This window comes from Balaenoptera ricei, chromosome 6 (genome assembly GCF_028023285.1).
Source record: "Balaenoptera ricei isolate mBalRic1 chromosome 6, mBalRic1.hap2, whole genome shotgun sequence".
Taxonomy (NCBI): domain Eukaryota; kingdom Metazoa; phylum Chordata; class Mammalia; order Artiodactyla; family Balaenopteridae; genus Balaenoptera; species Balaenoptera ricei.
The window spans coordinates 22,586,764-22,657,633 of record NC_082644.1 but is presented as its reverse complement, the minus strand read 5'-3'; the positions used below and the strand labels follow the sequence as shown (position 1 = coordinate 22,657,633).

The 70,870-nt window shown below is 53.5% G+C and overlaps 1 protein-coding gene across 1 annotated transcript; it reads left to right on the top strand.

Annotated features, from left to right (window-relative positions):
• The first annotated feature begins 23,754 nt into the window (after window positions 1-23,754).
• LOC132367720 (NUT family member 2G-like) lies at window positions 23,755-69,607 on the top strand. Its single transcript, XM_059926305.1, has 12 exons — window positions 23,755-23,770; window positions 25,727-26,441; window positions 27,396-27,524; window positions 28,572-28,695; window positions 29,305-29,493; window positions 30,447-31,063; window positions 32,018-32,146; window positions 56,304-56,508; window positions 56,980-57,225; window positions 66,855-66,971; window positions 67,493-67,639; window positions 69,599-69,607. Exons 1-12 carry the CDS (start codon window positions 23,755-23,757, stop codon window positions 69,605-69,607), a joined length of 2,643 nt encoding a protein of 880 aa, XP_059782288.1.
• The last annotated feature ends 1,263 nt before the right edge of the window (window positions 69,608-70,870 follow it).

Sequence of the window (70,870 nt, the reverse complement as noted above, 5' to 3'; positions counted from 1 at the left end):
AGAGTAAACTGTAATGTAAACTATGGATATTAGTTAATAGGAATGTATGAACTTTGGCTCATCAATTGTAAAAAATGCCCCACACTAATGCAAGACGTTAATAATAGGGGGAACTTTGGTTTGGGGAATAGATGTGAGGGGGTGTATGGGAACTCTATACTCTGCTCAAATTCTCTTTAAACTTAAAACTACTCTAAATATAGGCTACCAATTTATTTAAACAAAATAAATCTAAGTTGCCTCATCATACTGTGAGGTTATTACCATCTTACAGTTTTTCTATTTGACCTACTTCTTTAATGTTCATTTCTATCTTCTTTTATCTTTGTAAAAAATATATCAAATGTTTTGTACTATTTCACCTCCCAGCCTATTATCTTTTTAGTTATACGTCTTTCACAAACTTTCATTGGAAACTACATTAGATATCCTTGACTTATTACACTCTATGCCCATTACTATTTTCACCACCTCCCTAGTAATGCTTGAACCTTGGCTATGACCCATTGTCACCTCTGGACAAATAGTTTCTGCTCTATTTTCTGTCTTCTGTCCTTCTGGGCCACTTCTATCTACCATCATTACCCAAAGAACTGACTTGACAGATTCTATATGCCAGTGTGTAAGACTTGCAGTGTTTTAAGAAGTATCCCAACTTCATGATGATGTTTTGGGGTCATTACCAAAGCACTCGGGATCATACATACTATTTTAAGGTAGTTTTATAGGACAACGCACATTGGTATTTTCCTCCTATTAACAGAATAGGAAACTGTGGGTTGATCTGCAGCTATTTTGATTAAGAAAGCAGGATATGAACTCTGCTTCTTTGCTGGGGTACTTGGCACTGCTCCTTCTCTTGCTGGGACATATTTTGCGCCTTTACAGCCTGGCATCTAGGCGTCCTGATCAGACTAATGTTTGGCTTTATTGGATACGTTGACCAGTCTGATTGATATTCTGGTACATACAGGGTACTTGGTCATGGTTGCTCACCTCTGAACCTCAGCTTCATCACCTGCAAAGTGCAACTAATAGCACATCCGCTTTGTGGGGTTTTTATGGATTTGGCAAGCGTCATAGTGCCTGGCACGTGCTAGAGACTCAGGTGATGCAGTAATTACCCAAATTTGCATTTTCAGTGGATCCTTCCCACCTGGAGAAGGTGACTCACGGCCTTGAGGGAGGAAGAGCAGGACAAACAGCAAGGGCAGCATGGGCCAAGGCAAGGAGGTGAGAACTGACATGCAGTGGGGCCTCATGCTGGTATCACCAGAGGGCCCAGAGTGAGCCAGGATGTGGGGAGAGACTGGCCGGTCAGTAAGACCAGGCCAAGAAGGGCCGTGTGAGGGGGCTTAGCTTTTACCTTGTGGTAGAGGCCATCCAAAGGAGAAAGTGGAAGATGGGTAGGTATAGACTTCTCCCTTAGGAATTGTCCTCGGGGTCTGTTTATCTCCTGGCAGGGTCCGTTCAATGAGTTGGCCCCTCCAGCACATTCTAGAGAGGACTGGTCATGTCTGACCCTCTGGAGATACAGCCCTGACCTCCTGGCCACCTCACTGAGGAGAGGGCTCATGGGGGAATCAGCCTCAATCTGCATCTGTCCACCAGTCCTGCACCCTGGACTCCAGGACCACTCACTTGCAAGAGACACATCCAGCTGCCAGAGGAAGTGACATTTCCTGACTCATCTGGCTAAGAATGAGCAGAGTATTGCTGACCATTCCAGGGGAGTAGCTGCCACAGAAGATCAGGATGGGTACAAGCCATAGAAGGTCAAAAGGAACAAAGGTCAGTCCACGTGGGAGTTCACATGGGCACCTCACAGCCACCAACATGCCCTCGAGTTTCCCTTCCAGCCCAACACACACTCCACCTGCCCACAGTCGCCTGTGCCACCATCACACAGCCCCACAGAGCTCCAAACATCCTCAAACACACAAACTCCCTACCTATAAGCAGATGCCTGTGTGCCCAGAACCCTCCTGCTCCAGTATACATGCACTACAAACCCCAATAAAATCACAGCCACAGTCTTGAGTACAAAAGCACACCCCCAACGGCCCCCGATAATCAAACACCTAAATCCTCATATCCCACAAAAATCCACCCAACCCCATATAACCCCCCAATGCAAACACACAAACCCTTCAACAATATCCAAATACATTCAAACCAAACTCACATACTTCTTAATATAAGACACAGCCCCCAAAATCCAAATATAACACATACAGTCTCCCCACAGCTGTGAACATCCACGTATGTACAATGCCTCAGAAGCTGAGACAAACACAAAATACCATCAGAGAGACACAATGTTTCCAACCTTCTCCTAAATACTCCCCCCACAACACATGATGAACTCACACCCCCAATACAAACATACACCCATCTCCCTCTTGAGATACTATAAACAGCCTCTGTCACATCCCCTGATTATACACACACAGCTAGCAACCCCAATTTACACTGACAACCCCAGTCTCTGCAAATTCCTCCACACCAAAAATACACTCCCTAAACTCTTACCCTACAGGATGAGCATATGTATAACCCCTATACTCTGAATACACACAGATCCAACACACAAAACATTAAAATGCATACCCCTACCTCTTCTCAAATGTCTGCACACACAGCCTCAAAACACCCAGAACCAGCCCCACCACCCAGCCGCACCATGCTACACCAACCGTACACTCATAAAGGCACTCAGGCCCCTCATCTCTCCCCAGATCACACATACACAGTCTCTACACAGCTTTACTATTACCCCAAACCGTCCTATACCCCAAACATACATCCATGAGCTCCCCACACAGCCCTAACCCATGACAGAGGCAGCTCTACCAGGGGCATCATGGCACCCCGAGCGGGCAAATGCCGCTGAGGTAAGTGCCTCCTATGTTGCTGCAATTCTTGCTGCTGTTGCAAATCATCCCTTGACCCCACCGAGGCTGACTGGGACACCCTAAACGGGAAGTGGCAGCATATGAGTCAGGGAAGAGGAAAACTCCCTTCCAGGTATTCCCTGTCACCATCCACTGCACCAAAACATCGGATGACCAGCATGAACAAGAAACAGAGACATGTAACTATACCATGATACAAATGCAAATTTTTCTAGAAAAAATTTCTCCAAGGGAAGGGGGGGAACTGTGTTCCCCCTAATTATAAAGCCATGCTGTTACAATTCAAAGAAACGTCAGATACAGTACCACAGGCATTGGACTGCATCCATGTTGTAGCTAGATATGAGAAAGATAATTTTTCTGAAGCCCCAAATCTCACTTGCCAGTAAAGGCACATGGGCCCCGCTGCCCCATCGGCCAGGAACCCAACAGAGGACCCTTAAGGGATATAGGGACTTCTGGGACCCTTACTGGTCTCCACCAAGGGGTGGTGCTTCACACAGCTCCATCCTTCATGGGATGACTAACAGACCTCCCTGTACTGGCAGCTCTGGAGATCGGGGTCCCTAATGACGTAACCCTGGGACAGCCCAAGCACAAGGTAGAAATTTTTGCTCAGGCGTTACAGACTCTTCAGCAGACTGGAGTGATGGGCAGCTGTCACCTCTCCGAATCCTGTACCCTGACCTCTGCCAAGGCCTCTGCCTTAGGCACCTGGCAGATCCCTGGAGCGTGGCCCTCCTCTGGGACAATTGCCCATATACTTCTCTAATTATCCTTGGGACACACATAAACAACTTTTCTTATGGCTCTCATTGACACCTGGAGCTCAAATTACAGTGCTTCCTGGGAAACCCTTCAATTATAAGCAAGGGCCACACGTTAGATTACAGCGCATAATAGTCAGGGGAGTGGAAAGCATTCAGCTTCCATTGACTGTCACTACTGAAACAATCTTTATTAAAAATCTTGTAGTGGTGGTAGCCCCTTTGGCCCTACCCTTTCCCGGTACAGCTATGGATGCCCTGATGTACCGCAACGCCATTTGGAACAAACCCAAATCCCTGGTCTTCCTGGTGGAAGCTGAATATTGGGAGCCCATAAGACTGCCACCTAAGACAGCAAATATCCCCCAATAACATGTATGACAGGGGGCTGTGGGATTGCAGCCCAAAATTCAAAATTTAGGACAAGAAGAAGTCATTAAACACACCATTTCTCCTTTTCAATTCCCCCATTTGGCTGCTATTAAAGCCTGCTATTAATGAGTGGCGCCTTATAAGCAACTACTGAAATATCAATGCTGATCCCCACTATTAAGGCTCCCATTTCCAACACTGTCCAGTTAATTAAGGATATCCAAAGGGCTCCAGGGAATTACTTTGCTGTGACAATCTAGCTATTATGTTCTATTCAGTACCAGTTATTGAGGAGTCCCAGCTGCAGTCTACTTTTACTGCAGAAGGCACCCAGTGTGTTCTAACCTGTCTGCCTACTGGCTATCTTAACAGCCCAGCTATTGCCCACAGTCTTTGCTGGCAAGACCTGGTGTCCCCTTGCACCGTCTGGCACTATACTGATGTTCTAATCCAGAGCCCCTCAGGAGATTGGTGCACGAGGCCCTAACATGGTTGGTGACCCATCTATAACATACAGGTGGGCTACTGCCCCACAGAAAATTCAAGGGCTCTCCACAACTATTACATTTCTGGGCATTAACTGATCCTCTAAAAGCCAGGAAATTCCTCTTGCAGCTAAACCTCAGCTGTTAACTATTCAGCCCCCCAACACACTATAGCAAGCCCAACTCGTCTTACTTAGGTCTCTTCACACTCCGGAGGCAACAAATACCACACTTGTCCATCATTCGTAGACCCATTTATGCAGCGACGTACAAACCCTCCATATTTTACTGGCGAAGAGCTAAACAATAAGCTTTATAGCAGGCACAAAGGTCAATTAGTCAAGCCCTCCCACTGGTTCCCCCTGGCTGCTCCTTCTGGGCTGAGAATGGACTATGTGTCCCGGAGCCTTTGGACTAACACAGCTCCTCCTAGCTGCCTGTGGGCTTCTGGACCAGACGGCTGCTCTCTACACCACTACACCCCCTCAGAACCGATTTGGGAACTGGTTCGTTGGTTTTGGTCTTGGTTTGGTGTGCACTGCTGCCAGAGTTTGCTTGCGTCTTTTGCGTTTTGGTGTACACAATGGGAAATACTCCATCTACCCTGAGGGAGAGCCCTTTGGGGCCTATATTAGATAAATGGGTGAAACATAGCCCTGAGCCTATGACTAAGAAACACATGATATACTATTGTCATAGGGTGCGGACCCAAAATACAGGATCAGAAGGGCGGTAGCCCCTGAATGGCTCACTCAACTTTTATAGGATCTCGCAGTTACAAGTGTTTTGCAGAACAGCAAGCTGCACCGGCAGTTGTTCCAACTGCCCACCCTCCCCCCATGCCGCCATCATATTCACCACCTCCTGTTTCCCCTACCCACGGGGATCAAATAGAAGTTTCTGTGTTAACCCCCAGAGCACAGGAGCCTGATTTAGTATCACCATCTAAGACTCCACAGGCCACCCAATTTGGACCGGGAGCCACTTCCACAGCAGGGCAATTTCCCTTGTGCTGACAACCTATAAGAGGCCAGGCGACGCCCTTGGACTTGAGGCGCCCCATTCTAATTTCCCCACAGGAGCCCCAGGGAACTTTGACAGTGGGGAACGAGTTGATTGACTCTCCAATAGATACCACTCCCCAAACCCTCCCTGTTTATCTTAAGAGGCTTGTAAATATTAAACAAAGGGGAAACAAAGTCATCCTAGGAAAAACTTGCCTGTATCTTTGAGATGCAAATGTCCTTTCTGGTCTTCTCAGGAACCCTCATCTCTGCCATCTTTTTAAAATGCATCTTTTTAAAAGAGGGTAAAGTAATTTAGAACTTGACTTATCAAGGATAAATAAAAAACCTAAGTGTCTTTTCTGTAAAAATTCAGCCATCTAGACAAGTGAGTTTGATTTTTTCCATCTGTCAGAAACCTAATTTGAATCCAACCTCTTTTTGTAAACTGATGGGTTTCACATGGCTGTACCTGACTCCCTGCTGAAATTTGGAAACGACAACTATGACGTCTCTGTATGTTTGTGTCCTCGTATGTGTCTTTGTCTTTGGATAACATTGCTGAGGTGGATTTGTGGATGAGCTCTATTTAATTGGCTTAAAGAAAAGTGAGCACTTACAAACCAAACTATTCTAAATAGAAGAGAAATTGAGCTAAATGAGCTTCAGGTTCATGCGAACTGGGAAATAGTCAGTATTAATTAAGACCTGGTACTAAAGTTCGTTTGTTGATCTAATTAATATAGACATGCTGTTAGAGTCATCAACATTAAGTATAATACTTTTATTGTGCCTAGGTTTAATATAAGCTAAATAAAATCTTGTTATATCTATTGCAAATTTGTCAGCAAGGAAATAACCTGATGTGAAGAAACTTTTAAGGAAAGAAAATGCAAATGAAATAAGAGCTTTAGGTGAACTTTTTAAAATACTTATCTTTTAGGAAGGTCTATCTAAAATTAGTCTCTCCAGATATTTGACCACTTGAAATTCAGAATTGTGCTAAAATAAGTGACAGAAGGTTTATGGAAAGTGGACCCCGAAAAAAAGAGTTCTGTACGTGGTCAGTATTGACTAAGTTTAAAATAAGTTTAATTGAGTAAATAAATTTTAAAAGTAAGCTGGTGCAAAACTTGAATTTCGCTTTTCTCTCTGTTAAGAAGACAAGGTTTCTTAAGATTTTGGACTGCCTTTGGTGTCAGATTTTAAGTTTTTCTACCTTTTAAGAGATCTGTTCTGTACTTGCCTTTGAAATCTTTTATTGTTACTTGGGCTAACTGAATAACTATTGTTTCACGGTGACATGTGATCCTATCTGACTGTTTTAAACCCTTTTCTTATTTTTCGGACAAAACTTCCCAAATCAAATTATAATGAAGTTCCTTTGAGCTCTAGCTAACTTTGGGGTGCTTCAAAGGGCCCCTGAAACATCCCAAAGAGAGATATTAACTAATTAGGTTGACTTGGTATGTTGAATTACACCGGAAGTGTTGTCAAATAAGCAATAAATCTTCTTAGGTTACATTGTATGCCAAATGATACAGGTATTCTACAGATTATATGGAGTTCCTAAAATTTGGTATGTCCTGGTAAAATGTTACCAGTCAGAATTCTCTTTATTATCGGAAAGTGTTGCATGTCACCGCAGTAACCACGTTACTTTGTCAATTGCATCGTAATCAGATTTAAACGTGCCTTCTCTTTGTTTCTTTTCAAGTAGCCAAATGTATGTCTCAGCCCACTCATCTTTGTAAAAATAGACATAGAAGTCTTTGAAATGCTGTTTTAGCAGGAAGTTACTGATGTGTATGTGCCGTTTACAGGGATTCTGTATATACTCCCCAGCTTCAAAAACACTTAGAACTGCTGCTGTGGTTTCTGGAAGAGTCAGTTGTTGGTTCCTCAATTACACCTGTGCAGCTCGGGTCTGAGTTTTTAAAGAATAGTTAACTTTTAAAGAAGTTTCTTTATCAAAAGAGCAGTTTGAGTTATAGCCATGGTTTTTGCTGGGTTAACATTGGCTTCAGTTAAATCGTTTCAATTATAAAGTAAGTATAACTATGGTGAAGAAGCTTGTCTCATTTTTAAATGCTGAATCACATTTTATTTCTTGAATTAATGCGATAGAAACGTCAAAATTCCGGACCACTGGAATATGCCAACTTTTTTGTTTTGGGATTGTGTGTATAGTTTTTGTTGTGCTGATTTGTTTGCTTGTTTTATAAAGAAACTGAAACTGCTATGTCTGCTAGTGGAAGAAAATGCTTTGTTTTGCTCTGAAGATTCTGAAATTATTCAGGCATATCGTGGTTCATAGATTACAAAGAATAATGCTAGTTAAATGCCAATGAACTATTTTTACTCTTTTTATACGAAATGTACAAATTTCCGGGGGGGGGGGGGTGGTGATGGTGGCAGCGGTGCCTCTTAACTACCTTATGTAAAACACTTGAACATTTTCATCAATATTGCCATCATCTGTTTAATACTCCCAATATATTTTCTCAACGTGTTTACCTAAAGTTGTATGGAATGACATAATAAGCAATAAAATCTGAATTACACCCCCGAAAAAAAAAAAAAGTGCCTTCTTAAGTCTTTCGTCATTGTACACAGCTATGGTTTCACTCTGATGCCTTTGCAAAAATGCTTCCTCTTCAAGAAGATTTATAGAAGGTACCTTCGGATAAATACAAGTTTCTGGTTTTCAGACCATAAAGGTGAACTGGGTAAGATCTTGAAGAATTCTAATGGGAAACCTGATGGCTTTATAAAGCTGTTAACAAAAACGATTAGTTGCACATGACTGGGTAAACTGGTGACTATGGTTATAATTTTTATGGTTTCTATCTGAAAAATGACTGTTTTGAATCTGTGTTTTCCACGTGTAAGCAAAACTCTCCCCTTAAACTAATTATGACTTACAGTCATTTGTTAAATTATACCCTTGTAAGCAGAATTGAAACATTTATCTTTTTCTCTCTACCTGGTTGATCCTGCCAGTAGCGTATGCCTGTCTCAAAGATTAAGCCGTGCATGTCTAAGTATGCACTACTGGTACACTGAAACAGCGGATGGCTCACTAAATCAGTTATGGTACCTCTGGTCGCTCGCTATTGCAATTGGATTACAAGTAGTTACACTGATCCTTGTTCTTTGTTTCCAGATTGTTTGCTCTTTGTGTCTCCCTGCTGCACTGTGTCTTTGTTAACGTTACTAGCTGCATTACTTATATCCTGTCTATTTTATAAGATTGGTGTCTCTTACAGTACCCAGTATGTAACCAGGCCTCCAACAATACTTCTATGGCTAAACATCTTGAGGAAATAGATCACATTTATAACATAAAATAATTGTAATAGTGTGATTCTAGGTATGGGAGGAAGCAACAAGGGAAAATGTCTCCTGGATCATAATTAGATAGAGGATCCAGAGGATCTTTAATTATCAATAGGGCCTAGTCCAAAAACTAGCACCTGGAGTGGCATATCAAGAATTCTCCCCTGACCTGGGATGAGCCTCCCAGCACCGTGGGATAAAATTTGATCCTGAAATGTCTCCCAAATATTGGTCAAAATCCTGACCAAGAGGAGAGGATCTGAGAAATGGAATATTGCCTGACACATCAGTCATTAGCGATTGCAGCCCTCCAACGTGAGCCGGTGAGCCCTGACAAAACTCAGGATATGAGAATATAGGATACAGGCCACGGTTAGCTGAGGTACATATCAGATGAATGATTTCAGTGAGCCCAGACTCTTGCATCTTCCCATACATAGAAAACTGCCAAATTCCTTAACTTGATATGCTGCTTCCCAGGCTTGAAGCTCTCAAAATTCCCGTCAAATAGATCATAACTCTCAACTTTTAGGCTGAGAATATTTTTTTAAGGCTACAGGTGTAAAGGAGACACTTTCCAGAGAGGAACAAAAAAAAACAAAACAACGTTTGGAACACTGGCACCGATGGTGGACACTCCCGGAAAGTTCCATCTGACGAAGCAATTAGAAGGGCCGTCACCCCTTTTTCCACAAGACTGTGGAATGGACATTGACAGTAGGGAATTGGAACAGGGAGGAGCCAAATCTGACTACACGTTGGATCTGTTTCTTTTACTTTAACCTTTGCCTTCCGCTGCTTTTTTTCACTAAAAGGATACTGTCTGTACATAATGGCCTGCCTCGGGGAACTCTCTTCCTCTGCCTGAATGTTAAACCAAAGTGCCTTTGTTCAGGGAAACATACGGACTCTGTCCACCTGTGGATGGCTGCAATTAAGAAGAAATGAACACATCCCCTCCCTGAGGCTGGCCATTCCAGGGGATATTCGCAAAACTTATGGCCCTTTTACTTTACCTCCTCATCTCCTCCCCATCTCTGTGCTATAAAACAAACTGGCATCCAAACGCCGATAAGATGGTTATTTTGAGACTTTAGTCCGCCGTCTTCTCGGTCTGCTGGCTTTCCGAATAAAGTCATATTCCTTGCCTCAACACCTCATCTCCGACTTATTGGCCTGTCGTGCGGCAAGCACAGCAAGCTTGGACTTGGTAACATCTTTACTCAGGACACGGTGTCACAAAATGGGACATTGTTTTCTGTTTGTTTGTTTTGTTTTTGTGTTTTGTGTTTGTTTTTGTTTTGGGCTGCACCACGTGGCTTGTGGGATCTTAGTTCCTCGACCAGAGATCGAACCCGCGCTCCCTGCAGTGGAAGCTCGGAGTCCTAAGCAATGGACTACCAGGGAATTCCCATGGGACACTGTTACCTTGCAGTCATGGTCCTCACCTTTGTGAGACAGAGGTAGTAGTGTAGCAGGATTGAGAACGTTGTAAAGTTTAAGATAAAGATTAGGTGGTGAAAGCAGGATTTCACAGGAAGTGAATCTAGTGACACTTGCAGTGAAACGTTGTCAATTCAGAGTTAAGAAGACTGTGGACAATGTGTGGAGTTTGCAAATAAACTTCATTTTCTAGAGTCAAATCTGCCAAGGCTTCCACTAAATTTGCAGTTGTGGCTATAACCTTAAGACAACTGAGATAGGCATAAGCAACTGACTCAAGTTGCATGCTATAATGGGCAAAAGGCCTATGTTTACTACCATGCTCACATAGTTCCGCGGGGCCTGATTATGCCATTCATGCACAAATCAAGTAAAAGGTTTTGAATAACCTAAAGTTAATCTATTAGGTAGAGATCTCTTTGCTAACTTAAAAGGGCTAATCTATTTTGCCTCCAGTGGAGATCTCACCTTAAAGTTTCCGGATCAACCTGAACCTGATCATTTGGGTAACCCTAAGGCAGGCAGCTCTTGCAGTGCTTGTTTTAGCCTTATAAAAGCCTGCTTATGTTTATCTTCCCAAGCAAAGGATACAGGGACTAAATCTTTAATAAGTTCATAGAGTGGAAGAGGTAACAGAGAAAAATTTGGAACCCAGAGCTTGCAATAACCAGCTAAACCTAGAAATCCACAATGCTAGCACTTAGTTGTGAGTCTAGGAAGTTCCTGTATCAGCCTAATTCTCTCTGGAGATAGCTGAATTCCTTCAGTGCTTAGATTATGTCCTAGGTAATGAACAGTGTCTAGAGATAATTGTAATTTTTCCTTTGTGTTCTTTCTCAGCTAACTGTTGCAGCAAATCAATGGAATCTTTTATGCATGCCTTATGGAATCTTTACAGTAGCTGAGTACAGCAGGAGGTTATCTCCATATGGTAAAAAGGTTGATTTCTCAGGGAACTAGAGGGTACTTAAATCTTGGTGAGGTACTTGGGAGAAAAAAGAAGGGGTCCCAGTGAACCCTTGAGGCATAAAAGTGCAGGTATATTGTTGATTGTTCCAAGTAAAGGCAGATAGATATTGGCTGTTGGGTCTCCAGGATGCTGAAGAAAGGTGAACAAAGGTCTCCAACAGTAAACCATTCCAAGTCAGTTGAAACTTGTGACAGAAGGGTGGCTAGGTTTGGAACAACAGGAAAACAGGGAATAACTATTTTTATTAACAGCTCCCAAGTCCTGGACAAATCGCCATCCTGCCAGGTTTCCAACCAGGCAAGATTGGCATGCTGCAGGGACGAGTACAGGAATGACTACCTCCCGGGAAATTAAGTTTTCTACAATAGGTGTGAGACCTTGTATGACCGCAGGCTTTAATAGTTGTTGAGGAAACCTAGGGAGAGGTTTAGCTACATCTATCTGAATCTTTATAGGTTTGCATTTTTTTTATTCTTCTGATGTTAACACTGTCAGAAGTAGCCCCCAAATTTGCAGGCATCTCCACCAAATTAGAGAACTTTTGCTGAACTTCCTCTTTTATGTCCAGGACAGATTGTAAGGAACATAAATAATCAGGTTCAGGTTGATCAGGAAATTTTAAGGTGAGATCTCCACTGGAGGCAAAATGTACTGGCCCTTTTAAGTTAGAAAAGAGATCTCTACCGAATAGATTAACTGGGGCTATATTGCATAGCAAAAAGGAATCTTGGTTGAGATAAAAATTCTCTCTGAACTTTATTAGGTACTCCCACTATGGAAACATCCTCTTGACTCAGAGGGACCTGTTGTTATTTGAGGGTGGGCTTTAGAGTAGAAAGCACAGCTCTGGTTTGGGCTAGAGATAGGGTTTTAAAGGGTTAGGTAATTATGTTTACAGTTAGGGTTAGGGTTTAATGTAGATTTCAAAGTAAAATATGAGAGTGGGGTTTAAAGTAGAAAGCATAGCTCCAGTATCAACTGAAATTTGGCAGTTTTTCATCAATTTTCATTCTATTTTCCTCTGGGCTGTTTAAGGTAATTGCTGGTAATAGTTTACCAGAGAACCTCTGGAGTTCTGCCAACTAGGGGAGAGGGTCATGGGGGGGCCCTCCCTTTGAGACAGATATGAGAGCATTTGTGAAGAGTTTGCATAGGACCTTTGAGGACACCTTTTTTTCTAGTGTCCTCACTGATTACAAATGAAACATCAACTTTGGGTCATCGAATTGATCATGGACCCCTAGGAGGTTGTAATGGGGGAGGCCTAGGTGTTATTTTGTGTCTCTTGCCTTAGAGCTGTTGTAACTGTAAGGCTATGAGCTTGGTGGATTTCTGTTTGTGATCTTGCTCCAAGGTCCTTTCAAAATGCTCAGCTATAGTCAGGAGTTCAGTCAGGCCTACAGCCTCCCAGCCTATTTTCTGCACTTTTATCAATCCACTAATCTCAGAAGATAATCCATTTACAAAGAGGGCAGTTAAAGTAGGCTGAGTGGCCTTTTTATTGCTTGCAACCCCAAATGCTGTAAAAAGAGAGCCTACAAACTGGCTCTAAAGTCTTCCACAGATTCATCCCTCTTTTGTTTGTATGAGTGAATAACAGGCCAATCATTATTAGGCCAATTAATAATAGACCAAGTGTGAGCAGGGAAGATTTTAGGAATAGCTTATAAAAGGTTAGTTGTTATTCTGTAAGCCTTCTTAGGTTGAGGATCTTGAATATCATCCTAGGGATTATGTCATTTTGCTTCCCGCGTCCATTCTGGGGCTTCCCCCAGTCCTACCAACATGTGTACAAGCGGATAAAGATCTAGCAGTTTGGGGACATACGCCGTGACAGTGACTCTAAATTCTTCAAAAAATGTTGGGAGTTCCTCCCTAGGTTTAGAGAATTCTTTGACTATAGCTCTCAGTTCAGTCTTTGACCAAGGGGTAAAGGACACCTGAGGGGGCTCACCTGCAACCTCAGCTAGTTTTACTTTAAATGGCAATTGTTAAATATTCTCTTGGGAATAGAAAAGTATTTCAGACAGAAAATGAGTAAAACAAGAGTACTCAGGTGAAAAAGGAAAGGGGGGGGGACAGTAGGAGTTAAATCTGCAGTCACATCCGTCCTATGGTCTTTTGTTTCAGGTACCTTTTGTCTCTGTAATTTTTCATTAGCTTTCTGTTCTAAGTCTCTAAACGAAGCTATGTTGGAATCTTGAAACCTTCTGTAAACTTTTACATACCAATTAAAGCAGGCATCTCATTCTCCCTGTCCAATTTGGGAACCCTTGCTCTCCAGTGTTTTCCTCAAATGAACAATCTTGTCTAACTGGAACATTCCCCACAATGACCACTGTAATTCTAGATCAATATTAGTGTAATTTTGCCATCTTTCTAAATATCTACAGCCTCCAGGACCATAGTTCTCAAATATAAAATAAGCAGGTGTGCCAGAAGCTGGCATTCTCAACTCTTTGGTGATAAAGGATCTCATTTCCTTAGCTAGCCTTTGTCAACCCAAAAGAACACACAAAAGAACTGCGCCTTAATATATCAGCAGTAACAAAGAGATGTTACTATGTCCTGGCCAAAAGAAGGCCTGGTATGCACCACCACCAATTCCCAGGGATCCCTGGACTGAGGAAAAAGATCCAACCAGCAAATCCCAAGGAATGGGGACTGCAAACTGATGCCAAACAAAATGGAGAACTATAGCCGCCACCAACAGTTCCAAGCATGGAAACTGAGGGCTGATGCCAAACAGATGGGGAAGTGCAGACTACACTGCCAGCAGTGCCCAATGTGGAATCCAGGGAACAAAATTAGGGGCTAGGGTTTACCACTCAAAAATATACTGGCAATAACCAAGAGATGTTACTGTGTCCTGGGAATTTCCATCTGAAAGGCTAGGGGTTTGGCCTCAGGGAGAATCCTCTACCAGCCAAACTGACCTGCCCTGTAAAGGAAAGCCAATTAGATTGTGAGCACAAACTCAATCAAAGAGAATGGAGCTCAAACCAAGAGGAGCTTACCAACAACCTTCAGGAATGGCAAGAAAGACAGTGAACTCAAAGCAGTTGTGGGCACCACACCTGTTTCTCCTTGTCCCAAATGTTATCAGAAATTTGCTTCAGATCCCATCACTGCCACCAATATATTTATCTTTTTCTTTTTAAAAAGATAAGCACTTAATCATAAAATCATCCTGTTAGCAAGAGGAATCATGAGAGTGGATTTTAGAAAAGTGCACATACATATTTTTATACAGAACATTTCTGAAGGGACACATATTAAACTGTTAGTGGTCACCTCTGAATGCCACCAATGTATTAAAAAACAAAATTTAACTGAGTAAATTTGAAGATTTACTTTGAAGTTTGAATAAATTGGCTTTATTAAACGATTCATGAATCAGGCAGCATCTCATCTGATAGAAAGGGAGATACTCCAACGGGTTACACAACATGGAAGGCTTTTTGTTTTTTTGTGTTTTTTTTTTGTTTTTTTGTTTTTTATTTATTTATGGCTGCATTGGGTCTTTGTTTCTGTGTGAGGGCTTTCTCTCGTTGCGGCAAGCGGGGGCCACTCCTCATCGCGGTGAGCGGGCCTCTCACCATCGTGGCCTCTCTTGCTGTGGAGCACAGGATCCAGACGCGCAGGCTCAGTAATTGTGGCTCACGGGCCTAGCTGCTCCGCGGCATGTGGGATCTTCCCAGACCAGGGCTCGAACCCGTGTCCCCTGCATTGGCAGGCAGATTCTCAACCACTGTGCCACCAGGGAAGCCCGGCTTTTTGTTTTTTGGCCACACCACATGGCATGTGGAAATCTTAGTTCCCCGACCAGGGATCGAACCCATGCCCCGTGCATTGGAAGAGCAGAGTCTTGGCCCCTGGACCACCAGGGAAGTCCCAGAAGGCTTTTAAAGTAAAGAGGGTGGGACAAGGAAAGAAAGTCATCATCAAGGGAAAAAATGAAAGTTCACTGGAGGAAAGTGAAACTTCAGGTGACAATGGCTTCTCATTGGCTAAACTGCGGAATTTTCTATTAGCTATTTCTATTTTCTATTTCTTGTTGCTGGCCAGGAAGGAAGTCTTCCCTCCTCCAGCTGGGGTAGTAAAGTGGTTGCACTTCCTGTTTGGGGTCAGTAAATGACCTCTTCCTGTTGGGGTAATTGATGATGAGTGACACGGCATGAGAGCTCCCTCTACGGGCCTTCCAGACTCCAATTCTAGTTGAGGTTTCCTTTTGTTAACATTCACAGCATGTTTTATTGGCAGGAGGATTCACAATGAGGGAGAAAAGGCCACAAGACTCACCATAAAGAAGGCTCAGAAATTCCTGGGTGGGTCCAAGGGAGGCACAAGGTGGCTGTGGGGTCAGCTGGTGGCCACAATGATCACATGGTTCCATCTGATGGGTTTGCAGCTTGATGTGGAATAGTGAATAAAAGGGTCAGTTCATCCTATCAGAGAAACATGAAACTGAGATAAGCTTCCCACTGCTAGAAGCATCATGAGCCTTCAGAAAAGAACAGAGACCATGTCTAAAGGGTTTGGGAACATCAGAGCCATATCTCCTCAGAGTGGGACTCCCCAGGCTCTCCAGGTCTCAGTCCCCAACTCTCCCTCAGGGACAAAGCCTCCCCACCTCTGTCCTTGTCAGCTCACTGATCCCTAGAGGTCCTGCCTATCCCTGAGGACTTAGGTTTCCATGGAGACAGGTTGGTTGAGACCTAGTGATACAGTTGACCAGCCTGATACGCAACAGTTCCCACCACCCTGGGGCAGTTGGGCTCAGGGACACGTGGCTCTGGACCCCATGTGGAGGGTGTCCTTGCACGTCAGCTGTGCCCCAGAAGAGCCAGTAACGCCTGTAGCTGTCCAACTGATTCTCAGGGTATTTTCCTGGGAGAGCCCTTGGTCATCTGACCGCCTATCCAGGAAGCCCCGTGACTTTCTGACTGCTGCCTGTCACGCCAACAACACACCTGTGAAGGTTCTGCTCTGCATGGCCATCTGTCCTCCAGGCACCCCCTTCTAGGGACCCAGATGCTAGGACCACACACATGCTGAAGGAGTGTCCACCTGCCTAAGGTGCAGACACCCCTGTATCCATCTGCATGATTTCTACTGGGAATCAACAACATTTATGGGGATTCTTTGGCCCTAAAGAACAGACCAACCTGATAGGAGCAATGCAATGATTCACAATTACCAGAGTCAATGCACATATACAGGGGCCCATAGCCCCAGATGCCCCACTCACAATTCACATGGGTGTCCCATACGTACCCACCGATGCCCAAATATTCTTGCTTCCTACATACATACATCCAAACACGCACATCAGTGGTGTGCTGGTAAGTGCTAAAAAACTCTCCGAGAAAGGTGGGAAAGACTTCACCTATGCTATCTACGTGGTATAAATATTCCCAGCATGACCAATTTCAAGCTACCCACCTGACATCACTGAACACAGAGCTGGGAAGAGATATGCACCATTGATTATCCCAGGATAGTATGAACCAGTTCCAGCACATCCCATACCTTTTCCTATGAATTTGTGCACACAATCCACTTACACCCCAAGTAGAACCCTCAACTCCCATCACAGATATATAACCAAAAGGATACCACATACACATATGTGTTTGTACATATACACATATATATATATATATATCCTGAACACGCACGTACATTTCTACCCTCACCCTGAATAAATACACAAACAGACTATCTCTTACTACCTAAATTTTTACAGACAAAACCTTACTCACCCTGAATATTCACATTCCACTCTTACAACTATATATACACACACAACATGGGCCTGAAAACAAACACGTGCAACCAATATGCCATCCAGATGTACACACTGAGTACCTAAACACACAGGCTCACCAAGTACACAACTGTCTCATGGGCAACCCAAAAAAGACCCATATGCAATCCCACAGCCCTAAAACACATATACTCCAGGATTCCTGCACACACACATAACCTACACCGTCTACTGGTTTCCAAACACACAAACTAAAGTCTCACATCCCCCAGAATACATACCCCAGAAGCCCCAGGAACTCAAAAACACACACAGCCACAAATAACCTATTCAAATACAGCTGATCCTTGAACAACTTGGGGGTTAGGGTGCCAACCCTCCATGCAGTGGTTCTGCATCCATGGATCGTGTAGTAGTCCTGTAGTATTTACTGGAAAAAAAATCCACTATACGTGGACCCGTGTGGTTCAAACGTGTGTTGTTCAAGGGTCAACGGTACATAATAAGTCCACCTCACTAATACTGAGAACACACATACAAGCAACACCACTAAATTCTTCAGGCATTACATTTTGAAATAGACACATAGAGGACTCTAAGCCTCCTGATATACTCACAAATCACAAATACACACACCCACAAACTACTCATGAGTATACACCCCAAATGCTCAGACACACTCAAAACAGAAAAACACCGACAACCTCTGCAGTCTTACTAATATACATACACAATTCTCACACACCTATGGACACACACATGCAAATATTCCCAAGCCCTGAACATACAGATCCCCTCCCAAACACTATACATTATGCTACCTCTCCAGAATACAAGCTCCCCACCACTACCCCAACATATAAACTGTATATGTGTGGGGGGGTGTTCATATATATATATATTTCTACCCTCACCCTGAATATATAGACAGACCACCTCTTACTCCTACCAAACACATGTATAAACACCCTAGCATTCTCCAAAGAAATACACTTTGAATACTCCTAACAACTTCATACCTTATGAACAAACTTTGATAATGCATGAACCTGATGATGGACACACACACAGATTAGAATACACAAGTAAGATACATGGAAGTGTCTCCAGCAAACCATTTATGAAACAATTTCCTTCAAATTACTTCAAATTATCCCTAGCTATTAGGAGCCAGCTCACACATATGCAAGTACTAACAAATACCCATATCACATATTTCTAATACATAGAAATGCAATTGTCCAACTTCCCTGTAGAAACATAGAACCCCACCTCTTTATCAGATACACATATACTCACTTCCCAAAATACATAAGCTTCAGGGGCTCCTACTGAAAATTACAAATGCACAGCCTCAGCAAATATTCCTCCAAGTGGCCATGCCCCTTGAATACACACACAAACTCATTTAACACATAACTCTCCACAAGTCCCAAATGCAACCACAATTACCCAGAACACTACAAATATGCAATAATATCATCCTATATGCCCTTTTTCCAAATACACATACAGTACCACACTACTGGCATATACATAACCCCACATTCCCAACCTCTCACACACAATTAACTCTGCCATCTTGCAGAATACAGAATCATACAAACACAACATACCTACATACACAACATCCACCAGTCCCAGAAAATAGTCACAGACTTGCCCTCTACACATCCAAGTATACATAGACAGCTCCTGAAAATGCACACACACAAACACCCCATAACCATACAACATGCCCTGAATACACAAATGATCATCCTACATTCCCCAAATATACAAAATAAACAGACTGGACACCCAAAGTAATATACACCACTACTTTTCCTGACATTGCCCTTATGCATATGCAGATAATCCTTCCAAATCCACCATTAGACACACATAAATCCCCAAATTCGTGGGTGAAAAAAAACACATGTAAACATATTCCCCAAACACCAAATTACAAACACCTAACCACCAACTCCTTGAGTATGCCTGTGTCACATCTCAACACCCTCCAAGTACAACACTCACTCTTACACACTCTCACAAAAACACAGGCATGACCTCCCTTCAGACACAAACATCCACAGACAAAACCAACCCACACATTTGACTACATATCAGATTCCCACCAACCAATTAAATATGTACAGACCCCATCTATGCTTGCAAATCAATCATGATTTGACATCAGACTACAAATACATGTTTATTACCACATTCAGCAAAGTTGCTCCCATCACTGACAAAAGAATGCAGTTTGGACATAAGTGTTGATTGATGTTTTTATGATAAGAAGGAAGACACTAGTGAAACCATGAGTGTGTTCCTTCGATCTTCACTCATTTTCCAATCACCTGAGCTACACCTTTGGAACCAGATGAGGGTTTTCAACTCGCAAGAACGTCCCTCTAGCTTTTGTACTCTTCAGAACGTGCAGCCTAGAACGGCACCTGGGCACCTGTTTAATAGCTCACACACACTATTTCCCCCCCACTGTAGGCCCCGCAATCACTGAACCCTTCATGCAGCCGGCTCCCCAGTGGTGCCAATAACCCTGGGGTAAACCCCTCAAGGGAATCGAGCTCTATGGGGGCGTGAATCCACATTGTGGGGAGTCTCCTTACACGGACAAGGGCACAAATAACCCACAGGGTGAACAACAGCGCAGAGCGGTGACACCTGAGGGGTGAAAAGTCCCCGTACCCCTTACCTCAGGGTTCCTAGAATTGACTCCAGAGGCGGCCATGACAGGCCCCGCCCCCACCAGATGGCCGTTGGGGCCCCACCCTCCGCGCTCGCGCATGCGCTCCTGTCTTCCGGAGCCGAGCCAACTGCCCCAACAGACGCCAGGAGCCGTGGGAGGACGGTGGTCCGTGTGCCCGAGAGCCCCGCCCCAGTGGGCGTGCGCAGGCGTGCAGGCGCGGGGCACACGGGCATCTGGTCCTGCAGCTCTCTGCCAAAGAGGAGAGAGGTGGAGTGTTGGGCACGCTGCGGAGCGTCTCTGGCGACGCTCCTCGCCAGGAACTTTCGTGATGGTCTCTTCTTAAAACCAGCTCTTGTGAGATGTGCACTCGTGATTTTTCTATTGCACACGTGAAACCCATGCACTTAGCTACAAAGAGTTCTGGAGAGCTCCGCTCTAAGCACAGTAGCCTCAAATTGGGGCAAGTGCTTTCATGCACTTTGGACTGCAGTTCCTTGGTTCTTGTTTATGCCTTTCAAAAAACAGTAGGTCCTTTTTCCTAGCAAGCCTGAAGTTTCCGTTAAAGAACAATTCTAGCAAAGAATTCAGACCTGGGAAACACTCTTAAGATACTGTCTCCTGACTCCGTTCCTAGAGTTTTTCCAAACGCATTTACTCTACTAGAATATTTTTTCTCAGTGTATTTAATACATGGAGGTTTTTCAATAAATGTTGATTCACAGGTGTTTCCTTTGTACGGTTTTTTTTTTTTTTTTTTAAATAACTTTGAGAGAGAGTGGACAATCTGGGCCAATTTCAACACAGCAGGTAGTATGGGAGCAATTTTACTTTCCCTCTTTCCTTTTTTGTAATATCTTGCAGACTTTCAGTTGGCATTAAAAACAACAACAACAACAAAAATAGTAGCGGGATCAACTTACTGACCTGACTTTGTAATACTTCCCAAAGAAACTTCAATCATCAGATCCTCTTTCTGGTCAATTGCAAGATTAGAGCATTTCTCACTCAACAGGATGCCTCTGAAGACCCCTCACATCTAACGGCACTAAGCGCCTCCAAGTGCACAGACTTGAAAACTCCACAAGACACAAACATGGTATCTCTTCGTTTCTTTAATGTTTCGTGATTGAGTGGAAGATGAACTGTCTTCTGAGGCTTGTGATGCATGTCCAGAGTTGTTTTTTCTCAGTAGTCAATGCCTGCCCGCAGCCTCTGTGCAGGAATAGTCAGAGACCATGATCCAAAGGACTTTTAGATACTCCCTTCTGTGACTGCTCTTCCCAAATTACATTTGGGCTAATTTGATTATCTCTGTCCCTGGGGTGTAGGATTTTGAAGTATTACAAAAGTGATTGCAGAATTGGGACTGGCTAATTTTTGCACAGTGCAATTTTTGTATCAGTGGCCTTGAGAAGAGTCCTTCAAATACTGTATCAGAATTATGAGTGAGAATCTTGTAAATAATTGGTTGAATGACTGAACAAAGGGAGGAAGCAACAAGGAAGCCTGCCTTTCTCGAGTGCCTGGGTACAATATTTTGCCTCACCATCCCTCTAGTATGAAGTTATTGGTTGAAAATCATATGAGTTTTCCTTCATTGTAAAAGCTCCAGTACTGAGCGATATTCCCAAACTGTTTATTTTTTTCAGTCCCCGACAGGAGTTTCTTTAGATATAAAGTTCATTTAGAAACTTTATGTCTAAAGTTTCTTTAGATATAAAGTTTCACCATGATGTTGCTTGAAATATTCTCACCTTATCTTCTCATCTTCTTCTGAGTCAGTTTTTCCTGACAAGGGGCAAGGAACTTCTTAAGCACCAACAGGAGTCTTTTTCACACTGTGGAACAGTCCTTCTAAACCTCTGTTTCCTTCCCCAACACCCCACAATCAGTTGGAGTTCTACTGCAGCTACAGCAGTGAGAGAATCTCGTCTCCCAAGAGGTTTGGTTGCCATCCTCTGAGGTTTTCAGCCTTCATCTCCCTTGACAAGTTTCCTAACAGTCCTCTCTTCTCACAACACAAAACACGAATACTCTTTCATATCATTTTGATAGTGGTAAACTGACTGACATGGATTCTCAATATGAAAATAATAATCAAACAAGTTTTGTAAAAGGAATGCTACCATGATTCCCACGTAGATGGGGCCATATGCAACGATGAGCCTAGATGGTAAAGAGCAAGTGTATGTAATGCAGACAGGAAATTAACAAACTTGTAAGCAGGGCTTGCAGGCTAGGATTTAGATGGAAGTGGGCTTGTCTGAATGGGGATTGGACACTGGTGTATAAACTCTTGGCATTGTGTCAAGGTGCACATCCATCTCATGGGTAGTGGACTTTTAACACCTAGAAAAACCAGGGCTCTAGGATGTTTAGTCCCTTTAACATAAGGAAAGAGAAGAAGATTTTCTGCCTTCTTGTTCCTTACTTCTGTCCTTACCCCTACTAAGCCAAGATGTTCAGTGCTATATGATGGCTCTTCCAAATCCATTTCATCCAAAGAGCCTGCAGATTTTGTGTATGTTTACAGTTGTGTTTTCTGTTGGAGCCAAGGTGCACACTTGAGTCTCATCACTCCAAGTTCTCTTTCTCATAAGGATGAGTAACTGATAATAGCTTAGTATGTTCTGATTTTTTGGTAGTGTTGCCAGATAAAATACAGATTTCGAGTTAAATGTAAATTTCAGATAAACAGGGAAAGAATTTGCAGTAAAACTATGTCCAAAATGTTGCATGGGACAAAGTTGTACTAAAAATGAATTCATTGTTTATGTGAAATTCAAAAGTCAAATTCAGTTAGGCATTTGTTACTTTTCTTTACTAGATCGAGCCACCCTATTCTTTCAGGTGCTTTGAAATTTAAGAGACTAGAAATTCTTGTTCTAGGAATCTAGTGCAGAAACAGAGGAGCCACGATACCCGTACAAAGACAATCACTGAAAATAACCTCAGATATATAGGAACGTATATGAATTTTCAACTAGAAAAAAAATGAAGGCATTTTAAAAAATGAAAACAGATTGCCTTCGTTTTTAGTTGCATGACGTATCTCTGGGAAGATTTTAGTGAAAGAGATAACACTGGTTTCCTCCGGGAAAGAGGATTGGGTTGACAGGGGAAAGAGGTGGGAGGAGGACTCGCCACTGCATATTCCAATTTGCACAATTTAATTTTGAACCATGAGAAGGTGTTGCTCGCTTAAAATATTACACTAAAATCATGTAAAAGGTAAAAAACTAAATGTTTTACAACCATGGAATACTATGAGAAAGACATTTAGTGAATTCTGGTCTTGGACATGGGGGCTGCATGACGGTGTTTTGATGGACGGGGGCTTTCCAGCCCAAAGGATCATTAGTAAGGCTGGTCCTGCTGGATGTTGGTTGGAGCACAAGGACCACTCCCTTAGGAGTGATGTACATACAGCAGTCAAAGACACTGGATCTGCTGAGACAATCCTAATTTCAAATACTCAGTTCCATGTGGCCATAAATACCCAAGTGTTTATCAGACTAACAGTTCTGAATTTTGTTCAGAAAGTCTAGTCTCTGTTGAAGTAAGTCAAGAGCCAGGTAGGAAGCAGAGTGTGTTGAGGGACACAAAACTAGGTTGATGGAAAAAGAAGTGAAAGGAAGGGACCGTCAAGTCCAACCTCGGTGCCGTGAATCAAAGAAACAGTCTATAAACTGCGTAAAGAGGCACACGCCAATTGTGTTGCCACTGTGTGAGGTGGAAGGAACTTCCGGTTCTTGCCTACCTGCCAGAGCCCTCGTGGAATGTCTCCCCACCCCCACCCTACCCAGACCCACGTGCCCTCTGCCCCTCCCCCACTGCAGAATGTTTCAGCCACATTCTACTGTTATGACTCAAACGTGCCCCTCCTTCAGTTGGATCCTGAGCGTCTGTTGAAGCAGGTCACTCTCTGGGTCCTGGTCTTGACTTTTCTCATTGAGGCTACCAGGCAGCAGTAGTCCGTGCCCAAGCCTGCAGGATGGCTTCAGAAGGAGGTAAGCCTATAGGCTGGGGGTGTGTTCTCAGAGACCCTGCCATCCCTCACATCCTTCGGGTTCACACGTGACACTTCACGGTGGGCACACAGTTGGACTGAAGTAGAGGGAGAAGAGAGCACTGGACACACGAGGACATTTCACCTGGGGAGACTGGGGAGCCTGAAGAAACCTGAGACTGCACTGGGGAGGAGGGGTCATTGGAGGCGGATCAAGAGGAATTGCCCTGGCTATGGAGAAAGGATGGCAGCAGGCAGGTTGATTCTTTCTAGAAGGGAGAGAAGCCACTTTGAAACGTGTGTGTAAGGATGTGTGTGATGTTCTGGTAGTGACACAGGGAGGGTCATGAGGAAAGCCTAGACCTGTATTGTGTTCCTGAGGCACCTGAAGCTTGCCTCACCATATCTTTCTAAGGGATTTGAACAGGAGCATACTGTATCTAAGGGGGCCGTGGGGAGAGATGGTCTTGGTGAGAAAACTATTCAGTGGGGCTGTGTGTGGCCACACCTGCAGTGAAGTGTCCTCTCCGAGAGCTAGGCAGGAGGTTACTCTAACTGCCGCAGCCCACACCTCGTCCACTCCTGCCAGCCCAGAGCTCACTTCTCAGTTCAGGCAACTGTTGCTTGGGATTCAACAGGGGATGGGCAACCGTGTAACTTCAGCCAAGAGAGGGCTCAGGTTCCTGAGTTGTTCTGAATTGTTCTTCCTTTTGTGGAATCGCAGTTCTTCAGACTTACTTCATCTCATCCAGTATCTCATGGTGGACCCTCAGGCTGCCTTGAGAGGAAGAGTTTGTTCATATTTCCTGTCACTCCTTCATGGACAGGGGACAGATGTGGAGTGGGGTTGTTTCGGGTGGAATGTGTGTGAAGGCTGCTTCCTCTTTTAAAGGGGGAAGGAGTGTAGCCCAGGGGCAGGAAGACGATCTTCTGTGTTATTATTAAACGTCCTATGACACCTGTTCTGGTTAATTAGGTGCACCGTTTTGTGTACCTTGTTCTCCTGAACAGGGATGTGTTCCAGACAATTTGATCGCCATGGCAACTGGCTTATGCCTGCTTCTCAGATTGTCTTTCCGTTATTGGGAGCTGGAAGGGGAAGGACAACAGGCGGTCTGTACTCCCATGACCAATGTAACATGACAATTCCCTGGCCCTTGTTTAATCCTCTGCAGCCATCACTGGCTGTGAAATGACAGAATCTAAGGGACACGTGCCTACTTCTCACACACCACCCCCCCCAACCCCCGCCTCCTAGGAACAGAACTCCTGAGTGATGACAGTGACTCTGGGCACTGGGGAGGGGGTGGCAGGACGTGGCCCATGTTACGTGTCTGCTGTGGGTTGTTCTGAGATGCAGGTGCATTCTGGGCCAATGTTATGGGTTTGTATCGGGATTCCATTAGAGAGATATTTTCCAGCATTTTGTTTTGTTTTGTGAGGCTAGGAAAGAAAGAGGGGATTTCTACTGAGCATCAGGAAAAGGAGGACTGAGGAGGAGGTGGGACCCTAATATTTTACACAATACCTGTCCACAAAGGGCCTTTGGGTGCCTAGAACTTACCTTGGAGAAGGTCCCTACCTGCTAGTACGCCGGCTGAGGGGCATTTCTCACAGAGCGGATGTCCACCCAGTTCCAGGTCTTGGGAGACAGCCTGTGAGGCTTAGGTGCCAGGGGGTGCCTTAGGGAGGCTCTCCAAGTCAGTGCTTGCTGAGGCGATTTCTTCTCGGCAGACAGGGGTCAGGGACCTTGGTGGATGGGCGCGGGGTCACCAGTGGAATAATTCTCAACTGGAGGTCAGGGCATGAAAATCACTTGAAGACATTTGCACGCTGCACAGTTTCCCTTGTCCAAGTGTCCCTCACCTGTGGAGATTTACACTCTGATGCCACAGAAAGCCTCAGTCCCACTTGCCCATTCTCCTCCTCCATTCACTCCTTTCCTTTGCCTCCACAGCATCTCCAGTGCTGGGAACGGATGTGACCATGAACCCCGGTGCCTCCTTGTCTACTTTCACGGCAGTGCCCTTCCCTCCACCCATTCCTGGCGCCCAGCACCGGCCACCCTGGCAGCAGCACCTGCCACGTCCCCTCACCCCAGCATTCCCTCCTGGCAGCAGCCTGCTGCTGCCAGCTTTCCCCAGGACGCCTTTGGTGGCTAATGGTGGCCGTGGCCCCAGTGCCCCGGGGGCTTGCAACCTCACTGTCCAAGTCAGGTCACAAGGCAGGCCAGTGGAGGCCCCCCAGACTCAGACCTTTGTCGTTACTCAGGCCTCCCTCAACTGGGGCGCTCCAGGGGCCCTTAGCAGGAGTGCTGCATGTCCTGCACCCGTATTCATAGCAACCCCTGTGATGGGGACCGTTGTGACTGCTCCAGCTGTTGGAGTTAGTCAGGCTGGCAAGGGAGGCTGGACCCCAGGCTTTCCTCCTCAAGCTCCACCACCAGCTGTCCAGCTGACCCCTATCATTCGCCCAGTGAACTCTGGGCCATGGCCACATGGCACTTCCAGGGAGGGCCGCCTGGCCACCAACCAGTCCAACGCCTCGCAGGATGGCTCCTCTAACACCCAGAGAGAGTACAGTAACTTCCTACGTAGGCAGCACATCAAGCCCCTGGCCCTGAGACACTTTCGCCTGAGTCCTGATGCAGAAGCTTTTTCCTGCTTTCTCATGTGAGTGAACGCTCAGGGGGTCCTGAGCTTATGGGAGCTTTTAGATAAAGAGGAACTGGGGATGGACTCGCACGTTAGGTTTCCAGGGATACTGGAAGGAAGGTGTGAGGGCGATGTCCATGCTATGAGAGGGCACATTGTCGGTCACATGGGTGGGCCTGCCAGTCCGTGACATCAGGACTGAAATGTGCCCTATCTCAACGGGCCCCACCACCCTGTGAGTCTGGCCAGCTTGCTCTTCCATGATTCTCATGGTAATATGGACTGAAGACTTGCAGTCAGAGAGGGTCGTGGTGTAAGGTGAGGAGCCCAGGAGTGGATGCCGCACTCTCCTGTGGTGCCGTGTCCTTTCATACAGGACTTGAGCGTACATGACCAGGGGAGGTCACTTCAGAGGAGGGGGAGGAGCGCGGGGCCCAGGAGAGCGCTTTATGCATGCCTCCACTTCGTTGTGGAGAATTCCACTAGGAACAGGGTGATGGTAGAGCTCTCCTAAGGGCGTGGGCTCTCTCCCACTAGACTTGTGAGCCTGGCAGGCATTTCCATCCTAAACCTCCGGTCCCTGGTAAAAAGGGGACAATTACACTTCACTCAGAGGACTGTGCCGAAGACTCCTTGGGCTAATCTATGAAGTGTTAGCAGATTGCTTGGCACATGCCATGCCTCATTGATGATGGTGATTTTTATTATGAAAATGCAGCCTTGAGGAGGAAAAGAGCTCCCCAAGGCACAATGTCCCAGCTCTAGCCTGGGAGTGGATGGTCATCCTTGAGTGAGTGTGAGGCGGTGACAGCAGTGGCCGGGAAGGCTTGTCTTTGCCCTCCCAGACGCCCGCCTCTCACCCTCCTGTTGCTCAGTCATTCTGGGTTGAGTGATGTGTGGTCCACATGGGCGGGTGGGGTCAGGCAGGTGGGGGCTGGGCTGGGCCCGGAGACTGACCCCGAGGGCTTACAGCCCAGTGCTTCGATCCGTGGCCCGCCTGAATCCCACCATGCCGCTGGAGGAGGGACTGCGGAGGGCCGTGCAGGAATGGCGGCGCTTGAGCAACCTTGACTGGATGATCCACTACGAGATGGCGGAAAAGTGAGTCAGCGTCCTGGGCCCAGGGGCTGCGTGGAGGGTGAGGCGAGTGGGTGAGGGCAGGGTCTGGCCGTGGGGGTGCTCATCAGAGAGGACAGAGGAGAAGGGCTGTCACCCAGCACAGGATCCCCGCAGCCCAGGGGCCCTACTGTCCCCCGGAAACCCCTCCCTCACCTTGAGAGTTTGAGACTTCTGTCCTTCCTCCACCAGGAGCTCTGCCCTCCCCTGATTTTGACCTACCCTTGCCTTGACATGAAGCTCTCAGGACGGGGCAGGGTGAAGCTGTGAGTCCAGTAGGGGTCCAACTCCGGCCATATGGGCTGGGCCGGGGAAAGAGCTCCACCCGCCAGCCTGCTGCTTCCTTAGTGGTGGGTGGCTGGCGGCCACTTCACATAGATTTGGGACCACCTCTCCTCATGAAAAGTGCCCTGAGTGGGTACCCTGGCATCCCTGAAGAGGCTGGGGAAGCCAGCTGTCGTCGGCCCAAGGGTCTCCGGCCCTTCCAGTGTTTGCTCCATGGTAATCCCCTTGGTGTAAGAAACAAAAGCAAACAAACGAGCGCCTCTCAGAGGAAGGGAAGGCCTCTCCTCTAAGCTCAGCATCCACATCGTCCAGCCTCTCCTGGGCCCTGTCTCCAGGTCTATGTTCCAGGACTCTCAGTCCTAGCCCAGTGTCCTGGATTCGGGCAAGGACCCCTGTGGGGAACACATGCCTGTTCCAGCCTCTGGCTGTCAGCCCTTCATGTGGTTCTGGATGGGGACGGGGGCATGAGGAGGGTGCCCCCTGGGTCAGCCATGTGTCCCGTTGACCTGGTTCAATTCAGCGATCTGGGTCTATGCTGTTGAATGCCCTCCAGTGCTGGTGAGGCAGGAAGGGTCCCAGATCTTGTTATCACTTCCAGGAGCAGCTCTCTGCTGTGGACAGCACCTCACAGGGCCTTGACGGCCCCAAGGCACATCCTCTCCCAGTGCCTCATTCTTGGCTGCCTCTGTTGGGCTCCAGAACCCAGGCCTTTTTCTCAGGGTGGCCTGTGCCTCCGTCACCTCCCAGGTTCATGGAATTTGCGGCCGAGGAGGAGACGCACATTCAGCATTTGCAGTGGATGCAGTGCGCGCAGGACCTGCCTCCTCCAGCCCCACCGAAGCTGGATCCTCGGGGGCCCCCAGCCCCGAAAGTGCGCCTTCAGCCAGGCACCCAGCTTCCCACTGGAGCTGAAAGCACAGGTAACAGGAGCCTAGGCTTGGCCACCGTCCCCGTGTGGATCCTTTTCTTTCAAGACAGGGGCATTGGTCTTTCAACCAAAACAGCCACCGAGGCGGGGTGTGGGGGGGTGGGGTCTCAGCTGCCCCTTGTCACTACGGGGTATTGACTTGGTCAGTTTTGTAACTCCTCTCACACCTCCCTGTCAAAGGACCCCACACTAAGTCTGCCTAAGAAGTGGGCTTGATGGGGAGACCCCTAGAAATTTGGAGGTTCCCCACTTCCTTACTTGTGACTCTCTTAGATGACCCCCTAACCTCCCCTCTCCAGCTGTGCATGAGGCTTCAGATGGTCCTGACCCCTCCCACACCCACATCAACGTCCCCCAAACAATGCCCTCACCAACGTGCGCTCGGTGGTCAGGAGGTGGACCGGGAGTCCCTCACCTTCCTTCCCTTCCTCCTGCTCTGCCTCAGCCTGTGCTCCCAGGATGTCCGGCCCCAGGGCCCAGCCCTCGCACCCGAAGCCACACAGATCCCAGCGGACCCCGGAGCCCAAGGCGCCCAAGGAGATTCCCCCTGAGGCTGTGAGGGAGTATGTGGACAGGATGGAGGCGCTGGTGGGGCCCGTCCACTCAGCCAGAAGCAAGTCACATGCAGAATGTGGAAAGGACGGAAATGAGCTGAAGCAGGAAGAGGACGACGCCTACTTGGACCCGTGTCTCTTGAGCTACATTGACGAGCTGCGTTCCCGGGAAGACTCTGTCACCAAGGTAGGCTGGGTCTGGAGCCTGGGGTCAACAAGATGCCAGGGCATGGAACTCTCAGCACCCAAGATCTGGGTTCTGCTCAGGCCGATGGGACTTAAGCTCAGCTCCTTGTTCCTGAGCCCGGTGTTAGGGGAGGTTGACGCAGATATATGTGTGTATATGTTTGTGTCTGTGTGTATGCCGTTGTGTGTCTGTGTATGTGCATCTGTATATGTGCTCTTTTGTGTGTGACTGTGTATGTGCATGTTTGTGTGTGTGTGTGTGTGTGTGCTGACCATCCCCGCCTTGTGGAGGAGAGTGGGGGTGGGTCTCTGCTTTTCACTTTCCCTCCTGGTCTTCTTGTGTCACAGGCCACTCCTGGCCAAGGATGCTCACAGCCTCTTCTTTCTGTCCCAGGTGGAGGCAGTCATTCACCCTCGATCCCTGGCAGAATTGTTTTCCCCAGACCCACAGCTGGATCTCTTGGCCCTTGCTGAGGAGCTGAAGCAGGAGGAAGGACTCACCCCTGAAGAAGTGAGCCAGGGGAGGGAGAGGGACACTTAGGGAGCCAGGGGACTCCAGGGGAGGGGGGACCCCAGGTGATCCAGGGGACAGGGGAAACCAGGTGGCCCAGGGGAGCCAGAGGAGGGAGGGATCACAGGTAGAACAGGGGAGACAAGGGACACCCAGGAAGACCAGGGCACGGAGGGACCCCAGCGAGCAGGGGAGAGGTAGGGCCCCAGAACAGGAGGCCCACATGGCTCTGTCCGTCCCTTCCGTGCCTCGGAGGCCTGGCATGGGGAAGGGCCCTCTCTGGGGTGGGTGCAGCGCAGGGTGATAGGAAGGAGAGGATGGGGAGCCGGGAGCGGAGGGAAGGACACACAGCTGGGAATAAGGTGCAGGAGGATGGCAGGAACGCCACCGTGTCTGCATTTGGAGTCTAGTCCTGGGGTCACCCGTCCCCTCCTCCCCCCCAGGGCCATTGTCCCACTGCCCAGTGCTCCTCCTCTCACACGTGCGAGTGGAGCTGTCACTGTCCTCCTCCCTCCTACCAGCTGGTGCAGAAACAACTCCTGGACTTGAAAGAGGACGAAGGTGGGCCGGCAGCCCCGAGCCACAGTGCACCCGGAATGGGCTCAAGTCCATCTGAGTCCCACGCCGGCCAAGATGCCCAGAGGCACGACCAAGACCGCCATCGAGGGGTCAGTGATGAAGCCTGCCCACCAGAGATTGATTGTGAGGCTCTTCATAGGCCCATCCGAACAGACACTGGCCCGTTCGTGCTCAGAGTCTTTGTTCCCCCTCGAGGACGTCAGGCTGGCAAGGGAGGCTGGACCCCAGGCTTTCCTCCTCAAGCTCCACCACCAGCTGCCCAGCTGACCCCTATCATTCGCCCAGTGAACTCTGGGCCATGGCCACATGGCACTTCCAGGGAGGGCCGCCTGGCCACCAACCAGTCCAACGCCTCGCAGGATGGCTCCTCTAACACCCAGAGAGAGTACAGTAACTTCCGACGTTGGCAGCACATCAAACCCCTGGCCCTGAGACACTTTCGCCTGAGTCCTGATGCAGAAGCTTTCTCCTGCTTTCTCATGTGAGTGAACGCTCAGGGGGTCCTGAGCTTATGGGAGCTTTTAGATAAAGAGGAACTGGGGATGGACTCGCACGTTAGGTTTCTAGGGATACTGGAAGGAAGGTGTGAGGGCGATGTCCATGCTATGAGAGGGCACATTGTCGGTCACATGGGTGGGCCTGCCAGTCCGTGACATCAGGACTGAAATGTGCCCTATCTCAATGGGCCCCACCACCCTGTGAGTCTGGCCAGCTTGCTCTTCCATGATTCTCATGGTAATATGGACTGAAGACTTGCAGTCAGAGAGGGTCGTGGTGTAAGGTGAGGAGCCCAGGAGTGGATGCCGCACTCTCCTGTGGTGCCGTGTCCTTTCATACAGGACTTGAGCGTACATGACCAGGGGAGGTCACTTCAGAGGAGGGGGAGGAGCGCGGGGCCCAGGAGAGCGCTTTATGCATGCCTCCACTTCGTTGTGGAGAATTCCACTAGGAACAGGGTGATGGTAGAGCTCTCCTAAGGGCGTGGGCTCTCTCCCACTAGACTTGTGAGCCTGGCAGGCATTTCCATCCTAAACCTCCGGTCCCTGGTAAAAAGGGGACAATTACACTTCACTCAGAGGACTGTGCCGAAGACTCCTTGGGCTAATCTGTGAAGTGTTAGCAGATTGCTTGGCACATGCCATGCCTCATTGATGATGGTGATTTTTATTATGAAAATGCAGCCTTGAGGAGGAAAAGAGCTCCCCAAGGCACAATGTCCCAGCTCTAGCCTGGGAGTGGATGGTCATCCTTGAGTGAGTGTGAGGCGGTGACAGCAGTGGCCGGGAAGGCTTGTCTTTGCCCTCCCAGACGCCCGCCTCTCACCCTCCTGTTGCTCAGTCATTCTGGGTTGAGTGATGTGTGGTCCACATGGGCGGGTGGGGTCAGGCAGGTGGGGGCTGGGCTGGGCCCGGAGACTGACCCCGAGGGCTTACAGCCCAGTGCTTCGATCCGTGGCCCGCCTGAATCCCACCATGCCGCTGGAGGAGGGACTGCGGAGGGCCGTGCAGGAATGGCGGCGCTTGAGCAACCTTGACCGGATGATCCACTACGAGATGGCGGAAAAGTGAGTCAGCGTCCTGGGCCCAGGGGCTGCGTGGAGGGTGAGGCGAGTGGGTGAGGGCAGGGTCTGGCCGTGGGGGTGCTCATCAGAGAGGACAGAGGAGAAGGGCTGTCACCCAGCACAGGGGCCCCGCAGCCCAGGGGCCCTACTGTCCTCCAGAAACCCCTCCCTCACCTTGAGCGTTTGAGACTTCTGTCCTTCCTCCACCAGGAGCTCTGCCTTCCCCTGATTTTGACCTACCCTTGCCTTGACATGAAGGTCTCAGGACGGGGCAGGGTGAAGCTGTGAGTCCAGTAGGGGTCCAACTCCGGCCATATGGGCTGGGCCGGGGAAAGAGCTCCACCCGCCAGCCTGCTGCTTCCTTAGTGGTGGGTGGCTGGCGGCCACTTCACATAGATTTGGGACCACCTCTCCTCATGAAAAGTGCCCTGAGTGGGTACCCTGGCATCCCTGAAGAGGCTGGGGAAGCCAGCTGTCGTCGGCCCAAGGGTCTCCGGCCCTTCCAGTGTTTGCTCCATGGTAATCCCCTTGGTGTAAGAAACAAAAGCAAACAAACGAGCGCCTCTCAGAGGAAGGGAAGGCCTCTCCTCTAAGCTCAGCATCCACATCGTCCAGCCTCTCCTGGGCCCTGTCTCCAGGTCTAAGTTCCAGGACTCTCAGTCCTAGCCCAGTGTCCTGGATTCGGGCAAGGGCCCCTGTGGGGAACACATGCCTGTTCCAGCCTCTGGCTGTCAGCCCTTCATGTGGTTCTGGATGGGGACGGGGGCATGAGGAGGGTGCCCCCTGGGTCAGCCATGTGTCCCGTTGACCTGGTTCAATTCAGCGACCTGGGTCTATGCTGTTGCATGCCCTCCAGTGCTGGTGAGGCAGGAAGGGTCCCAGATCTTGTTATCACTTCCAGGAGCAGCTCTCTGCTGTGGACAGCACCTCACAGGGCCTTGACGGCCCCAAGGCACATCCTCTCCCAGTGCCTCATTCTTGGCTGCCTCTGTTGGGCTCCAGAACCCAGGCCTTTTTCTCAGGGTGGCCTGTGCCTCCGTCACCCCCCAGGTTCATGGAATTTGCGGCCGAGGAGGAGACGCACATTCAGCATTTGCAGTGGATGCAGTGCGCGCAGGACCTGCCTCCTCCAGCCCCACCGAAGCTGGATCCTCGGGGGCCCCCAGCCCCGAAAGTGCGCCTTCAGCCAGGCACCCAGCTTCCCACTGGAGCTGAAGGCACAGGTAACAGGGGCCTAGGCTTGGCCACCGTCCCCGTGTGGATCCTTTTCTTTCAAGACAGGGGCATTGGTCTTTCAACCAAAACAGCCACCGAGGCGGGGTGTGGGGGGGTGGGGTCTCAGCTGCCCCTTGTCACTACGGGGTATTGACTTGGTCAGTTTTGTAACTCCTCTCACACCTCCCTGTCAAAGGACCCCACACTAAGTCTGCCTAAGAAGTGGGCTTGATGGGGAGACCCCTAGAAAATTGGAGGTTCCCCACTTCCTTACTTGTGACTCTCTTAGATGACCCCCTAACCTCCCCTCTCCAGCTGTGCATGAGGCTTCAGATGGTCCTGACCCCTCCCACACCCACATCAACGTCCCCCAAACAATGCCCTCACCAACGTGCGCTCGGTGGTCAGGAGGTGGACCGGGAGTCCCTCACCTTCCTTCCCTTCCTCCTGCTCTGCCTCAGCCTGTGCTCCCAGGATGTCCGGCCCCAGGGCCCAGCCCTCGCACCCGAAGCCACACAGATCCCAGCGGACCCCGGAGCCCAAGGCGCCCAAGGAGATTCCCCCTGAGACTGTGAGGGAGTATGTGGACAGGATGGAGGCGCTGGTGGGGCCCGTCCACTCAGCCAGAGGCAAGTCACATGCAGAATGTGGAAAGGACGGAAATGAGCTGAAGCAGGAAGAGGACGACGCCTACTTGGACCCGTGTCTCTTGAGCTACATTGACGAGCTGCGTTCCCGGGAAGACTCTGTCACCAAGGTAGGCTGGGTCTGGAGCCTGGGGTCAACAAGATGCCAGGGCATGGAACTCTCAGCACCCAAGATCTGGGTTCTGCTCAGGCCGATGGGACTTAAGCTCAGCTCCTTGTTCCTGAGCCCGGTGTTAGGGGAGGTTGACGCAGATATATGTGTGTATATGTTTGTGTCTGTGTGTATGCCGTTGTGTGTCTGTGTATGTGCATCTGTATATGTGCTCTTTTGTGTGTGACTGTGTATGTGCATGTTTGTGTGTGTGTGTGTGTGTGTGCTGACCATCCCCGCCTTGTGGAGGAGAGTGGGGGTGGGTCTCTGCTTTTCACTTTCCCTCCTGGTCTTCTTGTGTCACAGGCCACTCCTGGCCAAGGATGCTCACAGCCTCTTCTTTCTGTCCCAGGTGGAGGCAGTCATTCACCCTCGATCCCTGGCAGAATTGTTTTCCCCAGACCCACAGCTGGATCTCTTGGCCCTTGCTGAGGAGCTGAAGCAGGAGGAAGGACTCACCCCTGAAGAAGTGAGCCAGGGGAGGGAGAGGGACACTTAGGGAGCCAGGGGACTCCAGGGGAGGGGGGACCCCAGGTGATCCAGGGGACAGGGGAAACCAGGTGGCCCAGGGGAGCCAGAGGAGGGAGGGATCACAGGTAGAACAGGGGAGACAAGGGACACCCAGGAAGACCAGGGCACGGAGGGACCCCAGCGAGCAGGGGAGAGGTAGGGCCCCAGAACAGGAGGCCCACATGGCTCTGTCCGTCCCTTCCGTGCCTCGGAGGCCTGGCATGGGGAAGGGCCCTCTCTGGGGTGGGTGCAGCGCAGGGTGATAGGAAGGAGAGGATGGGGAGCCGGGAGCGGAGGGAAGGACACACAGCTGGGAATAAGGTGCAGGAGGATGGCAGGAACGCCACCGTGTCTGCATTTGGAGTCTAGTCCTGGGGTCACCCGTCCCCTCCTCCCCCCCAGGGCCATTGTCCCACTGCCCAGTGCTCCTCCTCTCACACGTGCGAGTGGAGCTGTCACTGTCCTCCTCCCTCCTACCAGCTGGTGCAGAAACAACTCCTGGACTTGAAAGAGGACGAAGGTGGGCCGGCAGCCCCGAGCCACAGTGCACCCGGAATGGGCTCAAGTCCATCTGAGTCCCACGCCGGCCAAGATGCCCAGAGGCACGACCAAGACCGCCATCGAGGGGTCAGTGATGAAGCCTGCCCACCAGAGATTGATTGTGAGGCTCTTCATAGGCCCATCCGAACAGACACTGGCCCGTTCGTGCTCAGAGTCTTTGTTCCCCCTCGAGGACGTCAGGCTGGCAAGGGAGGCTGGACCCCAGGCTTTCCTCCTCAAGCTCCACCACCAGCTGCCCAGCTGACCCCTATCATTCGCCCAGTGAACTCTGGGCCATGGCCACATGGCACTTCCAGGGAGGGCCGCCTGGCCACCAACCAGTCCAACGCCTCGCAGGATGGCTCCTCTAACACCCAGAGAGAGTACAGTAACTTCCGACGTTGGCAGCACATCAAACCCCTGGCCCTGAGACACTTTCGCCTGAGTCCTGATGCAGAAGCTTTCTCCTGCTTTCTCATGTGAGTGAACGCTCAGGGGGTCCTGAGCTTATGGGAGCTTTTAGATAAAGAGGAACTGGGGATGGACTCGCACGTTAGGTTTCCAGGGATACTGGAAGGAAGGTGTGAGGGCGATGTCCATGCTATGAGAGGGCACATTGTCGGTCACATGGGTGGGCCTGCCAGTCCGTGACATCAGGACTGAAATGTGCCCTATCTCAACGGGCCCCACCACCCTGTGAGTCTGGCCAGCTTGCTCTTCCATGATTCTCATGGTAATATGGACTGAAGACTTGCAGTCAGAGAGGGTCGTGGTGTAAGGTGAGGAGCCCAGGAGTGGATGCCGCACTCTCCTGTGGTGCCGTGTCCTTTCATACAGGACTTGAGCGTACATGACCAGGGGAGGTCACTTCAGAGGAGGGGGAGGAGCGCGGGGCCCAGGAGAGCGCTTTATGCATGCCTCCACTTCGTTGTGGAGAATTCCACTAGGAACAGGGTGATGGTAGAGCTCTCCTAAGGGCGTGGGCTCTCTCCCACTAGACTTGTGAGCCTGGCAGGCATTTCCATCCTAAACCTCCGGTCCCTGGTAAAAAGGGGACAATTACACTTCACTCAGAGGACTGTGCCGAAGACTCCTTGGGCTAATCTATGAAGTGTTAGCAGATTGCTTGGCACATGCCATGCCTCATTGATGATGGTGATTTTTATTATGAAAATGCAGCCTTGAGGAGGAAAAGAGCTCCCCAAGGCACAATGTCCCAGCTCTAGCCTGGGAGTGGATGGTCATCCTTGAGTGAGTGTGAGGCGGTGACAGCAGTGGCCGGGAAGGCTTGTCTTTGCCCTCCCAGACGCCCGCCTCTCACCCTCCTGTTGCTCAGTCATTCTGGGTTGAGTGATGTGTGGTCCACATGGGCGGGTGGGGTCAGGCAGGTGGGGGCTGGGCTGGGCCCGGAGACTGACCCCGAGGGCTTACAGCCCAGTGCTTCGATCCGTGGCCCGCCTGAATCCCACCATGCCGCTGGAGGAGGGACTGCGGAGGGCCGTGCAGGAATGGCGGCGCTTGAGCAACCTTGACCGGATGATCCACTACGAGATGGCGGAAAAGTGAGTCAGCGTCCTGGGCCCAGGGGCTGCGTGGAGGGTGAGGCGAGTGGGTGAGGGCAGGGTCTGGCCGTGGGGGTGCTCATCAGAGAGGACAGAGGAGAAGGGCTGTCACCCAGCACAGGGGCCCCGCAGCCCAGGGGCCCTACTGTCCTCCAGAAACCCCTCCCTCACCTTGAGCGTTTGAGACTTCTGTCCTTCCTCCACCAGGAGCTCTGCCTTCCCCTGATTTTGACCTACCCTTGCCTTGACATGAAGGTCTCAGGACGGGGCAGGGTGAAGCTGTGAGTCCAGTAGGGGTCCAACTCCGGCCATATGGGCTGGGCCGGGGAAAGAGCTCCACCCGCCAGCCTGCTGCTTCCTTAGTGGTGGGTGGCTGGCGGCCACTTCACATAGATTTGGGACCACCTCTCCTCATGAAAAGTGCCCTGAGTGGGTACCCTGGCATCCCTGAAGAGGCTGGGGAAGCCAGCTGTCGTCGGCCCAAGGGTCTCCGGCCCTTCCAGTGTTTGCTCCATGGTAATCCCCTTGGTGTAAGAAACAAAAGCAAACAAACGAGCGCCTCTCAGAGGAAGGGAAGGCCTCTCCTCTAAGCTCAGCATCCACATCGTCCAGCCTCTCCTGGGCCCTGTCTCCAGGTCTAAGTTCCAGGACTCTCAGTCCTAGCCCAGTGTCCTGGATTCGGGCAAGGGCCCCTGTGGGGAACACATGCCTGTTCCAGCCTCTGGCTGTCAGCCCTTCATGTGGTTCTGGATGGGGACGGGGGCATGAGGAGGGTGCCCCCTGGGTCAGCCATGTGTCCCGTTGACCTGGTTCAATTCAGCGACCTGGGTCTATGCTGTTGCATGCCCTCCAGTGCTGGTGAGGCAGGAAGGGTCCCAGATCTTGTTATCACTTCCAGGAGCAGCTCTCTGCTGTGGACAGCACCTCACAGGGCCTTGACGGCCCCAAGGCACATCCTCTCCCAGTGCCTCATTCTTGGCTGCCTCTGTTGGGCTCCAGAACCCAGGCCTTTTTCTCAGGGTGGCCTGTGCCTCCGTCACCCCCCAGGTTCATGGAATTTGCGGCCGAGGAGGAGACGCACATTCAGCATTTGCAGTGGATGCAGTGCGCGCAGGACCTGCCTCCTCCAGCCCCACCGAAGCTGGATCCTCGGGGGCCCCCAGCCCCGAAAGTGCGCCTTCAGCCAGGCACCCAGCTTCCCACTGGAGCTGAAGGCACAGGTAACAGGGGCCTAGGCTTGGCCACCGTCCCCGTGTGGATCCTTTTCTTTCAAGACAGGGGCATTGGTCTTTCAACCAAAACAGCCACCGAGGCGGGGTGTGGGGGGGTGGGGTCTCAGCTGCCCCTTGTCACTACGGGGTATTGACTTGGTCAGTTTTGTAACTCCTCTCACACCTCCCTGTCAAAGGACCCCACACTAAGTCTGCCTAAGAAGTGGGCTTGATGGGGAGACCCCTAGAAAATTGGAGGTTCCCCACTTCCTTACTTGTGACTCTCTTAGATGACCCCCTAACCTCCCCTCTCCAGCTGTGCATGAGGCTTCAGATGGTCCTGACCCCTCCCACACCCACATCAACGTCCCCCAAACAATGCCCTCACCAACGTGCGCTCGGTGGTCAGGAGGTGGACCGGGAGTCCCTCACCTTCCTTCCCTTCCTCCTGCTCTGCCTCAGCCTGTGCTCCCAGGATGTCCGGCCCCAGGGCCCAGCCCTCGCACCCGAAGCCACACAGATCCCAGCGGACCCCGGAGCCCAAGGCGCCCAAGGAGATTCCCCCTGAGACTGTGAGGGAGTATGTGGACAGGATGGAGGCGCTGGTGGGGCCCGTCCACTCAGCCAGAGGCAAGTCACATGCAGAATGTGGAAAGGACGGAAATGAGCTGAAGCAGGAAGAGGACGACGCCTACTTGGACCCGTGTCTCTTGAGCTACATTGACGAGCTGCGTTCCCGGGAAGACTCTGTCACCAAGGTAGGCTGGGTCTGGAGCCTGGGGTCAACAAGATGCCAGGGCATGGAACTCTCAGCACCCAAGATCTGGGTTCTGCTCAGGCCGATGGGACTTAAGCTCAGCTCCTTGTTCCTGAGCCCGGTGTTAGGGGAGGTTGACGCAGATATATGTGTGTATATGTTTGTGTCTGTGTGTATGCCGTTGTGTGTCTGTGTATGTGCATCTGTATATGTGCTCTTTTGTGTGTGACTGTGTATGTGCATGTTTGTGTGTGTGTGTGTGTGTGTGCTGACCATCCCCGCCTTGTGGAGGAGAGTGGGGGTGGGTCTCTGCTTTTCACTTTCCCTCCTGGTCTTCTTGTGTCACAGGCCACTCCTGGCCAAGGATGCTCACAGCCTCTTCTTTCTGTCCCAGGTGGAGGCAGTCATTCACCCTCGATCCCTGGCAGAATTGTTTTCCCCAGACCCACAGCTGGATCTCTTGGCCCTTGCTGAGGAGCTGAAGCAGGAGGAAGGACTCACCCCTGAAGAAGTGAGCCAGGGGAGGGAGAGGGACACTTAGGGAGCCAGGGGACTCCAGGGGAGGGGGGACCCCAGGTGATCCAGGGGACAGGGGAAACCAGGTGGCCCAGGGGAGCCAGAGGAGGGAGGGATCACAGGTAGAACAGGGGAGACAAGGGACACCCAGGAAGACCAGGGCACGGAGGGACCCCAGCGAGCAGGGGAGAGGTAGGGCCCCAGAACAGGAGGCCCACATGGCTCTGTCCGTCCCTTCCGTGCCTCGGAGGCCTGGCATGGGGAAGGGCCCTCTCTGGGGTGGGTGCAGCGCAGGGTGATAGGAAGGAGAGGATGGGGAGCCGGGAGCGGAGGGAAGGACACACAGCTGGGAATAAGGTGCAGGAGGATGGCAGGAACGCCACCGTGTCTGCATTTGGAGTCTAGTCCTGGGGTCACCCGTCCCCTCCTCCCCCCCAGGGCCATTGTCCCACTGCCCAGTGCTCCTCCTCTCACACGTGCGAGTGGAGCTGTCACTGTCCTCCTCCCTCCTACCAGCTGGTGCAGAAACAACTCCTGGACTTGAAAGAGGACGAAGGTGGGCCGGCAGCCCCGAGCCACAGTGCACCCGGAATGGGCTCAAGTCCATCTGAGTCCCACGCCGGCCAAGATGCCCAGAGGCACGACCAAGACCGCCATCGAGGGGTCAGTGATGAAGCCTGCCCACCAGAGATTGATTGTGAGGCTCTTCATAGGCCCATCCGAACAGACACTGGCCCGTTCGTGCTCAGAGTCTTTGTTCCCCCTCGAGGACGTCAGGCTGGCAAGGGAGGCTGGACCCCAGGCTTTCCTCCTCAAGCTCCACCACCAGCTGCCCAGCTGACCCCTATCATTCGCCCAGTGAACTCTGGGCCATGGCCACATGGCACTTCCAGGGAGGGCCGCCTGGCCACCAACCAGTCCAACGCCTCGCAGGATGGCTCCTCTAACACCCAGAGAGAGTACAGTAACTTCCGACGTTGGCAGCACATCAAACCCCTGGCCCTGAGACACTTTCGCCTGAGTCCTGATGCAGAAGCTTTCTCCTGCTTTCTCATGTGAGTGAACGCTCAGGGGGTCCTGAGCTTATGGGAGCTTTTAGATAAAGAGGAACTGGGGATGGACTCGCACGTTAGGTTTCTAGGGATACTGGAAGGAAGGTGTGAGGGCGATGTCCATGCTATGAGAGGGCACATTGTCGGTCACATGGGTGGGCCTGCCAGTCCGTGACATCAGGACTGAAATGTGCCCTATCTCAACGGGCCCCACCACCCTGTGAGTCTGGCCAGCTTGCTCTTCCATGATTCTCATGGTAATATGGACTGAAGACTTGCAGTCAGAGAGGGTCGTGGTGTAAGGTGAGGAGCCCAGGAGTGGATGCCGCACTCTCCTGTGGTGCCGTGTCCTTTCATACAGGACTTGAGCGTACATGACCAGGGGAGGTCACTTCAGAGGAGGGGGAGGAGCGCGGGGCCCAGGAGAGCGCTTTATGCATGCCTCCACTTCGTTGTGGAGAATTCCACTAGGAACAGGGTGATGGTAGAGCTCTCCTAAGGGCGTGGGCTCTCTCCCACTAGACTTGTGAGCCTGGCAGGCATTTCCATCCTAAACCTCCGGTCCCTGGTAAAAAGGGGACAATTACACTTCACTCAGAGGACTGTGCCGAAGACTCCTTGGGCTAATCTATGAAGTGTTAGCAGATTGCTTGGCACATGCCATGCCTCATTGATGATGGTGATTTTTATTATGAAAATGCAGCCTTGAGGAGGAAAAGAGCTCCCCAAGGCACAATGTCCCAGCTCTAGCCTGGGAGTGGATGGTCATCCTTGAGTGAGTGTGAGGCGGTGACAGCAGTGGCCGGGAAGGCTTGTCTTTGCCCTCCCAGACGCCCGCCTCTCACCCTCCTGTTGCTCAGTCATTCTGGGTTGAGTGATGTGTGGTCCACATGGGCGGGTGGGGTCAGGCAGGTGGGGGCTGGGCTGGGCCCGGAGACTGACCCCGAGGGCTTACAGCCCAGTGCTTCGATCCGTGGCCCGCCTGAATCCCACCATGCCGCTGGAGGAGGGACTGCGGAGGGCCGTGCAGGAATGGCGGCGCTTGAGCAACCTTGACCGGATGATCCACTACGAGATGGCGGAAAAGTGAGTCAGCGTCCTGGGCCCAGGGGCTGCGTGGAGGGTGAGGCGAGTGGGTGAGGGCAGGGTCTGGCCGTGGGGGTGCTCATCAGAGAGGACAGAGGAGAAGGGCTGTCACCCAGCACAGGGGCCCCGCAGCCCAGGGGCCCTACTGTCCTCCAGAAACCCCTCCCTCACCTTGAGCGTTTGAGACTTCTGTCCTTCCTCCACCAGGAGCTCTGCCTTCCCCTGATTTTGACCTACCCTTGCCTTGACATGAAGGTCTCAGGACGGGGCAGGGTGAAGCTGTGAGTCCAGTAGGGGTCCAACTCCGGCCATATGGGCTGGGCCGGGGAAAGAGCTCCACCCGCCAGCCTGCTGCTTCCTTAGTGGTGGGTGGCTGGCGGCCACTTCACATAGATTTGGGACCACCTCTCCTCATGAAAAGTGCCCTGAGTGGGTACCCTGGCATCCCTGAAGAGGCTGGGGAAGCCAGCTGTCGTCGGCCCAAGGGTCTCCGGCCCTTCCAGTGTTTGCTCCATGGTAATCCCCTTGGTGTAAGAAACAAAAGCAAACAAACGAGCGCCTCTCAGAGGAAGGGAAGGCCTCTCCTCTAAGCTCAGCATCCACATCGTCCAGCCTCTCCTGGGCCCTGTCTCCAGGTCTAAGTTCCAGGACTCTCAGTCCTAGCCCAGTGTCCTGGATTCGGGCAAGGGCCCCTGTGGGGAACACATGCCTGTTCCAGCCTCTGGCTGTCAGCCCTTCATGTGGTTCTGGATGGGGACGGGGGCATGAGGAGGGTGCCCCCTGGGTCAGCCATGTGTCCCGTTGACCTGGTTCAATTCAGCGACCTGGGTCTATGCTGTTGCATGCCCTCCAGTGCTGGTGAGGCAGGAAGGGTCCCAGATCTTGTTATCACTTCCAGGAGCAGCTCTCTGCTGTGGACAGCACCTCACAGGGCCTTGACGGCCCCAAGGCACATCCTCTCCCAGTGCCTCATTCTTGGCTGCCTCTGTTGGGCTCCAGAACCCAGGCCTTTTTCTCAGGGTGGCCTGTGCCTCCGTCACCCCCCAGGTTCATGGAATTTGCGGCCGAGGAGGAGACGCACATTCAGCATTTGCAGTGGATGCAGTGCGCGCAGGACCTGCCTCCTCCAGCCCCACCGAAGCTGGATCCTCGGGGGCCCCCAGCCCCGAAAGTGCGCCTTCAGCCAGGCACCCAGCTTCCCACTGGAGCTGAAGGCACAGGTAACAGGGGCCTAGGCTTGGCCACCGTCCCCGTGTGGATCCTTTTCTTTCAAGACAGGGGCATTGGTCTTTCAACCAAAACAGCCACCGAGGCGGGGTGTGGGGGGGTGGGGTCTCAGCTGCCCCTTGTCACTACGGGGTATTGACTTGGTCAGTTTTGTAACTCCTCTCACACCTCCCTGTCAAAGGACCCCACACTAAGTCTGCCTAAGAAGTGGGCTTGATGGGGAGACCCCTAGAAAATTGGAGGTTCCCCACTTCCTTACTTGTGACTCTCTTAGATGACCCCCTAACCTCCCCTCTCCAGCTGTGCATGAGGCTTCAGATGGTCCTGACCCCTCCCACACCCACATCAACGTCCCCCAAACAATGCCCTCACCAACGTGCGCTCGGTGGTCAGGAGGTGGACCGGGAGTCCCTCACCTTCCTTCCCTTCCTCCTGCTCTGCCTCAGCCTGTGCTCCCAGGATGTCCGGCCCCAGGGCCCAGCCCTCGCACCCGAAGCCACACAGATCCCAGCGGACCCCGGAGCCCAAGGCGCCCAAGGAGATTCCCCCTGAGACTGTGAGGGAGTATGTGGACAGGATGGAGGCGCTGGTGGGGCCCGTCCACTCAGCCAGAGGCAAGTCACATGCAGAATGTGGAAAGGACGGAAATGAGCTGAAGCAGGAAGAGGACGACGCCTACTTGGACCCGTGTCTCTTGAGCTACATTGACGAGCTGCGTTCCCGGGAAGACTCTGTCACCAAGGTAGGCTGGGTCTGGAGCCTGGGGTCAACAAGATGCCAGGGCATGGAACTCTCAGCACCCAAGATCTGGGTTCTGCTCAGGCCGATGGGACTTAAGCTCAGCTCCTTGTTCCTGAGCCCGGTGTTAGGGGAGGTTGACGCAGATATATGTGTGTATATGTTTGTGTCTGTGTGTATGCCGTTGTGTGTCTGTGTATGTGCATCTGTATATGTGCTCTTTTGTGTGTGACTGTGTATGTGCATGTTTGTGTGTGTGTGTGTGTGTGTGCTGACCATCCCCGCCTTGTGGAGGAGAGTGGGGGTGGGTCTCTGCTTTTCACTTTCCCTCCTGGTCTTCTTGTGTCACAGGCCACTCCTGGCCAAGGATGCTCACAGCCTCTTCTTTCTGTCCCAGGTGGAGGCAGTCATTCACCCTCGATCCCTGGCAGAATTGTTTTCCCCAGACCCACAGCTGGATCTCTTGGCCCTTGCTGAGGAGCTGAAGCAGGAGGAAGGACTCACCCCTGAAGAAGTGAGCCAGGGGAGGGAGAGGGACACTTAGGGAGCCAGGGGACTCCAGGGGAGGGGGGACCCCAGGTGATCCAGGGGACAGGGGAAACCAGGTGGCCCAGGGGAGCCAGAGGAGGGAGGGATCACAGGTAGAACAGGGGAGACAAGGGACACCCAGGAAGACCAGGGCACGGAGGGACCCCAGCGAGCAGGGGAGAGGTAGGGCCCCAGAACAGGAGGCCCACATGGCTCTGTCCGTCCCTTCCGTGCCTCGGAGGCCTGGCATGGGGAAGGGCCCTCTCTGGGGTGGGTGCAGCGCAGGGTGATAGGAAGGAGAGGATGGGGAGCCGGGAGCGGAGGGAAGGACACACAGCTGGGAATAAGGTGCAGGAGGATGGCAGGAACGCCACCGTGTCTGCATTTGGAGTCTAGTCCTGGGGTCACCCGTCCCCTCCTCCCCCCCAGGGCCATTGTCCCACTGCCCAGTGCTCCTCCTCTCACACGTGCGAGTGGAGCTGTCACTGTCCTCCTCCCTCCTACCAGCTGGTGCAGAAACAACTCCTGGACTTGAAAGAGGACGAAGGTGGGCCGGCAGCCCCGAGCCACAGTGCACCCGGAATGGGCTCAAGTCCATCTGAGTCCCACGCCGGCCAAGATGCCCAGAGGCACGACCAAGACCGCCATCGAGGGGTCAGTGATGAAGCCTGCCCACCAGAGATTGATTGTGAGGCTCTTCATAGGCCCATCCGAACAGACACTGGCCCGTTCGTGCTCAGAGTCTTTGTTCCCCCTCGAGGACGTCAGGCTGGCAAGGGAGGCTGGACCCCAGGCTTTCCTCCTCAAGCTCCACCACCAGCTGCCCAGCTGACCCCTATCATTCGCCCAGTGAACTCTGGGCCATGGCCACATGGCACTTCCAGGGAGGGCCGCCTGGCCACCAACCAGTCCAACGCCTCGCAGGATGGCTCCTCTAACACCCAGAGAGAGTACAGTAACTTCCGACGTTGGCAGCACATCAAACCCCTGGCCCTGAGACACTTTCGCCTGAGTCCTGATGCAGAAGCTTTCTCCTGCTTTCTCATGTGAGTGAACGCTCAGGGGGTCCTGAGCTTATGGGAGCTTTTAGATAAAGAGGAACTGGGGATGGACTCGCACGTTAGGTTTCTAGGGATACTGGAAGGAAGGTGTGAGGGCGATGTCCATGCTATGAGAGGGCACATTGTCGGTCACATGGGTGGGCCTGCCAGTCCGTGACATCAGGACTGAAATGTGCCCTATCTCAACGGGCCCCACCACCCTGTGAGTCTGGCCAGCTTGCTCTTCCATGATTCTCATGGTAATATGGACTGAAGACTTGCAGTCAGAGAGGGTCGTGGTGTAAGGTGAGGAGCCCAGGAGTGGATGCCGCACTCTCCTGTGGTGCCGTGTCCTTTCATACAGGACTTGAGCGTACATGACCAGGGGAGGTCACTTCAGAGGAGGGGGAGGAGCGCGGGGCCCAGGAGAGCGCTTTATGCATGCCTCCACTTCGTTGTGGAGAATTCCACTAGGAACAGGGTGATGGTAGAGCTCTCCTAAGGGCGTGGGCTCTCTCCCACTAGACTTGTGAGCCTGGCAGGCATTTCCATCCTAAACCTCCGGTCCCTGGTAAAAAGGGGACAATTACACTTCACTCAGAGGACTGTGCCGAAGACTCCTTGGGCTAATCTATGAAGTGTTAGCAGATTGCTTGGCACATGCCATGCCTCATTGATGATGGTGATTTTTATTATGAAAATGCAGCCTTGAGGAGGAAAAGAGCTCCCCAAGGCACAATGTCCCAGCTCTAGCCTGGGAGTGGATGGTCATCCTTGAGTGAGTGTGAGGCGGTGACAGCAGTGGCCGGGAAGGCTTGTCTTTGCCCTCCCAGACGCCCGCCTCTCACCCTCCTGTTGCTCAGTCATTCTGGGTTGAGTGATGTGTGGTCCACATGGGCGGGTGGGGTCAGGCAGGTGGGGGCTGGGCTGGGCCCGGAGACTGACCCCGAGGGCTTACAGCCCAGTGCTTCGATCCGTGGCCCGCCTGAATCCCACCATGCCGCTGGAGGAGGGACTGCGGAGGGCCGTGCAGGAATGGCGGCGCTTGAGCAACCTTGACCGGATGATCCACTACGAGATGGCGGAAAAGTGAGTCAGCGTCCTGGGCCCAGGGGCTGCGTGGAGGGTGAGGCGAGTGGGTGAGGGCAGGGTCTGGCCGTGGGGGTGCTCATCAGAGAGGACAGAGGAGAAGGGCTGTCACCCAGCACAGGGGCCCCGCAGCCCAGGGGCCCTACTGTCCTCCAGAAACCCCTCCCTCACCTTGAGCGTTTGAGACTTCTGTCCTTCCTCCACCAGGAGCTCTGCCTTCCCCTGATTTTGACCTACCCTTGCCTTGACATGAAGGTCTCAGGACGGGGCAGGGTGAAGCTGTGAGTCCAGTAGGGGTCCAACTCCGGCCATATGGGCTGGGCCGGGGAAAGAGCTCCACCCGCCAGCCTGCTGCTTCCTTAGTGGTGGGTGGCTGGCGGCCACTTCACATAGATTTGGGACCACCTCTCCTCATGAAAAGTGCCCTGAGTGGGTACCCTGGCATCCCTGAAGAGGCTGGGGAAGCCAGCTGTCGTCGGCCCAAGGGTCTCCGGCCCTTCCAGTGTTTGCTCCATGGTAATCCCCTTGGTGTAAGAAACAAAAGCAAACAAACGAGCGCCTCTCAGAGGAAGGGAAGGCCTCTCCTCTAAGCTCAGCATCCACATCGTCCAGCCTCTCCTGGGCCCTGTCTCCAGGTCTAAGTTCCAGGACTCTCAGTCCTAGCCCAGTGTCCTGGATTCGGGCAAGGGCCCCTGTGGGGAACACATGCCTGTTCCAGCCTCTGGCTGTCAGCCCTTCATGTGGTTCTGGATGGGGACGGGGGCATGAGGAGGGTGCCCCCTGGGTCAGCCATGTGTCCCGTTGACCTGGTTCAATTCAGCGACCTGGGTCTATGCTGTTGCATGCCCTCCAGTGCTGGTGAGGCAGGAAGGGTCCCAGATCTTGTTATCACTTCCAGGAGCAGCTCTCTGCTGTGGACAGCACCTCACAGGGCCTTGACGGCCCCAAGGCACATCCTCTCCCAGTGCCTCATTCTTGGCTGCCTCTGTTGGGCTCCAGAACCCAGGCCTTTTTCTCAGGGTGGCCTGTGCCTCCGTCACCCCCCAGGTTCATGGAATTTGCGGCCGAGGAGGAGACGCACATTCAGCATTTGCAGTGGATGCAGTGCGCGCAGGACCTGCCTCCTCCAGCCCCACCGAAGCTGGATCCTCGGGGGCCCCCAGCCCCGAAAGTGCGCCTTCAGCCAGGCACCCAGCTTCCCACTGGAGCTGAAGGCACAGGTAACAGGGGCCTAGGCTTGGCCACCGTCCCCGTGTGGATCCTTTTCTTTCAAGACAGGGGCATTGGTCTTTCAACCAAAACAGCCACCGAGGCGGGGTGTGGGGGGGTGGGGTCTCAGCTGCCCCTTGTCACTACGGGGTATTGACTTGGTCAGTTTTGTAACTCCTCTCACACCTCCCTGTCAAAGGACCCCACACTAAGTCTGCCTAAGAAGTGGGCTTGATGGGGAGACCCCTAGAAAATTGGAGGTTCCCCACTTCCTTACTTGTGACTCTCTTAGATGACCCCCTAACCTCCCCTCTCCAGCTGTGCATGAGGCTTCAGATGGTCCTGACCCCTCCCACACCCACATCAACGTCCCCCAAACAATGCCCTCACCAACGTGCGCTCGGTGGTCAGGAGGTGGACCGGGAGTCCCTCACCTTCCTTCCCTTCCTCCTGCTCTGCCTCAGCCTGTGCTCCCAGGATGTCCGGCCCCAGGGCCCAGCCCTCGCACCCGAAGCCACACAGATCCCAGCGGACCCCGGAGCCCAAGGCGCCCAAGGAGATTCCCCCTGAGACTGTGAGGGAGTATGTGGACAGGATGGAGGCGCTGGTGGGGCCCGTCCACTCAGCCAGAGGCAAGTCACATGCAGAATGTGGAAAGGACGGAAATGAGCTGAAGCAGGAAGAGGACGACGCCTACTTGGACCCGTGTCTCTTGAGCTACATTGACGAGCTGCGTTCCCGGGAAGACTCTGTCACCAAGGTAGGCTGGGTCTGGAGCCTGGGGTCAACAAGATGCCAGGGCATGGAACTCTCAGCACCCAAGATCTGGGTTCTGCTCAGGCCGATGGGACTTAAGCTCAGCTCCTTGTTCCTGAGCCCGGTGTTAGGGGAGGTTGACGCAGATATATGTGTGTATATGTTTGTGTCTGTGTGTATGCCGTTGTGTGTCTGTGTATGTGCATCTGTATATGTGCTCTTTTGTGTGTGACTGTGTATGTGCATGTTTGTGTGTGTGTGTGTGTGTGTGCTGACCATCCCCGCCTTGTGGAGGAGAGTGGGGGTGGGTCTCTGCTTTTCACTTTCCCTCCTGGTCTTCTTGTGTCACAGGCCACTCCTGGCCAAGGATGCTCACAGCCTCTTCTTTCTGTCCCAGGTGGAGGCAGTCATTCACCCTCGATCCCTGGCAGAATTGTTTTCCCCAGACCCACAGCTGGATCTCTTGGCCCTTGCTGAGGAGCTGAAGCAGGAGGAAGGACTCACCCCTGAAGAAGTGAGCCAGGGGAGGGAGAGGGACACTTAGGGAGCCAGGGGACTCCAGGGGAGGGGGGACCCCAGGTGATCCAGGGGACAGGGGAAACCAGGTGGCCCAGGGGAGCCAGAGGAGGGAGGGATCACAGGTAGAACAGGGGAGACAAGGGACACCCAGGAAGACCAGGGCACGGAGGGACCCCAGCGAGCAGGGGAGAGGTAGGGCCCCAGAACAGGAGGCCCACATGGCTCTGTCCGTCCCTTCCGTGCCTCGGAGGCCTGGCATGGGGAAGGGCCCTCTCTGGGGTGGGTGCAGCGCAGGGTGATAGGAAGGAGAGGATGGGGAGCCGGGAGCGGAGGGAAGGACACACAGCTGGGAATAAGGTGCAGGAGGATGGCAGGAACGCCACCGTGTCTGCATTTGGAGTCTAGTCCTGGGGTCACCCGTCCCCTCCTCCCCCCCAGGGCCATTGTCCCACTGCCCAGTGCTCCTCCTCTCACACGTGCGAGTGGAGCTGTCACTGTCCTCCTCCCTCCTACCAGCTGGTGCAGAAACAACTCCTGGACTTGAAAGAGGACGAAGGTGGGCCGGCAGCCCCGAGCCACAGTGCACCCGGAATGGGCTCAAGTCCATCTGAGTCCCACGCCGGCCAAGATGCCCAGAGGCACGACCAAGACCGCCATCGAGGGGTCAGTGATGAAGCCTGCCCACCAGAGATTGATTGTGAGGCTCTTCATAGGCCCATCCGAACAGACACTGGCCCGTTCGTGCTCAGAGTCTTTGTTCCCCCTCGAGGACGTCAGGCTGGCAAGGGAGGCTGGACCCCAGGCTTTCCTCCTCAAGCTCCACCACCAGCTGCCCAGCTGACCCCTATCATTCGCCCAGTGAACTCTGGGCCATGGCCACATGGCACTTCCAGGGAGGGCCGCCTGGCCACCAACCAGTCCAACGCCTCGCAGGATGGCTCCTCTAACACCCAGAGAGAGTACAGTAACTTCCGACGTTGGCAGCACATCAAACCCCTGGCCCTGAGACACTTTCGCCTGAGTCCTGATGCAGAAGCTTTCTCCTGCTTTCTCATGTGAGTGAACGCTCAGGGGGTCCTGAGCTTATGGGAGCTTTTAGATAAAGAGGAACTGGGGATGGACTCGCACGTTAGGTTTCTAGGGATACTGGAAGGAAGGTGTGAGGGCGATGTCCATGCTATGAGAGGGCACATTGTCGGTCACATGGGTGGGCCTGCCAGTCCGTGACATCAGGACTGAAATGTGCCCTATCTCAACGGGCCCCACCACCCTGTGAGTCTGGCCAGCTTGCTCTTCCATGATTCTCATGGTAATATGGACTGAAGACTTGCAGTCAGAGAGGGTCGTGGTGTAAGGTGAGGAGCCCAGGAGTGGATGCCGCACTCTCCTGTGGTGCCGTGTCCTTTCATACAGGACTTGAGCGTACATGACCAGGGGAGGTCACTTCAGAGGAGGGGGAGGAGCGCGGGGCCCAGGAGAGCGCTTTATGCATGCCTCCACTTCGTTGTGGAGAATTCCACTAGGAACAGGGTGATGGTAGAGCTCTCCTAAGGGCGTGGGCTCTCTCCCACTAGACTTGTGAGCCTGGCAGGCATTTCCATCCTAAACCTCCGGTCCCTGGTAAAAAGGGGACAATTACACTTCACTCAGAGGACTGTGCCGAAGACTCCTTGGGCTAATCTATGAAGTGTTAGCAGATTGCTTGGCACATGCCATGCCTCATTGATGATGGTGATTTTTATTATGAAAATGCAGCCTTGAGGAGGAAAAGAGCTCCCCAAGGCACAATGTCCCAGCTCTAGCCTGGGAGTGGATGGTCATCCTTGAGTGAGTGTGAGGCGGTGACAGCAGTGGCCGGGAAGGCTTGTCTTTGCCCTCCCAGACGCCCGCCTCTCACCCTCCTGTTGCTCAGTCATTCTGGGTTGAGTGATGTGTGGTCCACATGGGCGGGTGGGGTCAGGCAGGTGGGGGCTGGGCTGGGCCCGGAGACTGACCCCGAGGGCTTACAGCCCAGTGCTTCGATCCGTGGCCCGCCTGAATCCCACCATGCCGCTGGAGGAGGGACTGCGGAGGGCCGTGCAGGAATGGCGGCGCTTGAGCAACCTTGACCGGATGATCCACTACGAGATGGCGGAAAAGTGAGTCAGCGTCCTGGGCCCAGGGGCTGCGTGGAGGGTGAGGCGAGTGGGTGAGGGCAGGGTCTGGCCGTGGGGGTGCTCATCAGAGAGGACAGAGGAGAAGGGCTGTCACCCAGCACAGGGGCCCCGCAGCCCAGGGGCCCTACTGTCCTCCAGAAACCCCTCCCTCACCTTGAGCGTTTGAGACTTCTGTCCTTCCTCCACCAGGAGCTCTGCCTTCCCCTGATTTTGACCTACCCTTGCCTTGACATGAAGGTCTCAGGACGGGGCAGGGTGAAGCTGTGAGTCCAGTAGGGGTCCAACTCCGGCCATATGGGCTGGGCCGGGGAAAGAGCTCCACCCGCCAGCCTGCTGCTTCCTTAGTGGTGGGTGGCTGGCGGCCACTTCACATAGATTTGGGACCACCTCTCCTCATGAAAAGTGCCCTGAGTGGGTACCCTGGCATCCCTGAAGAGGCTGGGGAAGCCAGCTGTCGTCGGCCCAAGGGTCTCCGGCCCTTCCAGTGTTTGCTCCATGGTAATCCCCTTGGTGTAAGAAACAAAAGCAAACAAACGAGCGCCTCTCAGAGGAAGGGAAGGCCTCTCCTCTAAGCTCAGCATCCACATCGTCCAGCCTCTCCTGGGCCCTGTCTCCAGGTCTAAGTTCCAGGACTCTCAGTCCTAGCCCAGTGTCCTGGATTCGGGCAAGGGCCCCTGTGGGGAACACATGCCTGTTCCAGCCTCTGGCTGTCAGCCCTTCATGTGGTTCTGGATGGGGACGGGGGCATGAGGAGGGTGCCCCCTGGGTCAGCCATGTGTCCCGTTGACCTGGTTCAATTCAGCGACCTGGGTCTATGCTGTTGCATGCCCTCCAGTGCTGGTGAGGCAGGAAGGGTCCCAGATCTTGTTATCACTTCCAGGAGCAGCTCTCTGCTGTGGACAGCACCTCACAGGGCCTTGACGGCCCCAAGGCACATCCTCTCCCAGTGCCTCATTCTTGGCTGCCTCTGTTGGGCTCCAGAACCCAGGCCTTTTTCTCAGGGTGGCCTGTGCCTCCGTCACCCCCCAGGTTCATGGAATTTGCGGCCGAGGAGGAGACGCACATTCAGCATTTGCAGTGGATGCAGTGCGCGCAGGACCTGCCTCCTCCAGCCCCACCGAAGCTGGATCCTCGGGGGCCCCCAGCCCCGAAAGTGCGCCTTCAGCCAGGCACCCAGCTTCCCACTGGAGCTGAAGGCACAGGTAACAGGGGCCTAGGCTTGGCCACCGTCCCCGTGTGGATCCTTTTCTTTCAAGACAGGGGCATTGGTCTTTCAACCAAAACAGCCACCGAGGCGGGGTGTGGGGGGGTGGGGTCTCAGCTGCCCCTTGTCACTACGGGGTATTGACTTGGTCAGTTTTGTAACTCCTCTCACACCTCCCTGTCAAAGGACCCCACACTAAGTCTGCCTAAGAAGTGGGCTTGATGGGGAGACCCCTAGAAAATTGGAGGTTCCCCACTTCCTTACTTGTGACTCTCTTAGATGACCCCCTAACCTCCCCTCTCCAGCTGTGCATGAGGCTTCAGATGGTCCTGACCCCTCCCACACCCACATCAACGTCCCCCAAACAATGCCCTCACCAACGTGCGCTCGGTGGTCAGGAGGTGGACCGGGAGTCCCTCACCTTCCTTCCCTTCCTCCTGCTCTGCCTCAGCCTGTGCTCCCAGGATGTCCGGCCCCAGGGCCCAGCCCTCGCACCCGAAGCCACACAGATCCCAGCGGACCCCGGAGCCCAAGGCGCCCAAGGAGATTCCCCCTGAGACTGTGAGGGAGTATGTGGACAGGATGGAGGCGCTGGTGGGGCCCGTCCACTCAGCCAGAGGCAAGTCACATGCAGAATGTGGAAAGGACGGAAATGAGCTGAAGCAGGAAGAGGACGACGCCTACTTGGACCCGTGTCTCTTGAGCTACATTGACGAGCTGCGTTCCCGGGAAGACTCTGTCACCAAGGTAGGCTGGGTCTGGAGCCTGGGGTCAACAAGATGCCAGGGCATGGAACTCTCAGCACCCAAGATCTGGGTTCTGCTCAGGCCGATGGGACTTAAGCTCAGCTCCTTGTTCCTGAGCCCGGTGTTAGGGGAGGTTGACGCAGATATATGTGTGTATATGTTTGTGTCTGTGTGTATGCCGTTGTGTGTCTGTGTATGTGCATCTGTATATGTGCTCTTTTGTGTGTGACTGTGTATGTGCATGTTTGTGTGTGTGTGTGTGTGTGTGCTGACCATCCCCGCCTTGTGGAGGAGAGTGGGGGTGGGTCTCTGCTTTTCACTTTCCCTCCTGGTCTTCTTGTGTCACAGGCCACTCCTGGCCAAGGATGCTCACAGCCTCTTCTTTCTGTCCCAGGTGGAGGCAGTCATTCACCCTCGATCCCTGGCAGAATTGTTTTCCCCAGACCCACAGCTGGATCTCTTGGCCCTTGCTGAGGAGCTGAAGCAGGAGGAAGGACTCACCCCTGAAGAAGTGAGCCAGGGGAGGGAGAGGGACACTTAGGGAGCCAGGGGACTCCAGGGGAGGGGGGACCCCAGGTGATCCAGGGGACAGGGGAAACCAGGTGGCCCAGGGGAGCCAGAGGAGGGAGGGATCACAGGTAGAACAGGGGAGACAAGGGACACCCAGGAAGACCAGGGCACGGAGGGACCCCAGCGAGCAGGGGAGAGGTAGGGCCCCAGAACAGGAGGCCCACATGGCTCTGTCCGTCCCTTCCGTGCCTCGGAGGCCTGGCATGGGGAAGGGCCCTCTCTGGGGTGGGTGCAGCGCAGGGTGATAGGAAGGAGAGGATGGGGAGCCGGGAGCGGAGGGAAGGACACACAGCTGGGAATAAGGTGCAGGAGGATGGCAGGAACGCCACCGTGTCTGCATTTGGAGTCTAGTCCTGGGGTCACCCGTCCCCTCCTCCCCCCCAGGGCCATTGTCCCACTGCCCAGTGCTCCTCCTCTCACACGTGCGAGTGGAGCTGTCACTGTCCTCCTCCCTCCTACCAGCTGGTGCAGAAACAACTCCTGGACTTGAAAGAGGACGAAGGTGGGCCGGCAGCCCCGAGCCACAGTGCACCCGGAATGGGCTCAAGTCCATCTGAGTCCCACGCCGGCCAAGATGCCCAGAGGCACGACCAAGACCGCCATCGAGGGGTCAGTGATGAAGCCTGCCCACCAGAGATTGATTGTGAGGCTCTTCATAGGCCCATCCGAACAGACACTGGCCCGTTCGTGCTCAGAGTCTTTGTTCCCCCTCGAGGACGTCAGGCTGGCAAGGGAGGCTGGACCCCAGGCTTTCCTCCTCAAGCTCCACCACCAGCTGCCCAGCTGACCCCTATCATTCGCCCAGTGAACTCTGGGCCATGGCCACATGGCACTTCCAGGGAGGGCCGCCTGGCCACCAACCAGTCCAACGCCTCGCAGGATGGCTCCTCTAACACCCAGAGAGAGTACAGTAACTTCCGACGTTGGCAGCACATCAAACCCCTGGCCCTGAGACACTTTCGCCTGAGTCCTGATGCAGAAGCTTTCTCCTGCTTTCTCATGTGAGTGAACGCTCAGGGGGTCCTGAGCTTATGGGAGCTTTTAGATAAAGAGGAACTGGGGATGGACTCGCACGTTAGGTTTCTAGGGATACTGGAAGGAAGGTGTGAGGGCGATGTCCATGCTATGAGAGGGCACATTGTCGGTCACATGGGTGGGCCTGCCAGTCCGTGACATCAGGACTGAAATGTGCCCTATCTCAACGGGCCCCACCACCCTGTGAGTCTGGCCAGCTTGCTCTTCCATGATTCTCATGGTAATATGGACTGAAGACTTGCAGTCAGAGAGGGTCGTGGTGTAAGGTGAGGAGCCCAGGAGTGGATGCCGCACTCTCCTGTGGTGCCGTGTCCTTTCATACAGGACTTGAGCGTACATGACCAGGGGAGGTCACTTCAGAGGAGGGGGAGGAGCGCGGGGCCCAGGAGAGCGCTTTATGCATGCCTCCACTTCGTTGTGGAGAATTCCACTAGGAACAGGGTGATGGTAGAGCTCTCCTAAGGGCGTGGGCTCTCTCCCACTAGACTTGTGAGCCTGGCAGGCATTTCCATCCTAAACCTCCGGTCCCTGGTAAAAAGGGGACAATTACACTTCACTCAGAGGACTGTGCCGAAGACTCCTTGGGCTAATCTATGAAGTGTTAGCAGATTGCTTGGCACATGCCATGCCTCATTGATGATGGTGATTTTTATTATGAAAATGCAGCCTTGAGGAGGAAAAGAGCTCCCCAAGGCACAATGTCCCAGCTCTAGCCTGGGAGTGGATGGTCATCCTTGAGTGAGTGTGAGGCGGTGACAGCAGTGGCCGGGAAGGCTTGTCTTTGCCCTCCCAGACGCCCGCCTCTCACCCTCCTGTTGCTCAGTCATTCTGGGTTGAGTGATGTGTGGTCCACATGGGCGGGTGGGGTCAGGCAGGTGGGGGCTGGGCTGGGCCCGGAGACTGACCCCGAGGGCTTACAGCCCAGTGCTTCGATCCGTGGCCCGCCTGAATCCCACCATGCCGCTGGAGGAGGGACTGCGGAGGGCCGTGCAGGAATGGCGGCGCTTGAGCAACCTTGACCGGATGATCCACTACGAGATGGCGGAAAAGTGAGTCAGCGTCCTGGGCCCAGGGGCTGCGTGGAGGGTGAGGCGAGTGGGTGAGGGCAGGGTCTGGCCGTGGGGGTGCTCATCAGAGAGGACAGAGGAGAAGGGCTGTCACCCAGCACAGGGGCCCCGCAGCCCAGGGGCCCTACTGTCCTCCAGAAACCCCTCCCTCACCTTGAGCGTTTGAGACTTCTGTCCTTCCTCCACCAGGAGCTCTGCCTTCCCCTGATTTTGACCTACCCTTGCCTTGACATGAAGGTCTCAGGACGGGGCAGGGTGAAGCTGTGAGTCCAGTAGGGGTCCAACTCCGGCCATATGGGCTGGGCCGGGGAAAGAGCTCCACCCGCCAGCCTGCTGCTTCCTTAGTGGTGGGTGGCTGGCGGCCACTTCACATAGATTTGGGACCACCTCTCCTCATGAAAAGTGCCCTGAGTGGGTACCCTGGCATCCCTGAAGAGGCTGGGGAAGCCAGCTGTCGTCGGCCCAAGGGTCTCCGGCCCTTCCAGTGTTTGCTCCATGGTAATCCCCTTGGTGTAAGAAACAAAAGCAAACAAACGAGCGCCTCTCAGAGGAAGGGAAGGCCTCTCCTCTAAGCTCAGCATCCACATCGTCCAGCCTCTCCTGGGCCCTGTCTCCAGGTCTAAGTTCCAGGACTCTCAGTCCTAGCCCAGTGTCCTGGATTCGGGCAAGGACCCCTGTGGGGAACACATGCCTGTTCCAGCCTCTGGCTGTCAGCCCTTCATGTGGTTCTGGATGGGGACGGGGGCATGAGGAGGGTGCCCCCTGGGTCAGCCATGTGTCCCGTTGACCTGGTTCAATTCAGCGACCTGGGTCTATGCTGTTGCATGCCCTCCAGTGCTGGTGAGGCAGGAAGGGTCCCAGATCTTGTTATCACTTCCAGGAGCAGCTCTCTGCTGTGGACAGCACCTCACAGGGCCTTGACGGCCCCAAGGCACATCCTCTCCCAGTGCCTCATTCTTGGCTGCCTCTGTTGGGCTCCAGAACCCAGGCCTTTTTCTCAGGGTGGCCTGTGCCTCCGTCACCCCCCAGGTTCATGGAATTTGCGGCCGAGGAGGAGACGCACATTCAGCATTTGCAGTGGATGCAGTGCGCGCAGGACCTGCCTCCTCCAGCCCCACCGAAGCTGGATCCTCGGGGGCCCCCAGCCCCGAAAGTGCGCCTTCAGCCAGTCACCCAGCTTCCCACTGGAGCTGAAGGCACAGGTAACAGGGGCCTAGGCTTGGCCACCGTCCCCGTGTGGATCCTTTTCTTTCAAGACAGGGGCATTGGTCTTTCAACCAAAACAGCCACCGAGGCGGGGTGTGGGGGGGTGGGGTCTCAGCTGCCCCTTGTCACTACGGGGTATTGACTTGGTCAGTTTTGTAACTCCTCTCACACCTCCCCGTCAAAGGACCCCACACTAAGTCTGCCTAAGAAGTGGGCTTGATGGGGAGACCCCTAGAAATTTGGAGGTTCCCCACTTCCTTACTTGTGACTCTCTTAGATGACCCCCTAACCTCCCCTCTCCAGCTGTGCATGAGGCTTCAGATGGTCCTGACCCCTCCCACACCCACATCAACGTCCCCCAAACAATGCCCTCACCAACGTGCGCTCGGTGGTCAGGAGGTGGACCGGGAGTCCCTCACCTTCCTTCCCTTCCTCCTGCTCTGCCTCAGCCTGTGCTCCCAGGATGTCCGGCCCCAGGGCCCAGCCCTCGCACCCGAAGCCACACAGATCCCAGCGGACCCCGGAGCCCAAGGCGCCCAAGGAGATTCCCCCTGAGACTGTGAGGGAGTATGTGGACAGGATGGAGGCGCTGGTGGGGCCCGTCCACTCAGCCAGAGGCAAGTCACATGCAGAATGTGGAAAGGACGGAAATGAGCTGAAGCAGGAAGAGGACGACGCCTACTTGGACCCGTGTCTCTTGAGCTACATTGACGAGCTGCGTTCCCGGGAAGACTCTGTCACCAAGGTAGGCTGGGCCTGGAGCCTGGGGTCTACAAGATGCCAGGGCATGGAACTCTCAGCACCCAAGATCTGGGTTCTGCTCAGGCCGATGGGACTTAAGCTCAGCTCCTTGTTCCTGAGCCCGGTGTTAGGGGAGGTTTACGCAGATGTATGTGTGTATATGTTTGTGTCTGTGTGTATGCCTTTGTGTGTCTGTGTATGTGCATCTGTGTATGTGCTCTTTTGTGTGTGACTGTGTATGTGCATGTTTGTGTGTGTGTGTGTGTGTGTGCTGACCATCCCCGCCTTGTGGAGGAGAGTGGGGGTGGGTCTCTGCTTTTCACTTTCCCTCCTGATCTTCTTGTGTCACAGGCCACTCCTGGCCAAGGATGCTCACAGCCTCTTCTTTCTGTCCCAGGTGGAGGCAGTCATTCACCCTCGATTCCTGGCAGAATTGTTTTCCCCAGACCCACAGCTGGATCTCTTGGCCCTTGCTGAGGAGCTGAAGCAGGAGGAAGGACTCACCCCTGAAGAAGTGAGCCAGGGGAGGGAGAGGGACACTTAGGGAGCCAGGGGACTCCAGGGAAGGGGGGACCCCAGGTGATCCAGGGGACAGGGGAAACCAGGTGGCCCAGGGGAGCCAGAGGAGGGAGGGATCGCAGGTAGAACAGGGGAGACAAGGGACACCCAGGAAGACCAGGGCACGGAGGGACCCCAGTGAGCAGGGGAGAGGTAGGGCCCCAGAACAGGAGGCCCACATGGCTCTGTCCGTCCCTTCCGTGCCTCGGAGGCCTGGCATGGGGAAGGGCCCTCTCTGGGGTGGGTGCAGCGCAGGGTGATAGGAAGGAGAGGATGGGGAGCCGGGAGCGGAGGGAAGGACACACAGCTGGGAATAAGGTGCAGGAGGATGGCAGGAATGCCACCGTGTCTGTATTTGGAGTCTAGTCCTGGGGTCACCCGTCCCCTCCTCCACCTCAGGGACATTGTCCCACTGCCCAGTGCTCCTCCTCTCACACGTGCGAGTGGAGCTGTCACTGTCCTCCTCCCTCCTACCAGCTGGTGCAGAAACAACTCCTGGACTTGAAAGAGGACGAAGGTGGGCCGGCAGCCCCGAGCCACAGTGCACCCGGAATGGGCTCAAGTCCATCTGAGTCCCACGCCGGCCAAGATGCCCAGAGGCACGACCAAGACCGCCATCGAGGGGTCAGTGATGAAGCCTGCCCACCAGAGATTGATTGTGAGGCTCTTCATAGGCCCATCCGAACAGACACTGGCCCGTTCGTGCTCAGAGACTTTGTTCCCCCTCGAGGACGTCAGGCTGGCAAGGGAGGCTGGACCCCAGGCTTTCCTCCTCAAGCTCCACCACCAGCTGCCCAGCTGACCCCTATCATTCGCCCAGTGAACTCTGGGCCATGGCCACATGGCACTTCCAGGGAGGGCCGCCTGGCCACCAACCAGTCCAACGCCTCGCAGGATGGCTCCTCTAACACCCAGAGAGAGTACAGTAGCTTCCGACGTTGGCAGCGCTTCAAGCCCCTGGCCCGGAGACACTTTCCCCTGAGTCCTGATGCAGAAGCTTTCGCCTGCTTTCTCATGTGAGTGAACGCTCAGGGGGTCCTGAGCTTATGGGAGCTTTTAGATAAAGAGGAACTGGGGATGGACTCGCACGTTAGGTTTCTAGGGATACTGGAAGGAAGGTGTGAGGGCGATGTCCATGCTATGAGAGGGCACATTGTCGGTCACATGGGTGGGCCTGCCAGTCCGTGACATCAGGACTGAAATGTGCCCTATCTCAACGGGCCCCACCACCCTGTGAGTCTGGCCAGCTTGCTCTTCCATGATTCTCATGGTAATATGGACTGAAGACTTGCAGTCAGAGAGGGTCGTGGTGTAAGGTGAGGAGCCCAGGAGTGGATGCCGCACTCTCCTGTGGTGCCGTGTCCTTTCATACAGGACTTGAGCGTACATGACCAGGGGAGGTCACTTCAGAGGAGGGGGAGGAGCGCGGGGCCCAGGAGAGCGCTTTATGCATGCCTCCACTTCGTTGTGGAGAATTCCACTAGGAACAGGGTGATGGTAGAGCTCTCCTAAGGGCGTGGGCTCTCTCCCACTAGACTTGTGAGCCTGGCAGGCATTTCCATCCTAAACCTCCGGTCCCTGGTAAAAAGGGGACAATTACACTTCACTCAGAGGACTGTGCCGAAGACTCCTTGGGCTAATCTATGAAGTGTTAGCAGATTGCTTGGCACATGCCATGCCTCATTGATGATGATGATTTTTATCATGAAAATGCAGCCTTGAGGAGGAAAAGAGCTCCCCAAGGCACAATGTCCCAGCTCTAGCCTGGGAGTGGATGGTCATCCTTGAGTGAGTGTGAGGCGGTGACAGCAGTGGCCGGGAAGGCTTGTCTTTGCCCTCCCAGACGCCCGCCTCTCACCCTCCTGTTGCTCAGTCATTCTGGGTTGAGTGATGTGTGGTCCACATGGGCGGGTGGGGTCAGGCAGGTGGGGGCTGGGCTGGGCCCAGAGACTGACCCCGAGGGCTTACAGCCCAGTGCTTCGATCCGTGGCCCGCCTGAATCCCACCATGCCGCTGGAGGAGGGACTGCGGAGGGCCGTGCAGGAATGGCGGCGCTTGAGCAACCTTGACCGGATGATCCACTACGAGATGGCGGAAAAGTGAGTCAGCGTCCTGGGCCCAGGGGCTGCGTGGAGGGTGAGGCGAGTGGGTGAGGGCAGGGTCTGGCCGTGGGGGTGCTCATCAGAGAGGACAGAGGAGAAGGGCTGTCACCCAGCACAGGGGCCCCGCAGCCCAGGGGCCCTACTGTCCTCCAGAAACCCCTCCCTCACCTTGAGCGTTTGAGACTTCTGTCCTTCCTCCACCAGGAGCTCTGCCTTCCCCTGATTTTGACCTACCCTTGCCTTGACATGAAGGTCTCAGGACGGGGCAGGGTGAAGCTGTGAGTCCAGTAGGGGTCCAACTCCGGCCATATGGGCTGGGCCGGGGAAAGAGCTCCACCCGCCAGCCTGCTGCTTCCTTAGTGGTGGGTGGCTGGCGGCCACTTCACATAGATTTGGGACCACCTCTCCTCATGAAAAGTGCCCTGAGTGGGTACCCTGGCATCCCTGAAGAGGCTGGGGAAGCCAGCTGTCGTCGGCCCAAGGGTCTCCGGCCCTTCCAGTGTTTGCTCCATGGTAATCCCCTTGGTGTAAGAAACAAAAGCAAACAAACGAGCGCCTCTCAGAGGAAGGGAAGGCCTCTCCTCTAAGCTCAGCATCCACATCGTCCAGCCTCTCCTGGGCCCTGTCTCCAGGTCTAAGTTCCAGGACTCTCAGTCCTAGCCCAGTGTCCTGGATTCGGGCAAGGGCCCCTGTGGGGAACACATGCCTGTTCCAGCCTCTGGCTGTCAGCCCTTCATGTGGTTCTGGATGGGGACGGGGGCATGAGGAGGGTGCCCCCTGGGTCAGCCATGTGTCCCGTTGACCTGGTTCAATTCAGCGACCTGGGTCTATGCTGTTGCATGCCCTCCAGTGCTGGTGAGGCAGGAAGGGTCCCAGATCTTGTTATCACTTCCAGGAGCAGCTCTCTGCTGTGGACAGCACCTCACAGGGCCTTGACGGCCCCAAGGCACATCCTCTCCCAGTGCCTCATTCTTGGCTGCCTCTGTTGGGCTCCAGAACCCAGGCCTTTTTCTCAGGGTGGCCTGTGCCTCCGTCACCCCCCAGGTTCATGGAATTTGCGGCCGAGGAGGAGACGCACATTCAGCATTTGCAGTGGATGCAGTGCGCGCAGGACCTGCCTCCTCCAGCCCCACCGAAGCTGGATCCTCGGGGGCCCCCAGCCCCGAAAGTGCGCCTTCAGCCAGGCACCCAGCTTCCCACTGGAGCTGAAGGCACAGGTAACAGGGGCCTAGGCTTGGCCACCGTCCCCGTGTGGATCCTTTTCTTTCAAGACAGGGGCATTGGTCTTTCAACCAAAACAGCCACCGAGGCGGGGTGTGGGGGGGTGGGGTCTCAGCTGCCCCTTGTCACTACGGGGTATTGACTTGGTCAGTTTTGTAACTCCTCTCACACCTCCCTGTCAAAGGACCCCACACTAAGTCTGCCTAAGAAGTGGGCTTGATGGGGAGACCCCTAGAAATTTGGAGGTTCCCCACTTCCTTACTTGTGACTCTCTTAGATGACCCCCTAACCTCCCCTCTCCAGCTGTGCATGAGGCTTCAGATGGTCCTGACCCCTCCCACACCCACATCAACGTCCCCCAAACAATGCCCTCACCAACGTGCGCTCGGTGGTCAGGAGGTGGACCGGGAGTCCCTCACCTTCCTTCCCTTCCTCCTGCTCTGCCTCAGCCTGTGCTCCCAGGATGTCCGGCCCCAGGGCCCAGCCCTCGCACCCGAAGCCACACAGATCCCAGCGGACCCCGGAGCCCAAGGCGCCCAAGGAGATTCCCCCTGAGACTGTGAGGGAGTATGTGGACAGGATGGAGGCGCTGGTGGGGCCCGTCCACTCAGCCAGAGGCAAGTCACATGCAGAATGTGGAAAGGATGGAAATGAGCTGAAGCAGGAAGAGGACGACACCGGCTTGGACCCGTGTCTCTTGAGCTACACTGACGAACTGCGTTCCCGGGAAGACTCTCTCACCAAGGTAGGCTGGGCCTGGAGCCTGGGGTCTACAAGATGCCAGGGCATGGAACTCTCAGCACCCAAGATCTGGGTTCTGCTCAGGCCGATGGGACTTAAGCTCAGCTCCTTGTTCCTGAGCCCGGTGTTAGGGGAGGTTTACGCAGATGTACGTGTGTATATGTTTGTGTCTGTGTGTATGCCTTTGTGTGTCTGTGTATGTGCATCTGTGTATGTGCTCTTTTGTGTGTGACTGTGTATGTGCATGTGTGTGTGTGTGTGTGTGTGCTGACCATCCCCGCCTTGTGGAGGAGAGTGGGGGTGGGTCTCTGCTTTTCACTTTCCCTCCTGATCTTCTTGTGTCACAGGCCACTCCTGGCCAAGGATGCTCACAGCCTCTTCTTTCTGTCCCAGGTGGAGGCAGTCATTCACCCTCGATTCCTGGCAGAATTATTTTCCCCAGACCCACAGCTGGATCTCTTGGCCCTTGCTGAGGAGCTGAAGCAGGAGGAAGGACTCACCCCTGAAGAAGTGAGCCAGGGGAGGGAGAGGGACACTTAGGGAGCCAGGGGACTCCAGGGGAGGGGGGACCCCAGGTGATCCAGGGGACAGGGGAAACCAGGTGGCCCAGGGGAGCCAGAGGAGGGAGGGATCGCAGGTAGAACAGGGGAGACAAGAGACACCCAGGAAGACTAGGGCACGGAGGGACCCCTGTGAGCAGGGGAGAGGTAGGGCCCCAGAACAGGAGGCCCACATGGCTCTGTCCGTCCCTTCCGTGCCTCGGAGGCCTGGCATGGGGAAGGGCCCTCTCTGGGGTGGGTGCAGCGCAGGGTGATAGGAAGGAGAGGATGGGGAGCCGGGAGCGGAGGGAAGGACACACAGCTGGGAATAAGGTGCAGGAGGATGGCAGGAATGCCACCGTGTCTGTATTTGGAGTCTAGTCCTGGGGTCACCCGTCCCCTCCTCCACCTCAGGGACATTGTCCCACTGCCCAGTGCTCCTCCTCTCACACGTGCGAGTGGAGCTGTCACTGTCCTCCTCCCTCCTACCAGCTGGTGCAGAAACAACTCCTGGACTTGAAAGAGGACGAAGGTGGGCCGGCAGCCCCGAGCCACAGTGCACCCGGAATGGGCTCAAGTCCATCTGAGTCCCACGCCGGCCAAGATGCCCAGAGGCACGACCAAGACCGCCATCGAGGGGTCAGTGATGAAGCCTGCCCACCAGAGATTGATTGTGAGGCTCTTCATAGGCCCATCCGAACAGACACTGGCCCGTTCGTGCTCAGAGACTTTGTTCTCCCTCGAGGACGTCAGGCTGGCAAGGGAGGCTGGACCCCAGGCTTTCCTCCTCAAGCTCCACCACCAGCTGCCCAGCTGACCCCTATCATTCGCCCAGTGAACTCTGGGCCATGGCCACATGGCACTTCCAGGGAGGGCCGCCTGGCCACCAACCAGTCCAACGCCTCGCAGGATGGCTCCTCTAACACCCAGAGAGAGTACAGTAGCTTCCGACGTTGGCAGCGCTTCAAGCCCCTGGCCCGGAGACACTTTCCCCTGAGTCCTGATGCAGAAGCTTTCGCCTGCTTTCTCATGTGAGTGAACGCTCAGGGGGTCCTGAGCTTATGGGAGCTTTTAGATAAAGAGGAACTGGGGATGGACTCGCACGTTAGGTTTCTAGGGATACTGGAAGGAAGGTGTGAGGGCGATGTCCATGCTATGAGAGGGCACATTGTCGGTCACATGGGTGGGCCTGCCAGTCCGTGACATCAGGACTGAAATGTGCCCTATCTCAACTGGCCCCACCACCCTGTGAGTCTGGCCAGCTTGCTCTTCCATGATTCTCATGGTAATATGGACTGAAGACTTGCAGTCAGAGAGGGTCGTGGTGTAAGGTGAGGAGCCCAGGAGTGGATGCCGCACTCTCCTGTGGTGCCATGTCCTTTCATACAGGACTTGAGCGTACATGACCAGGGGAGGTCACTTCAGAGGAGGGGGAGGAGCGCGGGGCCCAGGAGAGCGCTTTATGCATGCCTCCACTTCGTTGTGGAGAATTCCACTAGGAACAGGGTGATGGTAGAGCTCTCCTAAGGGCGTGGGCTCTCTCCCACTAGACTTGTGAGCCTGGCAGGCATTTCCATCCTAAACCTCCGGTCCCTGGTAAAAAGGGGACAATTACACTTCACTCAGAGGACTGTGCCGAAGACTCCTTGGGCTAATCTATGAAGTGTTAGCAGATTGCTTGGCACATGCCATGCCTCATTGATGATGATGATTTTTATCATGAAAATGCAGCCTTGAGGAGGAAAAGAGCTCCCCAAGGCACAATGTCCCAGCTCTAGCCTGGGAGTGGATGGTCATCCTTGAGTGAGTGTGAGGCGGTGACAGCAGTGGCCGGGAAGGCTTGTCTTTGCCCTCCCAGACGCCCGCCTCTCACCCTCCTGTTGCTCAGTCATTCTGGGTTGAGTGATGTGTGGTCCACATGGGCGGGTGGGGTCAGGCAGGTGGGGGCTGGGCTGGGCCCGGAGACTGACCCCGAGGGCTTACAGCCCAGTGCTTCGATCCGTGGCCCGCCTGAATCCCACCATGCCGCTGGAGGAGGGACTGCGGAGGGCCGTGCAGGAATGGCGGCGCTTGAGCAACCTTGACCGGATGATCCACTACGAGATGGCGGAAAAGTGAGTCAGCGTCCTGGGCCCAGGGGCTGCGTGGAGGGTGAGGCGAGTGGGTGAGGGCAGGGTCTGGCCGTGGGGGTGCTCATCAGAGAGGACAGAGGAGAAGGGCTGTCACCCAGCACAGGGGCCCCGCAGCCCAGGGGCCCTACTGTCCTCCAGAAACCCCTCCCTCACCTTGAGCGTTTGAGACTTCTGTCCTTCCTCCACCAGGAGCTCTGCCTTCCCCTGATTTTGACCTACCCTTGCCTTGACATGAAGGTCTCAGGACGGGGCAGGGTGAAGCTGTGAGTCCAGTAGGGGTCCAACTCCGGCCATATGGGCTGGGCCGGGGAAAGAGCTCCACCCGCCAGCCTGCTGCTTCCTTAGTGGTGGGTGGCTGGCGGCCACTTCACATAGATTTGGGACCACCTCTCCTCATGAAAAGTGCCCTGAGTGGGTACCCTGGCATCCCTGAAGAGGCTGGGGAAGCCAGCTGTCGTCGGCCCAAGGGTCTCCGGCCCTTCCAGTGTTTGCTCCATGGTAATCCCCTTGGTGTAAGAAACAAAAGCAAACAAACGAGCGCCTCTCAGAGGAAGGGAAGGCCTCTCCTCTAAGCTCAGCATCCACATCGTCCAGCCTCTCCTGGGCCCTGTCTCCAGGTCTAAGTTCCAGGACTCTCAGTCCTAGCCCAGTGTCCTGGATTCGGGCAAGGACCCCTGTGGGGAACACATGCCTGTTCCAGCCTCTGGCTGTCAGCCCTTCATGTGGTTCTGGATGGGGACGGGGGCATGAGGAGGGTGCCCCCTGGGTCAGCCATGTGTCCCGTTGACCTGGTTCAATTCAGCGACCTGGGTCTATGCTGTTGCATGCCCTCCAGTGCTGGTGAGGCAGGAAGGGTCCCAGATCTTGTTATCACTTCCAGGAGCAGCTCTCTGCTGTGGACAGCACCTCACAGGGCCTTGACGGCCCCAAGGCACATCCTCTCCCAGTGCCTCATTCTTGGCTGCCTCTGTTGGGCTCCAGAACCCAGGCCTTTTTCTCAGGGTGGCCTGTGCCTCCGTCACCCCCCAGGTTCATGGAATTTGCGGCCGAGGAGGAGACACACATTCAGCATTTGCAGTGGATGCAGTGCGCACAGGACCTGCCTCCTCCAGCCCCACCGAAGCTGGATCCTCGGGGGCCCCCAGCCCCGAAAGTGCGCCTTCAGCCAGGCACCCAGCTTCCCACTGGAGCTGAAGGCACAGGTAACAGGGGCCTAGGCTTGGCCACCGTCCCCATGTGGATCCTTTTCTTTCAAGACAGGGGCATTGGTCTTTCAACCAAAACAGCCACCGAGGCGGGGTGTGGGGGGGTGGGGTCTCAGCTGCCCCTTGTCACTACGGGGTATTGACTTGGTCAGTTTTGTAACTCCTCTCACACCTCCCTGTCAAAGGACCCCACACTAAGTCTGCCTAAGAAGTGGGCTTGATGGGGAGACCCCTAGAAAATTGGAGGTTCCCCACTTCCTTACTTGTGACTCTCTTAGATGACCCCCTAACCTCCCCTCTCCAGCTGTGCATGAGGCTTCAGATGGTCCTGACCCCTCCCACACCCACATCAACGTCCCCCAAACAATGCCCTCACCAACGTGCGCTCGGTGGTCAGGAGGTGGACCGGGAGTCCCTCACCTTCCTTCCCTTCCTCCTGCTCTGCCTCAGCCTGTGCTCCCAGGATGTCCGGCCCCAGGGCCCAGCCCTCGCACCCGAAGCCACACAGATCCCAGCGGACCCCGGAGCCCAAGGCGCCCAAGGAGATTCCCCCTGAGACTGTGAGGGAGTATGTGGACAGGATGGAGGCGCTGGTGGGGCCCGTCCACTCAGCCAGAGGCAAGTCACATGCAGAATGTGGAAAGGACGGAAATGAGCTGAAGCAGGAAGGGGACGACACCTGCTTGGACCCGTGTCTCTTGAGCTACACTGACGAGCTGCGTTCCCGGGAAGACTCTCTCACCAAGGTAGGCTGGGCCTGGAGCCTGGGGTCTACAAGATGCCAGGGCATGGAACTCTCAGCACCCAAGACCTGGGTTCTGCTCAGGCCGATGGGACTTAAGCTCAGCTCCTTGTTCCTGAGCCCGGTGTTAGGGGAGGTTTACGCAGATGTATGTGTGTATATGTTTGTGTCTGTGTGTATGCCTTTGTGTGTCTGTGTATGTGTATCTGTATATGTGTTCTTTTGTGTGTGACTGTGTATGTGCATGTTTGTGTGTGTGTGTGTGTGCTGACCATCCCCGCCTTGTGGAGGAGAGTGGGGGTGGGTCTCTGCTTTTCACTTTCCCTCCTGGTCTTCTTGTGTCACAGGCCACTCCTGGCCAAGGATGCTCACAGCCTCTTCTTTCTGTCCCAGGTGGAGGCAGTCATTCACCCTCGATTCCTGTCAGAATTGTTTTCCCCAGACCCACAGCTGGATCTCTTGGCCCTTGCTGAGGAGCTGAAGCAGGAGGAAGGACTCACCCCTGAAGAAGTGAGCCAGGGGAGGGAGAGGGACACTTAGGGAGCCAGGGGACTCCAGGGAAGGGGGGACCCCAGGTGATCCAGGGGACAGGGGAAACCAGGTGGCCCAGGGGAGCCAGAGGAGGGAGGGATCACAGGTAGAACAGGGGAGACAAGGGACACCCAGGAAGACTAGGGCACGGAGGGACCCCAGTGAGCAGGGGAGAGGTAGGGCCCCAGAACAGGAGGCCCACATGGCTCTGTCCGTCCCTTCCGTGCCTCGGAGGCCTGGCATGGGGAAGGGCCCTCTCTGGGGTGGGTGCAGCGCAGGGTGATAGGAAGGAGAGGATGGGGAGCCGGGAGCGGAGGGAAGGACACACAGCTGGGAATAAGGTGCAGGAGGATGGCAGGAATGCCACCGTGTCTGTATTTGGAGTCTAGTCCTGGGGTCACCCGTCCCCTCCTCCCCCCCAGGGCCATTGTCCCACTGCCCAGTGCTCCTCCTCTCACACGTGCGAGTGGAGCTGTCACTGTCCTCCTCCCTCCTACCAGCTGGTGCAGAAACAACTCCTGGACTTGAAAGAGGACGAAGGTGGGCCGGCAGCCCCGAGCCACAGTGCACCCGGAATGGGCTCAAGTCCATCTGAGTCCCACGCCGGCCAAGATGCCCAGAGGCACGACCAAGACCGCCATCGAGGGGTCAGTGATGAAGCCTGCCCACCAGAGATTGATTGTGAGGCTCTTCATAGGCCCATCCGAACAGACACTGGCACGTTCAGGCCCAAAGTCTTTGTTCCCTCTCGAGGACGTCAGGAGGTCTCTCCATTCCGGGCCGGACGGCCCTCCCCTCCCCAGGGTCAAAGGCACACTGGCCCTCTACTGGGACCGAGGGATGCGTCTGTTCTCAGAGAGGCATCTCCCGTTCGGGGGGCCCGAGGGCCCAGGGACGCGTCCAGTGAGGACAAGGAGGCGCTCCCCAGCCTGGCCTCCCTCTTGGCCTGTCCGCAGAGCCTGCCGCCTTGCGGGCTGTCCCAGACACCTGCCCCTGCCTCAGGCCTGGCCTCCCCTGGAGGTTGGGGGGCCCAGAGTGCTCCCCAGGCCCCCTCCCCTCAGAGAAGAGGCCCCAGCCCAGCTCCACCAGCCGCTCCCAAGTCGAGGAAGCGGGCTCTGTGTGGGCCCCCAGCCGCTGCTGAGAAGCGGCCCATCCCCGGGGCTGGCCACGGGGTCTCTAAGAGGCCAGCCTTGGCTCTGGGGCTGGCTCGCCCCTCACAGCCGAGAAAGAGAAAGCGTGACCCGTTTGTCACAGAGAAGAGGAGGAAGAAGGAGGAAGCACTGCAGCCAGTAGGGAACAGCCAGGCCGGCCCTCCAGGGCGAGCCCCCCAGGGGAGCCTAGGGGCTCCTCCTCACCCCAGCGCTGATCCTGGGATTGTGGGGGGTTAGAGAGGTGGGGGAGGTGGGTGTGGGCAGGACCTTTGGAGTGATGTATGAAAATTGTGAATAAAGATAGTTTTGGTGGGAAATGCTCTCAGGCCACTGTCATCTTCTTCGTGTGGAGCTGTTCCACAGAGAGCGATCCTGAGAGGAAGGAAGGGTGAGGGAGGTCACAGGAGCTATGGATCTACAGGTGGCCAAACCTTTCCTCCACATAGACAAGGACTCCTCAGGCTGCCCCTGGGAACGCACAGCTCTCACTTTCCCCAGGGACCCCCTCACCATCCCCTTTTCTAAAGCCTGCTTGGCTAGGGGCCTTCTGGGGCATCTGTAGCATCTTCTGCATCCCTGAACCGTCTGGGGAGGGAGAGCTGCTTTTGTGCCTCTCAGCCCTCTGGACACTAACCAGTTTCTAGGACGGAGCCTGGAGACGGCCCTTGTCTTTATGAAGCTGCTCTCTGCTTCCCTGAAGTGGCCAGGCGATGGCGCTGGGGTGACCCTCCGCTCATCCAGGGTTTCCTGTGGGGGTGGCCTGACCAGAGAGGAAAAGTCTTGGCCATGGGGACAGGACTGTCTGCCTCGTCATAGCGGAAGCGTTCTCTAGTCCCACTGGGATTATTGCAATGTGGAGAGTGGTTGAGGCAGCTACCTCTTAATCCCAGTGAGGATGCAACGAGGGGAATGGGCACGGGGAAATTCATGGGGCACCTGTTACAGGTGTGTCTAAGGGAAACGACAGTTGGGCCCCTTTGTGGAACTTGTGGGATTTCTGTGCAGCAGCATCTCTTTCAACTGAGGGAGGAGGACCCATCTGGCTGTGGCTGTGGGGACTGGCCTTAGGGGCCTAGGGGTGTGCAAAGACACTCCAGAACTACTGTCCCTTCCCTTTCCACCCATGGCTGGACATGTGTATGTATTGGTATCAACACTGATTTGTATTCCCATAGAAAACAGTTCCTCCTGACAAACTATGACCGTGTTTCACAAGAACAGCTTGCTCACAGGGGCAGCAGGGGTGGGGGAGAGGTGTCTGCGGCCCCAGATCTGGGTGGGAGCTGGGATCCATGCTGAGGAGTGTGGAGGCCTCAGTCACCGTCCTGCGGTTGCCGGCAGAGACTTTGAATCATCAGAGCAGGGGAAATGACCAGCTCATAAGGGTGAGACGAGCAAACAATGAGGGGCAGGGAGCAGACCCCTGCTGTCTCCCTGAACTGCCCCCCCTCGCAGCCTGCTTAGCCCCCGTCATGGCCTGTGCTGGCCCACCTCTGAAGCCCCTTCCTCCTAATGCACTCAGATGCTCTGATCCTTTGTGGACCCGCCCTGGGCCTCACCCCCCACCCCTTCCCTGCTGGCCAAAGCCTCTTCTCCCGGTTCTGAGTTCTGATTCCTTCCCCAGGACCCAGGCGGGGGTTGGGACAGCAGAGACTCCCTAATTCTCCCTCCTCCTCCCTGAGATCTTGACAATCACCTTTGTATGTTTCTATGATTTTAACTACTGTAGATACTTCACGTGAGTGGCTATGATATGTCCTTTGATGAGTGGCTTATTTCACTTAGCATAATGTCTTAGAGGTTTATCCATGTTGTAGCATGAGACATGGTTTCCTTTTATTTCAAGGAAGGAAATATTTCCTTGTGTTTATAGACCCCATTATCCCTTCATCTGTTGATGGACATTTGGGTTTCTTCACGTCTTGGGTATTTTGGATAATGCTACGACGAATGCGGGTGTGCAAATATCTCTTTGAGATCCTGCTTTGAATTCTTTTGGATACATACCCAGAAGTGGGACTGCTGGATCACATGGTAGTTATATTTTTAATTTTTTGAGGAAACTTCATATTGTTTTCCGTAAGGGTTGTCCCATTTTACACCTCTCACCAACAATGAGAAAGATAGCCACCATCAAGAACTTGGTATATATCCATCTTATAAAAATGTTTATGCTTTTAGCAGAGCTGTAGATAATCAAAATTATGTATAATAACAATATTTTTGGTTATATATGGTGTCATGTAAATCATATTGCCTTTGGCTTCTTCTTTCAACATTCTTACTTTAAGAAAAATGGATATATTAGATGTTCTTTAATTTTTTAATTATTTATAATTTTGCATTGTATGCATACATTAAAAATAATTTATCAGTTCCCTTGTTGGTGAACTTTTATAAATTATAATTTGACAGGGTAATCAGTTCCAGAGGAAAAGTTTTTCCTTTCAGAACTTTGAGTATTTATTCCATCGAATATGGTTTTTGTTACTGTTTTTTTCAAATTATGCCATCAATACACCCTTTCATGGTGGGTGATCAGTTTCCTTGCTAATTGTTTTTTGGAAGACTGTCTGTTGTCTTTTGTGTTCTCCAGTTTCTTGACGTGTGATTAGTTTCAGGTTAAAAAAATGTATCCTCCATGTGATCTATTTTGCTTCATTAACTGATAATACACATTCTTCATCTCATCTAGAACATAATATTATCTTTTTCATATGTTACTTC

What these genes read in the sequence shown, in the direction of transcription:
- LOC132367720 (XM_059926305.1), top strand. An exon ending in GCTTTTTCCTGCTTTCTCAT is followed by an intron (nt 26,442 to 27,395) that starts GTGAGTGAACGC and finishes GAGGGCTTACAG; the next exon opens with CCCAGTGCTTCGATCCGTGG. An exon ending in TAGGCTTGGCCACCGTCCCC is followed by an intron (nt 56,509 to 56,979) that starts GTGTGGATCCTT and finishes TCGCACCCGAAG; the next exon opens with CCACACAGATCCCAGCGGAC.